Source organism: Taudactylus pleione, unplaced genomic scaffold, assembly GCF_031769625.1.
Source record: "Taudactylus pleione unplaced genomic scaffold, aTauple2 ptg000061l, whole genome shotgun sequence".
NCBI lineage: Eukaryota > Metazoa > Chordata > Amphibia > Anura > Myobatrachidae > Taudactylus > Taudactylus pleione.
In genome coordinates, this window is record NW_028284463.1 from 2,605,740 (window position 1) to 2,677,828 (window position 72,089).

Consider the following 72,089-nt stretch of genomic DNA (forward strand, 5'->3'; position numbering starts at 1 on the left):
CCCAGGTGCTGGCATCCCATACCCATTCCATAAGAGCATGTACCTGAGTGTTTGGAGTTCTGCACATGAATGGTCATCAAACTACACATGTGGAAGTGGAGATTACAAAATAAATGCTACAATGGCTAACGCCATCTAAAGATTGCTTTCCGGTGCTTGGTGAATTTCACAATTTAGCAGCCTCCATAGAAACCTATGGGGGCTGCCTGTACCAATGAAAATGGAAGGAACAAAAATGGATGGGTCCCCCCTTCATTAATTTGGGAGATTTCTTTGATAAATTTTTCCTAAAGAGAACAGCTCTGAACATGCTGAAATGCGGAACAGTTATGACTTTACCAGGCCCATCCATCTTCTTCCATTTAAACTCATGACGTTGGGCCTGATTCAGATGTGGACACAAATGCAATCACAGTTGTGATCTCACACAGATTGAAATTGCAAAAATATGCTAATGTCTCAATAGCTTACCAGCGTATAGGGACGCCCACTGCTGCCTTCTAATATCCATCGAATGCCATGCAGCAGCGTAAACATCGGGAACATCGAGGCAGCCATGCAGCTTCTGAGTTCGTTTAAACGATCAAACACACAGGTGTTTGCCTAACCATGCTCCATTACCGCCCCCGAACGCTGACTACATGTCACTCCATTTGCAATATACAATATAATAAGATGTCACTAGTACCATCAATTGTTGAAACAATAATACTATAGTATCACCTTTAGTTGTTGCCGCTAACAAACCAGATAGCTGCCTGGATTTATACAAATGTAATGGATAAGAGAAAAGCGGCACTATACGGTGTAAATTGTCATTAAACCATATAATAAAAATATATATTTCTATCTTAGTACCATATATGGAAAATATATATTAAACACTTGAAAAATAATAATAGAGCAATGTGATTGTTTCAAAATAAAAAAAAGAATTATAGTTATTTATTCTTATTTTTCTAAAAAAGTTACATCATACATAAAAATGCATTAAAATGTGGTGACAATAAATTCAATGTAATCACTTGTGTTGTGGGAAATAGTTATTCACCAGATGGTTGCCAAAATTCTTATGATTGTTCCTTTGCTACTGAATGTTAGATAATAGTCAAATGTCCACAGTATGGCTACATATCTATTTACCAGGGTCCTCAGAGTCCGATGGGATGATAATTCACAAGATAATCTTCCAGCAGCCACCAGTGGGTGTTTCTGACTGGTCATGCCAGATGCAACCACATCAGGGAAGGCCCAGCCTGGCGTGGTCACAACAGATACTACCACTCCAGGCAAGTATAGATGAAAATTGGATGATCTTGGCTAGCTGGTATGGCTTAACCCCCTCTATATAAATCTCCCCTCAGGGCAAATCTCCCCTCTTTTATTTTCAACCAAACCTCCTAGCTGGTATGGCTTAACCCACTCTATATAATCCAGTAATGACTTGCACTTGTTTTATATCCTACAGGATGGTCAGATATTACATGCAGGATAGTCCGGGGTTGGAAAACAGACAAAATTGTGTTTATTACTATTAAGATATAATAATTAATGAACATTTTAAATTGTTCAAATTAATTATTTTTCTTATTTTAAAAAAAATGCATCTCTTTATTGCTCTCTTTACATCTTTATTCTGTAGACAGTATATCAGGGGGTTTAACATGGGTGTAACTACAGTGTACAGTACAGTGAAGATCATCTCCAGGACTCTGTAGTGGGCTGAGGGTGGCATCATAAAGACAGCGGTGACTATCCCATAAAATATGGAGAGGACCGTGAGGTGGGATGAGCAGGTGGAGAAGGCTTTTCTCCTGCCGCCTCTGGATTTAATCTTCAGGATGGCGCTAATTATTTTTAAATAAGACAACAAACTGCAGAAGAACGGGCAGCAGCCTAATACCAACAATTCTACATATATCACTATAACATACATTTCTTTGTTGGCACTTGCAATGTCCATGAGAGATTTAGTATCACAGAAGTTTGGTGGATTATGTATGAATTAGGGGTGAGCGGGTTCGGATTTCTGAAATCCGATCCCCCCCGAGCCCCCCCGATCCGAGGCAGATCCAAGTCAGACTCGACTTTTCCCGCCTGACTCATATCTGAAATCGAGGCAAAACGTCATCATCCCGCCTTCCGAGTCTCGCAGGTTTTGGATCCTATATAAGGTACCCGCGTCAGCGCCATTTTCTCACTCGGCTGTGGACAGTGAAGAGGGAGGGTGGGAGTTAGGGCTGGCTGGGCTGTGTAGTGTAGTGTAGTGCAGAGTAGTGTTGTGCTGTGCTGTGCTGCGCTGTGCTGCTGTTGTCCACTACTTCAAAGTCCATAGGGGCTGGCTGTGTTGTGCTGTGCTGCTGTTGTTAATAGGGGCTGTGTCCACTACTTCAAAGTCCATAGGGGCTGGCTGGACTGTGTTGTGCAGTCTGTTCTCCATAAGGGCTGTGTCCACTCCAAAGTCCTGTGCAGTGTCCCAGTCCTAAAGGGGTGCTGTAGTGCTGTCCAGGGGGTGCTCTGTCCATCAGGGGTGTTCCCCCCAAGTGCTAAAAAAATAATATATTTTCTGTGTTTGTGAATTGTGTGCGCAGTAGTCGCACGTGCATCAACAAAGTAGTGCCAAGCGTGCGCCTGTGTCATAAGTAAAGGGCCGGCTGGCTTGACCATTAAAGGGTGCTGTAACCCCCAAAGTACACTCCAGTCCAAACCAAAAAAAAAATTATTTTCTGTGTTTGTGAATTGTGTGCACAGTAGCCGCACGTGCATCAACAAAGTAGTGCCAAGCGTGCGCCTGTGTCATAAGTAAAGGGCCAGCTGGCTTGACCGTTAAAGGGTGCTGTAACCCCCAAAGTACACTCCAGTCCAAACCGAAAAAAAAATTATTTTCTGTGTTTGTGAATTGTGTGCGCAGTAGCCGCACGTGCATCAACAAAGTAGTGCCAAGCGTGCGCCTGTGTCATAAGTAAAGGGCCGGCTGGCTTGACCATTAAAGGGTGCTGTAACCCCCAAAGTACACTCCAAACCAAAAAAATAATATTTTCTGTGTTTGTGACTTGTGTGCACTGTGGCTGCACGTGCATCAACAAAGGAGCAGCGCCAAGCGTGTGCCTGTGTCCCATAAGTAACGAGCCGGCTGGCTCATTTCTTAAAGGGTGGTGTAACCAACATAGTGCACTACTCTCCAGCAGATATTTTCTGTGTTTGTGTGTGCTTTAGCCGCACGTATATATCAATATAACATAAATGGAGGACCAAACTTTCTCAGATAAAAATAAAATAGGGAAAGATCATGAACCACTTCCTCCTAGTGCTATTGCTGCTGCTGGGAGTTGTTCATCATCCCAGAGAGGAAGTAGGAACATCACTACTTTTACTAAACAATTGACCCTCCAACAGTCCCTAGCGATGAGGATGAAGTACGACAGCAGTCATCCTGAAGCAAAACGTATAACTGAGGCCTTGACTGCTATGTTGGTGTTAGACATGCGTCCGGTATCCGCCATTAGTGCAGTGGGATTTAGACAATTGATGGAGGTAGTGTGTCCCCGGTTCCAAATCCTGTCTAGATTCCACCTGCATCCTCAAAGCAGCAGCGACAAGCGTGCGTCTGTCTGTTAAAGGGTGGTGACACCCTCAAAGTGTGTAACACAAACAATAAAAATATTGTTCTTTTTATTTCGGTCTTTGTGAAATGTGTGGGCTGTAGCAGCACCTGCATCCTTAAAACAGCAGCGACAAGCGTGCGTCTGTCTGTTAAAGGGTGGTGACACCCTCAAAGTGTGCTACACAAACAATAAAAATATTGTTCTTTTTTTTTCTGTCTTTGTGAATTGTGTGGGCTGTAGCCACACTTGCATCCTCAAAGCAGCAGCGACAAGCATGCATCTGTCTGTTAAAGGGTGGTGACACCCTCAAAGTGTGCTACACAAACAATAAAAATATTGTTCTTTTTTTTCTGTCTTTGTGAATTGTGTGGGCTGTAGCCGCACTTGCATCCTCAAAGCAGCAGCGACAAGTGTGCGTCTGTCTGTTAAAGGGTGGTGTAACCCTCAAAGTGCTCCAAAAATTAAAAAACTATTTTTTTAATGTGTTTGTGACTTGTGTGCTATGTAGCCGCATGTGCATCAACATAGTAGCAGCGCCAAGCGTGCGCCTGTGTCTTAAGTCAAGGGCTGGTTTGGACATCTGGTCCGGACTGAAGGACGTGCCAACAATTTCTGACAAGTCTACTGTTACTGCATATGATACTGTCCTCAAAGCAGCAGTGACAAGCGTGCGTCTGTCTGTTAAAGGGTGGTGACACCCTCAAAGTGTGCTACACAAACAATAAAAATATTGTTCTTTTTTTTCTGTCTTTGTGAATTGTGTGGGCTGTAGCCGCACTTGCATCCTCAAAGCAGTAGCGACAAGCATGTGTCTGTCTGTTAAAGGGTGGTGTGACTCTCAAAGTGCTCCAAAAAATAAAAAACTATTTTTTTAATGTGTTTGTGACTTGTGTGCGATGTAGCCGCACTTGCATCCTCAAAGCAGCAGTGACAAGCGTGCATCTGTCTGTTAAAGGGTGGTGACACCCTCAAAGTGTGCTACACAAACAATAAAAATATTGTTCTTTTTTTTCTGTCTTTGTGAATTGTGTGGGCTGTAGCCGCACTTGCATCCTCAAAGCAGCAGCGACAAGCGTGCATCTGTCTGTTAAAGGGTGGTGTGACTCTCAAAGTGCTCCAAAAAATAAAAAACTATTTTTTTAATGTGTTTGTGACTTGTGTGCGATGTAGCCGCACTTGCATCCTCAAAGCAGCAGCGACAAGCGTGCGTCTGTCTGTTAAAGGGTGGTGACACCCTCAAAGTGTGCTACACAAACAATAAAAATATTGTTCTTTTTTTTCTGTCTTTGTGAATTGTGTGGGCTGTAGCCGCACTTGCATCCTCAAAGCAGTAGCGACAAGCATGTGTCTGTCTGTTAAAGGGTGGTGTGACTCTCAAAGTGCTCCAAAAAATAAAAAACTATTTTTTTAATGTGTTTGTGACTTGTGTGCGATGTAGCCGCACTTGCATCCTCAAAGCAGCAGCGACAAGCGTGCATCTGTCTGTTAAAGGGTGGTGACACCCTCAAAGTGTGCTACACAAACAATAAAAATATTGTTCTTTTTTTTCTGTCTTTGTGAATTGTGTGGGCTGTAGCCGCACTTGCATCCTCAAAGCAGCAGCGACAAGCGTGCATCTGTCTGTTAAAGGGTGGTGTGACTCTCAAAGTGCTCCAAAAAATAAAAAACTATTTTTTTAATGTGTTTGTGACTTGTGTGCGATGTAGCCGCACTTGCATCCTCAAAGCAGCAGTGACAAGCGTGCGTCTGTCTGTTAAAGGGTGGTGACACCCTCAAAGTGTGCTACACAAACAATAAAAATATTCTTCTTTTTTCTGTCTTTGTGAATTGTGTGGGCTGTAGCCGCACCTGCATCCTTAAAGCAGCAGCGACAAGTGTGCGTCTGTCTGTTAAAGGGTGGTGACACCCTCAAAGTGTGCTACACAAACAATAAAAATATTCTTCTTCTTTTTTCTGTCTTTGTGAATTGTGTTGGCTGTAGCCGCACCTGCATCCTTAAAGCAGCAGCGACAAGTGTGCGTCTGTCTGTTAAAGGGTGGTGACACCCTCAAAGTGTGCTACACAAACAATTAAAATATTGTTCTTTTTTTTTTGGTCTTTGTGAAATGTGTGGGCTGTAGCCACACCTGCATCCTTAAAGCAGCAGCGACAAGCATGCGTCTGTCTGTTAAAGGGTGGTGACACCCTCAAAGTGTGCTACACAAACAATAAAAATATTCTTCTTTTTTCTGTCTTTGTGAATTGTGTGGGCTGTAGCCGCACTTGCATCCTCAAAGCAGCAGCGACAAGCGTGCGTCTGTCTGTTAAAGGATTACATCGGTGACAGCATCCAAGTAGGCATGTCATACAGTCCGTACCTGTACTGGCAGGAAAAAGAAGCAATTTGGAGGTCCCTGTACAAACTGGCTTTATTTTACCTGAGTTGCCCCCCCTCCAGTGTGTACTCCGAAAGAGTGTTTAGGGCAGCCGGGAACCTTGTCAGCGAAAGGCGTAGGAGGTTGCTTCCACAAAATGTGGAGAAGATGATGTTCATAAAATGAATTATCAACTCTTCCTGGGAGACCAGCCTCCAGAACGTACAGAGGGACCTGTGGTTCCAGCGGGGACGAATACTCTGTGAGGATGAGGATGTACACACTGAAGAGGGTGAGGAATCAGTGGATGAGGAGGATGAGGATGACATCTTGACTCCGTAGAGCCAGTTTGTGCAGGGACAGATTAATTGCCAGCTTGTTTTGTGGGGGCCCAAACGAACCAATCATTTCAGCCACAGTTGTGTGGCAGACCCTGGCGCTGAAATGATTGGTTTGTTAAAGTGTGCATGTCCTGTTTATACAACATAAGGGTGGGTGGGAGGGCCCAAGGACAATTCCATCTTGCACCTCTTTTTTTTCTTTGCATTATGTACAGTTTGGGGCCTAGTTTTTCAAACTGCCATCCTGTCTGCCACTGCAGTTTCACACCTTGATGGGTCACGTGTTTGTGCCGTCCACTCGTGTCGCTTAGCATAGTCATCCAGCTACCTCGGTGCAACCTTTTGGACATAAAAACACTATTGTGAGGTGTGAGGTGTTCAGAATAGACTGGAAATGAATGGAAATTAAGGTTATTGAGGTTAATAATAGCATAGGAGCAGAAAAACCTACAAATTCTGTGATTTTAGCTGTTTTTATGCTTTTTTTCAAAATAATACAGATCCAAAACACAAAACCCAGAACCCAAAACACGGAAGGGTGGTTTTGGCAAAACCAATCCAGATCCAAAACACGAAGAAAGATCCAGATCCAAAACCAAAACACAAAACACGAAAAGTGGCCGGTGCACACCCCTAGTATGAATAGTAGAAATACATATTTGAGGCTGATAATGTAATAAGAATAGAATTTAAACAACCAGATAGCCATAGGGCAGCCATGAGTTGTACACAAAGTTTCCTGTTGAATAGACGGTGATAGTGTAAAGGTTTACAAATAGCAACATACCGGTCATAGGCCATTGTGGACAAAAGGATAAGTTCTATGCTGCCAAATACATCAAAAAAATGCATCTGGGTAAAGCACTGTATGAAGAACATGGTGTAGTTCCCAGACAGTAACATAGCTGACTGGAAAAGATGGTAAATCCCAGCAGACAGAAGACAAAAAAATGACATACTGTCATAATGACAAGTATGTCATTTTTTCATCTTCTGTCTGCTGGGATTTACCATCTTTTCCAGTCAGCTATTTAGACTACCTCTGGTCAGGTTTATATCTATTTTTTTTATATTTTTAACTTTTTGTATTTTGGTCATTTCATGTTTTTATATTGCCATTATTGGAATTTTTATTCTACTGTCTGGAATATTTGTATGAATAAATCTTTATCGCTGGTGCTTGGTATTTTTGGAAAAGCACTATTTGATCTGGATGATGTTTTGAGAACAAATGGGAAAAAGAAAGATACTTTGATGTGCAGTATAAACTACATGAGAATTGTGAGTTCGGTAAGCACCGAGTTATTATAAAAGAAACCTCTATGTGATTTCCCCCAACTCTTTTGATGTGAGTGAATGGTACGCGGCACTTTCCTTTTCATCACACACATTATGGTTGTGAACACTTAAAGATACCTTTTTGGGAGATACTCATATATACCCTATGTGAGTTGGGTATGCACTATTTGACGCACACACAATTGGTTTTTCTTTAAAGAAAAAATCTATGTTTTTTTTAAAAACACCCCTCAATGACCCCCGATTTATTTCTCCTTGCATATATACTGGAGTTATCTTACGGTGGTGTCCCTTGTTGAAGAATTGTATGCAAAGAACTTCAAGCAATACAAGGATTGTTCCAGTTCATCATGCATATTTAAGTGTTTTTTAATTTCTAGCGCCTATTGGTATCCCTTATGTTTACCTCTCTTACTGTATTTGTATTTATGGATTTGGTGATTTCCATTTAACTTGGGTGATTATTTTAGGCTGCTGTTGCACATTTACAGTGTAACCTACCACGATTCCTTATTTTGTATTATATATAACATAAACTACACCATTGAGGAACAGGAGATAGGAGATTACATCATTGGTCCCTTTGCACTTAAGTGTGATTATATTATAATTCTGTGATTCCCTTTTCAATTAATTTGTTAAGATATTTTGAGGTATGTTGGGATTTTGGTTTCTAAACATTATGATGTGAGCTAATATAACTTTATTTGCTAAGCATAACAAATAAACCTACAGTAAAGGTATCTAGCTTTAAAGTTAACAGATAACAATCATCAATATAAAATGTGTAAAATATATAAAAATATATTATACAGACATAGATATATTGTATATGGAACATATTTTATTTTATTTCACATGTATTTTACTAATGATTATTTTGTTATAGTATTTGTGACATGCCAGTATTATTAATGCTGTCCCATCTATTTAGTGTGAGATATCTTATAACTAAAACTATTACTTCACTCTGCCTTTGGCTTTATTGTTTTAGTCCTATATTTATATAAATTGTTTTGCAATGCAGTGATATGGACATCTTGTGGCACCCTATAAATAAAAAAAACAATACTAAAGGTGCGTACACACATAAGGATTTTTTGAACGATGTAACTATAATGACTTTATTATCGTTAAATCGTTTATAAAATCATTCATCTTTTTAAGCTGAACGATGAACGATAATCATTCATGCGCGTTCACGTTTGTAGTTTGTAGTTCATCGTCCATTCTGACTGTCCAACAAACAATTTTCATTCAGAAAATCTTTCATGTTGTGCAGAATGAATGATAAACGATGAATGATTTCCATTCACTGTATACATGATTAAAAAATCATTCACTGTTTTTGAAAATCGTTCATTATTTTAATAACCAACAATTTTCAGTGAACTATTTTCGTTCACTTCTTCAAGGGAAAATCTGAACAAAAATCGTTCACTAAAATCATTGGTTACTAACATTGTGGTGTGTGTATGCAGCTTAATAAATTGCCATAGTGCCAGATGGTGAAGATCTATCTTCTGTGAGGAAAGATTCAGTTTCTCATGGAGTTTTGCTTATCTGGGCATACAAGCCATGAATTTTAAATCTAAATTGGTCTACTGTGTCGAAGCTCTGTAAAAAAAACCTCTGCAGCACAGTGAATTAAGCCTAGACATCAGGTGTGTGTTCTTGCTATGCTTCTGCTTACCGTGCATGTGATGCTGTGCTCTCAATTGGCTTACATCCATTACTCTGTGATACCTGCACATATGAGAATTAAGGTCATATGCTTGGCATTTTCCTGTCTTCCTAATTCTCACTCCAGTATTTGGTGTTAGAAGTGGGATAGAACTTGTGTCATAGTTATAATGGATGCCAAAATGGAGTCCCTTGTGCAATGGTCCATGATAATGAAGGAAGAGCATCATCAATTACTAGAGCAGACATATTCTGTGCTGAGGCAGGCCCAGAGCTTATTCACAATGCCTTAGACCTAAAGGGTTTCACTACAGGGGGAGCTTTGATTGCTCAGAGTTGAGTTCTATATGGAAGATAATTCTGGTTACAGTCAAGATCCTCAAAATGAAAGCAATGTGGGGACAGCAATGTTTTTCTTACTAGGATTAAATAGGTTGCTACAGTTCAATCCTGACCTATATTTAGTAAACCCTGATGACCCCGCCTACCAGAAGTGACACAGGACAATTGTACTACACAAATGAATAGGGGAGTTAGGTGGATGCCTAAGCAGATCATGGTTTTACCCCCTTCCTAAAAAGCAGATTTCATATGCTCTCAGTAATCACTATGGCCTCCTTTCCTTCTTTTTAGATGTAGTGGAATTCATGGCAGAAGAAAGGTGTTGCATGAGATCTGCCTATTTACAAATGTAGACCAGAGGGCAGAATTTTCCACATGCCTGGAGGCATGGGCAGAATTATCAGCATTGAAATTGTTATGCAAGGATAGGTGCACATTCAGAGCTGCCTGAGGATATTCACTCAGGGATATCCCTTCCCCAAAATAAAAGACATATAAGTATACAAAGTGGTGAGAACTTCCTTTGTCACTGAGTGTTTAACACAATAAGTTAAATATAAATGATTATATACTTGAACTTGGTGATTGATTGTATCAGGTGGTGATGATATGAAAAATTAATTACAGAAAAGTATGCACAATAGCATAATAACTTCACATGTGATCATGGGCATATAAAATTTGACAATTCATTAATAACAAGCTCTGTTTTAATTATGTGAATAAGATGCACATTTTGATCGAAAAAGATGCTTCGAGCAGCTAAGACAGATGGGGCCTGACACACCAAGAGATGCTATTTGGCGCACCTATCTGTATGTTGGTCAGCAGATGTGCACACATGCCCATCTTTAGAACATAGGCATTTGTCTCTGAATGACAAGAGGAGTTCAAGATGACAGCTGAGTCTGTCCTTAATTTTCCAAATCACTGATACGTCATCCACCAAGTATCAAGTATACAGCAGCAGCGGCAGCAGTTGGCATTGCAATGCAGGATCCTCCAGAGGAATCCCGGATAGGAGAGTCAGTCATGCCAGTGACATGGCCTGCAGGACTACTTCCGATCCTGACTGAGGAGGAATTTGATGAGGAGGGAGCTGATGGTGTGGTTTGCAGGCGCTTGGATATAACAGGAAAAAGGGATTTAGGTGTCCCTGGACTGCTAATGGTCTTAGCCACAGTTTCTGAACTTGACAGTAACTTATTTTGAACGTGCTGCAGGTGATGTATAAGGGAGGATGTTCCTAGGTGGTTAATGTTCCTACCCCTACTTATTCCACCTTTACATATGGCACATAGGGCAAGACAGTTGTTGTCCGGATTTGGATATAAATATTGCCAGACCAAAGAGGTGGAATGTTTGGTCTTCTGCCCAGGCATGACCATGATGGGCTTTTTCATCCAACGGACAACAACTGTCTCCCCGGTGCCTGATTTAAACAAACCTCACCATCAGAATCCTCCTCGTCAACTTCCTCCTCATCGCCAGTTACACCAATATCCTCATCCTGTTGTACTTCAACAGTGACATCTTCAATTTGAATATCAGCAAGTGGACTGTGGGTGCTCCTTCCAGCACTTGCAGAGGGCGTGCAAATGGTGGAAGGAGCCACCTCTTCCCATCCAGTGTTGGGAAGGTCAGGCAACGCAACCGTCGCCACACTTGGACTCTCCATGGGGATTTGTGATACCTTCTTAGAATTAGAAAGCACAGTTATTTGCTGTGCTTTTGTCAGCTTAACTCATTTGATTTTTGTAGTGGGAGGAGGGCGTCCATCATCATGTGAAGCTGGACCACTAGTCATGAACATAGGGGAGGACCTTAGCCGTTCCTTGCCAATCCGTTTCGTAAATGGTATATTGGCAAGTTTATGTTTCTCCTCAGATGATTTAAATTTATTATTTAAGGTCATTTTCCTGAACTTTGCCATTTGGGATTTTATATGCCCTCTACTATGACATTGCGCATCGGCTTTGGCAGACAACGTTGATGGCATTTCATCGTCTATGTCATGACTAGTGGCAGCAGCTTCAGCACTATGAGGAAGTGGTTCTTGATCTTGCGTGCAGCTAAGGTGCACACAAACACAGAAAAATATATATATATTTTTGCAGGCACTTTGGGGGTTACACCACCCTTCACCAGACGAGCCAGCCGGCCCGTTACTTATGACACAGGTGCACGCTTAATGCTTCTTTGTTGATGCACGTGCGGCTACAGGGCACACAAGTCACAAATACAGAAAAAGATTTTTTGAGGTTTTTTTGGAGCGCACTTTGGGGCTTACACCACCCTTCAACAGACGAGACAGCAGGCCCTTTACTTATGACACAGGTGCATGCTTGGTTCTACTTTTATGATGCTTGTGTGGCTACAGTGCACACAAGTCACAAAGACAGAAAAATATATTTTTTTTCAGGCACTTTGGGGGTTACACCACTCTTTAACAGACGAGCCAGCCGGCCCTTTGCTTATGACACAGATGCATGCTTGGCGCTATTTTGTTGAAGCACGTGCGGCTACAGCGCACACAAGTCACAAACACAGAAAACATTTTATTATTTTTCAGGCACTTTGAGGGTTACACCACCCTTCAACAGAAGAGCCAGCTGGCTCTTTATTTATGACACAGGCGCATGCTTGGCACTACTTTGTTGATGCACATATGGCTACAGCGCACACAAGTCACAAACACAGAAAAAGATTTTTATTTTTTTGTGCAGCGCACTTTGAGGGTTACACCACCCTTCAACAGATGAGCCAGCCGGCCCTTCACTTATGACACAGGTGCACGCTTGGCACTGCTACTTAGTTGATGCACGTGCAGCTACAGCGCACACAAGTCACAAACAGAATTTTTTTTTCAGGCACTTTGGGGGTTACACCACCCTTCAACAGATGAGCCAGCCGGCCCTTGACTTATGACACAGGTGCATGCTTGGCGCTGCTACTTTGTTGATGTACGTGCAGCTACAGCACACACAAGTCACAAACACAGAAAACATTTTATTATTTTTCAGGCACTTTGAGGGTTACACCACCCTTCAACAGACGAGCCAGCCAGCCCTTTACTTATGACACAGGCGCACACTTGGCACTACTTTGTTGATGCACATGCGACTACAGCGCACTCAAGTCACAAACACAGAAAAATACTTTTTTTTTTTTTTGGAGCGCACTTTGGGGGTTACACCACCCTTCAACAGACAAGCCAGCTGGCACTTGACTTATGACACCGGCGCACGCTTGGCGCTACTTTGTTGATGCACATGCGACTACAGCGCACTCAAGTCACAAACACAGAAAAATACTTTTTTTTTTTTTTGGAGCGCACTTTGGGGGTTACACCACCCTTCAACAGACAAGCCAGCTGGCCCTTGACTTATGACACAGGCGCACGCTTGGCGCTACTTTGTTGATGCACATGCGACTACAGCACACACAAGTCACAAACACAGAAAACATTTTATTATTTTTCAGGCACTTTGAGGGTTACACCACCCTTCAACAGACGAGCCAGCCGGCCCTTTACTTATGACACAGGTGCACGCTTGGCGCTACTTTGTTGATGCACGTGCGTCTACAGCACACACAAGTCACAAACACAGAAAACATTTTATTATTTTTCAGGCACTTTGAGGGTTACACCTCCCTTCAACAGATGAGCCAGCCGGCCCTTTACTTATGACACAGGCGCCTGCTTGGCGCTACTTTGTTGATGCACGTGCGGCTACAGCGCACATAAGTCACAAACACAGAAAAAGACTTTTTTTTGGAGGGCACTTTGGGGTTACACCACCCTTCAACAGATGAGCCAGCCGGCCCTTTTCTTATGACACAGGCGCACGCTTGGCGCTACTTTGTTGATGCACGTGCGGCTACAGCGCACACAAGTCACAAACTTAGAAAAAGATTTTTTATTTTTTTTGGAGCGCACTTTGGGGTTTACACCACCCTTCAACAGACAAGCCAGCTGGCCCTTGACTTATGACACAGGCACACGCTTGGTGCTACTTTGTTGATGCACATGCGACTACAGCGCACACAAGTCACAAACACATAAAAAGATTTTTTCGTTTTTTTTCAGGCACTTTGGGGTTACACCACCCTTCAACGGATGAGCCAGACGGCCCTTGACTTATGACACAGGCGCATGCTTGGCTCTACTTTGTTGATGCACATACGGCTACAGCGCACACAAGTCACAAACACAGAAAAAGATTTTTTCGTTTTTTTCAGGCACTTTGGGGTTACACCACCCTTCAACAGACGAGCCAGATGGCCCTTGACTTATGACACAGGCGCATGCTTGGCACTACTTTGTTGATGCACGTGCGGCTATAGGGCACACAAGTCACAAACACAGACAAATATTTTATTATTTTTTTTCAGGCATATTGGGGTTACACCCCCCTTCAGCAGACGAGCCAGCCGGCGCTTTACTTACGACACAGGCGCACGCTTGGTGCTACAGCGCACACAAGTCACAAACACAGAAAAATGTTTTTTTTTTAGCGCGCTTTGGGGGTTACAGAATTAAAATTAAGCACAAAACAGGACGATCAGATAATACTGTAGTAAGGATGTCTCTGAGCAATACTTATGTTAACAGGTAGGATAAACCTCTGCATATGAGTCAAAAGAGGTCAACAGGGGGGTAGAGTACAGGAAAGGGGGGTATGGTCATAATGCAAGGGTCACAGATATTATGGTGATGAAAATGATTTAAAGAAAAAAACTAAAAATTATTATTTTAGGTGCCAGCAATGTAGAAAGTATTCCTTGAAAAAGTTAAGGGGGATAAATGGATCCCCAAAGTCAAAATATATCACAATAAACTGAAATAATTTGTTGTTGGCAAAAATCTGTTAGAGAGTGGCGTCCCACACCTCTAATACAGAGAGTGTTTATGGTCGTAGTTGATATAGAGGTACCTGAGCCTGCTGATGTTAAAAATAGTTGAAGGTTAAAGATCTTAATTAGAGGTATTTCCAAAGTCCACTGGTAAGTAATGGTGTTTGCAGACAAGTGGGACTGCCATGCAGAGACAGTGGGAAAAGACTCTGGACTTACTGTTGGTCAGGATGTCAGGTAACCCTGCAGTAACCCTGATCCTGAGCCACTGGTCCACTGTAGCAGTCTTGGAGGGGATGACTCTAGTGTGTGACCTTGCTGGGCTAAGCACCAGGCACTATCTTCTAAGGAGTCTTACCTGGGTCCGATGCGGGCGTCCCGGGGGTTGGAGTACAGATAAAAAGAGTAATTTTCTCAAAATGTTGTTTATTACTAAAAAGATATAATAATTAATGAACATTTTCAGTTATTTAAATTCATTATTTTTCTTATTTTTAACCAAATGCATCTCTTTATTGATCTCTTTACATCTTTATTCTGTAGACAGTATATCAGCGGGTTTAACATGGGTGTAACTACAGTGTACAGGACAGTGAAGATCAGCTCCAAGACTCTGTAGTGGGCTGATGATGGCATCATAAAGACAGAGGTAACTGTCCCATAAAATATAGTGAGGACCGTGAGGTGGGATGAGCAGGTGGAGAAGGTTTTTCTCCTTCCATCTCTGGATTTAATCTTCAGGATGGCGCTAATTATTTTTAAATAAGACAACAAACTGCAGAAGAACGGGCAGCAGCCAAATACAAATAATTCTATATACATCACTATAAAAAACAGCTCCTTGTTGGCACTTGCAATGTCCATGAGAGATTTAGTATCACAGAAGTATCGGTGGATTATGTGTGAATAGCAGAAAGACATATTTGAGGCTGATAATGTAATAAGACAAGAATTTAAACAACCAGATAACCATAGGGCAGCCGTGAGTTGTACACAAAGTTTCCTGTTGAATATACGGTGATAGTGTAAAGGTTTACATATAGCTGCATACCGGTCATAGGCCATTGTGGACAAAAGGAGAATTTCTATGCAGGCAAATACATCAAAAAAACACATCTGGGTAAAGCACTGTATGTAGGACACTGTGTAATTGCCAGACAGTAACATGTACAGCAGCTTAGGGACAGTGACTGTTGTGTAACAAAGATCTATTAAGGACAAGTTACCAAGAAACAGATACATTGGGCGGTGTAACTGCTTATCCATATATATGACCGTTATTATAACAGCATTTGCTATTAGACCCATCAGATATAAAATTATAAACATAGTGAAAACAAATGAATAATACGCTGATGTAGTAGAAAAAGCCACAAGATGGAATTCTGGAAAAGATGTGTAATTATCCATTAGTCTTTTAAAAAATTCTAGAAAATAACTATTTTGTTGTATTTTTTTAAGATAACTTCTTTCTAATCCATTTTTGAAAACCTTATCAGCCAGGAGGAGATTCAGGCGTTGACTGATCAGAGTGTTCCGTGATTACTTTATAGGTGACATCATCCGGGGAGAGCACGGGCATAAATAAGACATGACAGTGAGTAATGGATCTCTCAGTTATTGCTGAAACAACATTTTATATAGACATTTTCAATAAAATAAACTAATTTATGTAACACTTTTACCACTGAAGAATTATATAAAAATATTTTACTAAAGCATCTATTCCATAAACTTCAAAACAACTTTCTAGAGCAATTTAATCACTGTAAATGCTATATAAATATGTAGAAAAAATATTATGGTGTAATATATATAATACTTCTGCACTGTAATAATCAAACAATAAAATATTTAAAAAATTGGAGAATAAGCTTGCCTATCTAGTCCATGGCTCCTGTGAGCTAGCAATCAGTTTTTAGAATAGTGAGCCACAGACCTAAACATCCAAGGTTCTATAGACAGGCACAGATATGTCCTCTTGCATGATAGTGTGCCAGCAAGGGGAAACGCGCACTGCGATTGCACCCCCGACTCCATAGGATTCCATGGTGCGACCACAGAGCTCGCCATAGCATTCAGTAGAATATACTTCTGCGGGTAATCGCATGCAGCGATGCTTGTGCACATTTGTAGCATGATCGGCAAGGATGTAAGAGGACACATCTGTAGCTAGCTATGGTATCTTAGTGATGGTCCTAATGAAAAAAACGATTATTTGTATACAATGGTCAGACTTATCTATCTCCAGACAAAGCTTATTCTACTTTATGTGGTATATAAAATAGCATAATCAGGGTAATTTGTCTTCTCCTTGCTTCTGGATTACTCAATAAATGTGCAGTGGAGGTAGGTAAAGGTTTTTGTCTTCTTCCGTGATGCATCTATGGAGTAATCCAACAGCAAGGAGTGGAGAGATTATCCAGGGCTAATTCACTCACTGCCCATGTATCCACATTCGATTGTGTAGACATTAACAGAGATATATTGCACTTTATTTATTTTTTTTATTTTTTGGTTAAGAACCTGCTACAATAATGGACTACCTCTATGGAAGCGAGTGACTGTGTGTACAGTATGTACAATATATATGTGAGTGACAGTACTACAGTGTGTATAATATAAATGCTGTGAGTGACTGTGTGTACAGTATAAATGCTGTGAGTGACTGTACAGTGTGTACAATATAAATGCCATGAGTGACCGTGGGTACAGTATAAATGCTGTGAGTGACTGTCTGTACAGTGTGCGCAGTATAAATGCTGTGATTGACTGTGTGTACAGTATAAATGCTGTGAGTGAATGTACTGCTGTGAGTGACTGTGTGTACACTGTGTACAGTATAAATGCTATGAGTGGCTGTGTGTACAGTGTGTACAGTATAAATGCTGTGAGTGACTGTGTACACAGTATGCACAGTATAAATGCTGTGAGTGACTGTGTGTACAGTGTGTACAGTTTAAATGCCGTTTAACAGCTGACATATATTGAGGATGGACAGCTGTAATATACATGGACAGGATATATCAGTACATGATCAGATAAATAGAATCTTTGAAAGCCAGCTCTTTCCTTACAATGCTCCATGCTGATACACTGTACACTTCATTGTATTCTGGCTGCTATTATCTAATATCTCTTTGAAGGATCTGAATTCATGACTGAAACCATATTGCACTGCAGGTGGGGTATTTACAGTAATGTGCAGAGTTAGATTTGGGTAGGGTGTGTAAAATCTATGCTGCAGTGTAACAATAAAGCTGTCCACCATTTGTGCATTTCCAGGCATCTTTTACCCCACATGCAAAAATAATAAATGTATTTGCTCCCCTCGCATTGCACTATGGTTTGTTAAGGTACAAAGTTACTGGTCTTTTTTTGCTTTGCTCCCAACTCAGGATCATCCCCATAGTAATTAGCTTTTTTTCTTTTTTTTTCATATATTAAATGTTAGCCCCCAATACTCAGTGTTGTAGAATGATAAAGAGAAGAGCAGGGCTTACCATTGGATTTGCAGGCAGGATAACTCCAAGTTCCAGTTTGTGTTACAATGAAGGAAATGAATGAAGGAAGGAAGGTAATGAAGGAAACTATATATAACATAAACTGCACCATTAAGGAACAGGAGAAAGGTGATTACATTATTGGTCCCTTTGCACTTAAGTGTGATTGTATTATAATTCTGTGATTCCCTTTTCAATTAATTTGTTATGATATTTTGAGGTATGTTGGGATTTTATTTTCTAAACATTATGACGTGAGCTAATATAACTTTATTTGCTAAGTATAACAAATAAATCTACAGTAAAGGTATCTTGCTTTAAAGTTAACAGATAACAATCATCAATATAAAATGTGTAAAATATATAAAAATATATTATACAGACATAGAAATATTGTATATGGAACATATTTTATTTTATTTCACATGTATTTTACTAATGATTATTTTGTTATAGTATTTGTGACATGCCAGTATTATTAATGCTGTCCCATCTATTTAGTGTGATATATCTTATAACTAAAACTATCCCTTCACTCTGCCTTTGGCTTTATTGTTTTAGTCCTATATTTATATAAATTGTTTTGCAATGCAGTGATATGGACAATAATATAACCCTATAAATAAAAAAAATAATACTAAAGGTGCGTACACACATAACGATTTTTGGAACAATGTAACTATAATGACGTTGTTATCGTTAAATCATTTATAAAATTGTTCATCTTTTTAAGCTGAACGATGATCGATAATCGTTCATGCGCATTCACGTTTGTAGTTTGTAGTTCATCGTCCATTCTGACTGTCCAACAAACAATTTTCATTCAGAAAATCTTTCATGTTGTGCAGAATGAATGATAAACGATGAATGATTTCCATTCACTGTATACATGATTAAAAAATCATTCACCGTTTTTGAAAATTGTTCATTATTTTAGTAACCAACAATTTTCAGTGAACTATTTTCGTTCACTTTTTCAAGGGAAACTCTGAACAAAAATCATTCACTAAAATCATTGGCTACTAACATTGTTGTGTGTGTATGCAGCTTAATAAATTGCCATAGTGCCAGAGGGTGAAGATCTATCTTCTGTGAGGAAAGATTCAGTTTCTCATGGAGTTTTGCTTATCTGGGCATACAAGACATGAATTTTAAATCTAAATTGGTCTCCTGTGTCGAAGCTCTGTAAAAAAACCTCTGCAGCACAGTGAATTAAGCCTAGACATCAGGTGTGTGTTCTTGCTATGCTTTTGCTTACTGTGCATGTGATGCTGTGCTCTCAATTGGCTTACATCCATTACTCTGTGATACCTGCACATATGAGAATTAAGGTCATATGCTTTGTATTTTCCTGTCTTCCTAATTCTCACTCCAGTGTTTGGTGTTAGAAGTGGGCTAGAACTTGTGTCATAGTTATAATGGATGCCAAAATGGAGTCCCTTGTGCAATGGTCCATGATAATGAAGGAAGAGCATCATCAATTACAAAAGCAGACATAGTCTGTGCTGAGGCAGGCCCAGAGCTTATTCACAATGCCTTAGACATAAAGGGTTTCACTACAGGAGGAGCTTTGATTGCTCAGAGTTGAGTTCTATATGGTAGATAATTCTGGTTACAGTCAAGATCCTCAAAATGAAAGCAATGTGGGGACACCAATGTTTTTCTTACTAGGATTAAATAGGTTGCTACAGTACAATCCTGACCTATCTTTAGTAAACCCTGATGACCCCGCCTACCAGAAGTGACACAGGACAATTGTACTACACAAATGAATAAGGGAGTTAGGTGGATGACTAAGCAGATCATGGTTGTACCCCCTCCCTAAAAAGCATATTTCATATGCTCTCAGTAATCATTATGGCCTCCATTCCTTCTTTTTAGATGTAGTGGAATGCATGGCAGAAGAAAGGTATTGCATGTGATCTGCATATTTAGAAATGTAGACCATAGGGTAGAATTTTCCACATGCCTGGAGGCATGGGCAGAATTATCAGCATTGAAATTGTTATGCAAGGATAGGTGCACATTCAGAGCTGCCTGAGGATATTCACTCAGGGATATCCCAACCCCAAAATAAAAGACATATAAGTATACAAAGCGGTGAGAACTTCCTTTGTCACTGAGTGTTTAAGACAATAAGTTAAATATAAATGATTATATACTTGAACTTGGTGATTGATTGTATCTGGTGGTGATGATATGAAAAATTAAGTACAGAAAAGTATGCACAATTACATAATAACTTCACATGTGATAATGGGTATATAAAATTTGACAATTCATTAATAACAAGCTCTGTTTTAATTATGTGAATAAGATGCACATTTTGATCGAAAAAGAAGCTTCGAGCAGCTAAGACAGATGGGGCCTGACACACCAAGAGATGCTATTTGGTGCAACTATCTGTATGTTGGTCAGCAAAATATGCATCTTATGTGCATAATTAAAACACAAATAACTGATAAAACTGCATTTTTAGCAACTAATCAGTGGGGTGTGAGGCATTTGTATATCTGTGTCCTACTGAGTTTGATTCTGTTTAAAAAGGCCTCCAATTCAAGTGACAGCAGCTTTTTCTTATGCTGGATTCCATTGTGCTTCATTTGCAACTTTGTACGTACGTGTTTCCAGTGAAACCAACTCCTGTGTGGATAAAGTTGCAGTCCAATGTCTCTGGTACACTGTCAGTGTCTATTTCCTGCATCTACAATGTGACCAATATGCAAAATATAAAGAAAAATACAGTATGCTACTCCTCTCGGAGCATCTCAGTCACGCTGGGTATCTTGCACCATATAGAGTATGGATACCCAGTAAGTAAGGAGACATCTATAGGTCACATTTGGATGGATTTTTCTTTCTTACATTTATGGACTACTTTGACAGTCAAGGTTGAGGTTCTAAAGCTACATTGAGAAACATCTTTCTACCATATCCTCTTTCCAATCTGACTAAAGCTCTCTAAAACTATAAAACAATGAAAGAGTGACCATAAGCACTGATTCTCACAAAAGGTTGTACTGAGGAAGGTTGAATAAAATGGTAAGGTTAGCACTAGTATCAGTACCAACATTACTACCAGTGTTAGCATTAATATCAGATTTAGTGGTCAGGGTTGTCTTAACAGCAGTGTGGGCCCTGGGCAAAGCAATGCACTGGGGCCCCTACACACCCATTCATGGGAAAAATTTAAATGGTCAATAAAATTAAGCCCTCCTGCATGCCCATCAGACTTCCCACACTGGTCTGAAGCCAGTGGATGAAGTGAAACTGGGACTGAGATGAGTATCATCACCAAGGAGGGGATGGAGTGTGGGCGGTTAGATCAGAATACAGGGCACCGGCAGCTGGCTTATGAAAATATCACAAATTTACCAACTGGCTGCAGCTACAGAGGTTCAGGTTGGTGGGCCCCTACAAGCTTTGGGCCCTTGTTCTACTGCCCAACAAGCCCAATGGAAGAGATGGCCCTGTTAGTGGTAGCTTTCAGTCCCCCACTCCTACCAATTGCATGAGCAAAATTTATATTTTTTGCCCTGCTGGTGCTTAGAGACACTTGTTTTGCTTGTCTGTTGAACAACTTCAGCATTTACACTCATGATTCTACATTCTCCAACCCATGGACTTTAGCTTTGTCCCTCAAGATCTGTCTTCACAGGACTAAGTGGTATGTCTCTGATAGATAGCCTGCCCTAGTAATTCTCACCTGGGTGTAACAAGCACCTTGACATTTTGTTTGGTCCTCAACATGGATCAAACTGGAGTAAAGATCCTGTGTTGTTGCTACTCTATAAAACATGCAAAAAATTGAGATTGGCAACTTGAAACAAGCAGCCCTTGCTGCTGAAGACCACAATCAGTGTTGGTCAATGAACTCATCAGATATCAAAATCACAGATTTTAAGAGAGCAGGGGAATACCGGCCAAAATTTGCTTGCCGGTCAAAATACAAGTAGCATAATTTCCCAAAGAGTGGATCAAAGTGGGACATGTCCTCTCCATGCTGTCTGTCTAGCATTAGACATGCACCACACAATTCCATAAGAGATAAGTAATGTCTTTGTTTTGGACCCTGAAGCAACTGTTCAAAAGGATGGCTGGAAAAAAAAATAATTGGATACATTTTTCTTATAGGATGCTTAGGTAAGTTCCTCTAAATGACATCCTGCAGACTCTGGGCCTGACTCAGGGGAGCACGCTATTGCAACTATGAATGCATCTTTTGCTGCAGCCGCAATTGCATTTTTATGCTAATGCCATGACCGATGGTCTTCCTACTAAGACATCCACTGGCTGCAGCACTAATACTTCACTCTGCTTATTAAGATGCACCATCAGATGCAAAATCAATGATTGCACCACCCTATGGAGGAGCTCAATCTCCTTCTGAAGATGGCCATCTGTGTCAGTGCAACTGCAGTCACTGACCGCAACATGCCCACAACATGCCTACAACTGGCTATCCCACCCCAATGTTTCCTCCCAGGAAGCCCACTAAAACCCCCTGCTCTTGTGTCAAAATTCATTCTGTGGCTCCCAGCAGTAACCATCTGGATGCATACGTAGTTCGACTAGGACACATGTGGAGACTTAAAACATTTGACATTGACACTGTGTCCACCTCTGTATCAGGCCCTCTGATTGCAAGATAGAACTAAAGCCAATCTGAAGATGCTTTGGATGGATGACCCATAACACCAGCAGGAGTAACACACAAGAGTATCCCTCTGCTGACGTGTGTCATTTCCAGATACCGGATGCTAATCTTTTTCTGCACCATCTGTGAGGAAACCAGGCTTATGTTTAGATCTGTTACCCGCTCAGCTGGTCAGCCCAACAGTAGCCTTTTGTACTGGTCAAGAGTACCATGTATTCTAATGGATGTGGAATCACTTACACAAACATGTAAGTGTATTTTATTTTAGATATTAAAATAAACACACTTGATAATAAAAAGCACATAAAAAAGTCAAAGGGTTCACCAGACAAGGAATCTACCACACAACCCTTCCCAACAGAGTTATTTCCACTGAGTCCATTGGAGTGATGTACTGTTGCTGAGCTTCTATGTTCCAATATTCTCCTCCTATGTTCCAATATTCTGCTCCTATACCACTGTCTTCCAGCTCTAAGAGAGTGCAAAAAGTGATAAAGCCCATGGATGCTTTGAATAATCATAGATCTGCCCAACAGGAGCCATGGCTCTTAATTGGTACTTTCCCAAAGCAGGATAACTTTCTCTTTGCTGAAGTTCTGTTTTTCAACTGACCTCCTGAGCTGCGAGCTTGGAAGAAACATATACAGATCAGTGTGATTTGTATATGTTTCTGCATTTTAACACTATCTAAAGGGTTAAAATAAAATAAAAATGAGGTAGAGTCTCTCCCCAAAAGACATAACCAGCCCCTCTAAGTGTAGAGTGCCTGTGATTGGCTCCGGCTCCTGACAGTTCCTATGTGTGCTGGTCAGCCAGTCAGGAGCTGAAGCTGATTGGCTGCCAGCTCCTGACAGTTCACACTGAGCAGTCAGGAGCTGGTTAGCGGTGTATGTGGTCACACACATACACCGCTAATGTAAGTGTGTGGTCTGGGTCACTCAGTTTGTTGTTTTGCCAAGACTCGGGGATCATACGGAGACCAGTGCCAGGATGTAGGTAAGAATGGTATCTTTTTACCAGGTATACTCCCATTGGATTCTACATGGAGAAGTGGATGTTAACAGCTGGCAGTAGGTAATTATGTGTGTGTGGGATAGGTGTATGTATTAAAGTTATACTGTATATGGTGTGTGTGTACTGTGTTTATTTAACTATTTATTTTACAGTGGGGGTACAGGTGCTGACCACCTGCTTGCACTTGTAGTTCCACAAGTGCCAAAGGGCAGGAATTCTGGCACCTGTAGTTCCACTGTAAAATACAATAAATTTGAATTATTTTCATCATTATTACCACCATACCCACATCCTATGGGTGCAGGGAACAGCCCTGGTCTTCAGCCTAAGCCTGGGGATTCGGGAGAGGGGGACCCCTTCTTGAAGGTCCCCACCACCACTGAGATCTTTGGCTTGAGCTGCCCATTTTGTGATGTGAATGCTTTGGCAATGGAGACCTGATGATAGGGTCTCCTTGCTGTGGCATTACACAGTTATGAATTTTTTCCCCTATATTTAAAACCAGGACTAGCCCTGCAGACAGGTGCTGGTTCCTGTATTATGCGGGAACCCTACATGTTTTTTTCCCATAATTCTAGGAACCAGGACTAGCTGAGCAGTCTGGGCCGTTTTTGTCTTTTGGGAGGGGGGGGCATATGTAATTTTTTTTTACATTTAACTCTTTTTTTACTGGTACAACACACAAGCAGCTTTCACATATCTCACTGATATGTGCAGGCTTCTTGCTCGGGAGAGTTTTGCAGAGAGAAAACACTGCAATCTTGAATAATTAATCTCATCTAAACTTTCTACTCGGGGGAGATATCTCTATTTGCTTCACCATCGTTCAACTCACTCTCAGCTAAACTCATTTCTTAGTAAATTTTTGAGTTTCAGGAGCCTCAAATCACCTGTGTTTCGGTGATGCTGTTCGAGTTTTAAAAAAACCCAAACTCGATCACACTCAAAACTTAGTAAATGTACCCCTAAGAGACTTCAGCTGTGTGCATCCTTAATAAAGCACTAAATCTGGGTACTCACATCAGCAATGTGCCAACCCAGCCATACAATGTAACTATATACAGTATTGCATTGTCGTAAAAACTACATAATATGCTGTATGACATCGCAATATATTGTTATGTGCTTTATGTAACAAAACCTTGTCAACCATTTCATCATCCAATCTGATATGCAGCATATCAGATGGGAAGATGTGGCCTCCCAATTCATCAAACGATTTGGGAGTACACACTATATAATGGTCATTGCAATCCATCACAGTTTTCTAGGCAGCCATCACATGGTAAAGCGTGTATCCAGCTTTACTCCTATCAGTCCTGGCTCAGAAAACCTGGGGTCTGTTAACCTATTGCCAGAATATTTTAACCTCGTCCTGATCCAGAAGTCCATGTCCAGTAGGGGTTAAATTAACAATTAAGAGTTAAATTGGACTCCATTGAGTGTGTCTAATAAACTCATTACACAAGAGTTGGATGTTACAAGAGCTTGCAATTATTCATACAAACACACAAGCACAACCATGTGGGTACACAGTTTAAATTAAGTTGATGCATGTCATATTATTATAAAGCAGCAATTTATTTTATATTTACAGATGCCCCATTCCAATTTCATGCACTCGCCACCATTTTTCATGATCATACAGAGAGCATACTGACAGCAGAGCAATCTTACAAGCATTTTCACAAGACTGGCTCCATTTGTCGGTCCGTAAAGCTACACTGAGCTGCCCACAGACCCAAAATACTATATAGACTCCCTGTAGGTTATAAATATGGCTGATTACCATTCTGCTCACAAAAAAACTGTAAGTGACTAAAAGTCCACAACATGGGAAGTCTCTGATAGTACAGGGTTAGGGTTAGAGTAGGGAGAGGGGGAGGATTAGGATACTATGAAGAAACAGTGGTAATTAGCTCAGTAGAGGGTGGATTGGTGCAGTGTTTAGGTGCTTAAATGAGGGTCCACAAACAACTTCCATGGTAAATTTAATAAATGGAGCTTTACTTGTCAGCAAGAATCAAAAATGAACAGAAAATAATAAACAGCCTAGCCCCTATTTAGGGCATCTAACTCACTTATTGACCCCTGACTGTAATGGTGCAGCTAGTCTTCCAATAAAGTGTCTGCCTGCTTCTCTGCAGGTCTATCACCAGCTCCAGCCTGGCTTGGCTGCCACAGCTCCATAAACACAGTCAGTCTTGGTTTCCTTCCATGTCTCCTGCAGGTATAGGTTCTGGCTTCCTCAGCCTGCAGCTTAGCTGCTTCAATGTATACAGTCTTTGGAGTATTTCGGTCCTCACTGGCTACTGGAAGTATGGACTTGGGCCCCCTATTCCCCAATGGCCTCCATGCACACTGGGCTCTGTAGCTGTCAGTCCTCCTTGGACTGCTTCCACATGCAGCCTGACTGTAGGTCTGCCTCATTAGCCCTCACCTGAGCTCTCTCCACAAGGGAGCCTTTAGGTGTGGCAAAGCTCAGTATTTCTACCCTGTGTGGGCAGATTGCTCCTGCCCCACACAGAATCTGCTGCTCACCAGCACCATCTCTGGTTATGCTGCCACAATGCCTACCAATGGGTGTCGTTATTCTAACCATGTCTGGATGCTGGCATCAGAATCCCAGGTGCTGGCATCCCATACCCATTCCATAAGAGCATGTACCTGTGTGTTTGGAGCTCTGCACATGAATGGTCATCAAACTACACATGTGCAAGTAGAGATTACAAAATAAATGCTACAATTGCTAACGCCATCTAAAGATTGCTTTCCGGTGCTTGGTGAATTTCACAATTTAGCAGCCTCCATAGAAACCTATGGGGGCTGCCGGTGCCAATGAAAATGAAAGGAACAAAAATGGATGGGTCCCCCTTCTTTAATTCAGGAGATTACTTTGATAAATATTTCTCAAAGAGAACAGATCTGAACATGCTGAAATGCGGAACAGTTATGACTTTACCAGGCCCATCCATCTTCTTCCATTTAACCTAGGGGTGAGCGGGTTCGCATTTCTGAAATCAGAACCCCCCCAAGCCCCCCCGATCCGAGGCCAATCCGAGTCAGGCTCGACTTTTCCCGCCTGACTCGGATCTCAAATCAAGGCAAAAAGTCATCATCCCGCCTTCCAGGTCTCGCGGGTTTTGGATTCTATATAAGGTACCCGCGTCGGCGCCATTTTCTCACTCGACTGTAGACAGTGAAGAGGAAGGGTGGGAGTTAGGGCTGGCTGTGTAGTGTAGTGTAGTGCAGTGTAGTGTTGTGTTGTGCTGTGCTGCTGTTGTCCATAGGGGCTGTGTCCACTCCTCCAAAGTCCATAGGGGTTGGCTGTGCTGTGCTGCTGTTGTCCATAGGGGCTGTGTCCACTCCTCCAAAGTCCATAGGGGCTGGCTGTGTTGTGCTGTGCTGCTGTTGTCCATAGGGGCTGTGTCCACTCCTCCAAAGTCCATAGGGGCTGGCTGGACTGTGTTGTGCAGTCAGTTGTCCATAGGGGCTGTGTCCACTACAAAGTAATGTGGAGTGTCCCAGTCCTAAAGGGGTGCTGTAGTGTTGTCCAGAGGGTGCTCTGTCCATCAGGGGTGCTCCCCCCAAGTGCAAAAAAAAAATATATTTTTTCTGTGTTTGTGAATTGGTGCGCTGTAGCTGCACGTGCATCAACAAAGTAGCGCTAAGCCTGTGCGCCTGTGTCATAAGTAAAGGGCCAGCTGGCTTGACCGTCAAAGGGTGCTGTAACCCCCAAAGTGCACTCCAAACAAAATAAAAAAATATTTTCTGTGTTTGTGAATTGTGTGCACTGTGGCTGCTCGTGCATCAACAAAGGAGCAGTGCCAAGCGTGCACCTTTGTCCCATAAGTCAAAGGCCGGCTGGCTTGTCCGTTAAAGAATGCTGTAACCCCCAAAGTACACTCCAAACAAAAAATATATATATTTTCTGTGTTTGTGAATTGTGTGCACTGTGGCTGCATGTGCATCAACAAAGGAGCAGCGCCAAGCGTGTGCCTGTGTCCCATAAGTAAAGGGCCAGCTGGCTTGTCCATTAAAGGGTGCTGTAACCCCCAAAGTGCACTCCAAACAAAATAAAAAATTCTTCTTTTTTTTTCTGTCTTTGTGAAATGTGTGGGCTTTAGCTGCACCTGCATCCTCAATGCAGCAGCGACAAGCATGCGTCTGTCTGTTAAAGGGTGGTGTAACCCTCAAAGTGCACTCCACAAACAATACAAAAATTCTTCTTTTTTTTCTGTCTTTGTGAAATATATGCGCAGTAGCCGCACCTGCATCCTCAAAGCAGCAGCGAAAAGCGCGCATCTGTCTGTTAAAGGGTGGTGTAACCCTCAAAGTGCACTCCACAAACAATAAAAAAATTCTTCTTTTTTTTCTGTCTTTGAGAAATGTAAGCACAGTAGCCGCACCTGCATCCTCAAAGCAGCAGCGACAAGCGTGTGTCTGTCTGTTAAAGGGTGGTGTAACCCTCAAAGTGCGCTCCACAAACAATAAATAAATTCTTCTGTTTTTTTCTGTCTTTGTGAATTGTGTGGGCTGTATCCGCACCTGCATCCTCAAAGCAGCAGCGACAAGCATGCGTCTGTCTGTTAAAGGATTACATTGGTGACAGCATCCAAGTAGGCCTGTCAGACAGTCCGTACCTGTACTGGCAGGAAGAAGAGGCAATTTGGAGGCCCCTGTACAAACTGGTTCTATTTTACCTGAGTTGCCCCCCGTCCAGAGTGTACTCCGAAAGAGTGTTTAGTGCAGCCGGGAACCTTGTCAGCGAAAGGCGTAGGAGATTGCTTCCACAAAATGTGAAGAAGATGATGTTCATAAAAATGAATTATCAACTCTTCCAGGGAGACCAGCCTCCAGAACGTACAGAGGGACCTGTGGTTGTGGATTCCAGCGGGGACGAATTAATACTCTGTGAGGATGAGGATGTACACAACACTGAAGAGGGTGAGGAATTGGTGGATGAGGAGGATGAGGACGACATCTTGCCTCCGTAGAGCCAGTTTGTGCAGGGACAGATTAATTGCCAGTTTGTTTTGTGGGGGCCCAAACGAACCAATCATTTCAGCCACAGTCATGTGGCAGACCCTGGCGCTGAAATGATTGGTTTGTTAAAGTGTGCATGTCCTGTTTATACAACATAAGGGTGGGTGGGAAGGCCCAAGGACAATTCCATCTTGCACCTCTTTTTTTTCTTTGCATTATGCAGTGTTTGGGGCCTAGTTTTTCAAACTGCCATCCTGTCTGCCACTGCAGATGGACCACGTGTTTGTACCGCCAACTCGTGTCGCTTAGCATAGTCATCCATCTACCTCGGTGCAACCTTTTGGACATAAAAACACTATTGTGAGGTGTGAGGTGTTCAGAATAGACTGGAAATGAGTGTAAATTAAGGTTATTGAGGTTAATAATAGCATAGGAACAGAAAAACCCATTTAAGCTTTTTTTAGGCTTTTTAAAAAAAAAAATACAGATCCAAAACACAAAACCCAGAACCCAAAACACGGAAGGGTGGTTTTGGCAAAACCAATCCAGATCCAAAACACGAAACACGAAAAGTGGCCGGTGCACACCCCTAATTTAAACTCATGACGTTGGGCCTGATTCAAATGTGGACACAAACGCAATCACAGCTGTGATCTCACACAGATTGAAATTGCAAAAATATGCTAATGTCTCAATAGCTTACCCGAGTATAGGGACGCCCACTGCTGCCTTCTAATATCCATCCAATACCATGCAGCAGCGTAAACATCGGGAACATCGAGGCAGCCATGCAGCTTCTGAGTTAGTTGAAACGATCAAACACACCGGCGTTTGCCTAACCATGCTCCATTACCGCCCCCAAACGCTGACTACATGTCACTCCATTTGCAATATACAATATACAGTAATAAGATATCACTAGTACCATCAATTGTTGAAACAACAATACTATAGTATCAACTTTAGTTGCTGCCGCTAACAAACCAGATAGCTGCCTGGATATAAACAAATATAATGGATAAGAGAAAAGCGGCACTATACGGTGTAAATTGTCATTAAACCATATAATAAAAATATATATTTCTATCTTAGTACCATATATGGAAAATATATATTATACATTTGAAAAATAATAATAGAGCAATGTGATTGTTTCAAAATAAAAAAAGATTTATATAGTTATTTATTATTATTTATCTAAAAAAGTTACATTATAAATAGAAATGCATTAAAATGTGATGACAATAAATTCAATGTAATCACTTGTGTTGTGGGAAATAGTTATTCACCAGATGGTTGCCAAAATTCTTATGATTGTTCCTTTGCTACTGAATATTAGATAATAGTCAAATGTCCACAGTATGGCTACATATCTATTTACCAGGGTCCACAGAGTCCGATGGGATGATAATTCACAAGATAATCTTCCAGCAGCCACCAGTGAGCATTTCTGACTGTTCACGTCAGATGCGACCACATCAGGGAAGGCCCAGCCTGGCGTGGTCACAACAGATGCTACCACTCCAGGCAAGTATAGATGAAAATTGGATGATCTTGGCTAGCTGGTATGTCCTAAACCCCCTCTATATACATGATGGATAGCTCTAACAGCAAGCGATTTCCACTGTCTCCCCTGTTAAATCTTAAAACCACATATTTTGGGGGGCAAATAAGCATCAGATCGACATCCACTTTGGTAGACTGCAATCTCATACATTGAATGGCTTTTTATCTTCCATATATAAAAATCAGCATTTAATTTAAATCAGGATTGATGAGCAGTTTGATCCTGAGTAAATTACATGATTTGCAAATTTCACATCAAAATGACAAGTGGTTTGGTATAACTGCCCCTTACCAAATCCCCCCTCTTCTATTTTCAACCAAACCTCTATCCAATAATGATTTGTACTTGTTTTATATAATACAGGATGATCAGATATTACATGCAGGATAGTCCGGGGTTGGAAAACAGATCAAAGGAGTAACTTTCTCAAAATGTTGTTTATTACTATTAAGATATAATAATTAATGAACATTTTCAATTGTTCAAATTAATTATTTTTCTTATTTTTTTTAAAAATGCATCTTTTCATTGCATTCTTTACATCTTTATTCTGTAGACAGTATATCAGGGGGTTTAACATGGGTGTAACTACAGTGTACAGTACAGTGAAGATCATCTCCAGGACTCTGTAGTGGGCTGACGGTGGCATCATAAAGACAGAGGTGACTGTCCCATAAAATATGGTGAGGACCGTGAGGTGGGATGAGCAGGTGGAGAAGGCTTTTCTCCTGCCATCTCTGGATTTAATCTTCAAGATGGCGCTAATTATTTTGAAATAAGACAACAAACTGCAGAAGAACGGGCAGCAGCCTAATACCAACAATTCTACATATACCACTGTAACATACATTTCCTTGTTGGCACTTGCAATGTCCATGAGAGATTTAATATCACAGAAGTATCGGTAGATTATGGATGAATAACAGAAAGACATATTTGAGGCTGATAATGTAATAAGAATAGAATTTTAACAACCAGATAGCCATATGGCTTTAGTAAGTTGCACACAAAGTTTCCTGTTGAATATACGGTGATAGTGTAAAGGTTTACATATAGCAACATACCGGTCATAGGCCATTGTGGACAAAAGGAGAATTTCTATGCTGCCAAATACATCAAAAAAATAAATCTGGGTAAAACACTGTATGTAGGACACTCTGTAATTCCCATATAGTAACATGTACAGCAACTTAGGGACAGTGACTGTTGTGTAACATATATCCATTAAGGACAAATTACCAAGAAATAGATACATTGGGGTGTGTAACTGCTTATCCATATATATGACCATTATTATAACAGCATTTGCTATTAGACCCATCAGATATAAAATTATAAATTCAGTGAAAACAAATGAATTATAGGCTGATGTAGTAGAAAAAGCCACAATATGGAATTCTGGAAAAGATGTGTAATTATCCATTAGTCTTTTAAAAAATTCAAGAAAATAATAGTTTTGTTGTATTTTTTTTCAGATAACTCCTTTCTAATCCATTTTTAAAAACCTTCTCAGCCAGGAGGAGATTCAGGCGTTGACTGATCAGAGTTTTCCGTGATTACTTTATAGGTGACATCATCAGGGGAGAGCACGGGCATAAATAAGACATGACAGTGAGTAATGGATCTCTCAGTTATTGATTAAATAACATTTTATATAGACATTTGCAATAAAATAAATTCATTTATCTAACACTTTTACCACTGAAGAATTCTCTAAAAATATTTTACTCAAGCATCTATTCCATAAATATTAAAACAAATTTCTAGAGCAATTTAATCACTATAAATGCTATATAAATATGTAGAAAAATAATTTGGCGTAATATATATAATACTTCTGTACTGTAATAATCAAATGAAAAAATATTTTAAAATAATGGAGAATAAGCTTGCCTATCTAGGCCATGGCTCCTGTGAGCTAGCAATCAGTTTTTAGAATAGTGAGCTGCAGGTTCTAAGACAGGTACAGATATGTTCTCTTGCATGCATGTGCCAGCAAGCAGATATGCGCACTGCATTTGCAACCGCGACTCCATAGGATTGCATGGTGCAACCGCAGTGCTCGCCATAGCGTACCTTAGTATATGCTGCTACGGGTAATCATGTGCCGTGATGCTTGTGCTTGTTTGTAGCATGATCGGCAAGGATGTAAGAGGACACATCTGTAACTAGCTATGGTATCTTAGCAAGGAGTGGAGAGATTATCCAGGGCTAATACACTCACTGCCCATGTATCCCCATTCACTTGTGTAGACATTTAACAGAGATATATTGCACTTTGTTTATTTTTTTTATTTATTTGGAAAGAATCTGCTACAATAGTGCTGACTTCCTCTATGGAAGTGAGTGACTGTGTGTAAGTGTGTACAGTATATATGCTGTGAGTGACTGTGTGTACAGTATAAATGCTGCGAGTGACTGTGTGTACAGTGTGTACAGTATAAATGCTATGAGTGACTGTGTACAGTATAAATGCTGCGAGTGACTGTGTGTACAGTGTGTACAGTATAAATGCTTTGAGTGACTGTGTGTACAGTGTGTACAGTATAAATGCTGCTAGTGACTGTGTGTACACTGTGTACAGTATAAATGCTGTGAGTGACTGTGTGTACAGTGTGTACAGTATAAATGCTGTGAGTGACTGTGTGTAAGTGTGTACAGTATAAATGCTGTGAGTGACTGTGTGTAAGTGTGTACAGTATAAATGCTGTGAGTGACTGTATGTACAGTGTGAACAGTATAAATGCTGCGAGTGACTGTGTGTACAGTGTGAACAGTATAAATGCTGTGAGTGACTGTGTGTAATTGTGTACAGTATAAATGCTGTGAGTAACTGTATGAACAGTATAAATGCTGTTTAACAGCTGACATATATTTAGGATGGACAGCTGTAATATACATGGACAGGATATATCAGTACATGATCAGATAAAAATAATCTTTGAAAGCAAGCTCTTTCCTTACAATGCTCCATTCTGATACTGCATTGTGTTCTGCCTGCCATTATCTAATATATCTTTGAAGGATCTCAATTTATGACTGAAAACATATTGCACTGCAGGTGGGGAATTTACAGTAATGTGCAGAGATAGATGTGAGACGGATGTGTCTAAACTTAAATCTATGCTGCAGTGTAACAATAAAGCCATCCAGCATTTGTGGTCTACATTCAGAAGTCTTGAGAAAGTCCCGATGTTTTACAGGACGAAACGCGTTGACATCATTCCAGGCAGACGAGGCTTCCACAACATCAGCACATTTGTGCACCGGTATCTATCTGGAGAGTCTCTCTATCAATCACCTGTAGTTCACCGCTTTCCGCCATACGGCAGGCAGCACATCTCCAGCCACGGCTACACACAGCTAAGGACAGGCTGAACTAGGATGGACCTCAGCGTGGACCCGCTACTAAAGGTTGTTTCAATTCAATACTGTCTTTACCTTAACTATCAAGTGCGGACACATTCAGCAGCAGAGTCTGGTATTTAAATCATCTGTCCGTGGGATTCTGCCTTTGCTTATTAATATTAGTGCTGCATATGAGTGACAATCTAACAGTTACAAGTTGTGGAACCCCTGTCATATTGATACATGAGTAACTGTTTACACTCAAAGGTTTTCCAGTTAGCTTATTTACACCTGATACAGGTCATATGTGATATTATCCATGTTTCCTTTTGCACATGATACATTTTTCATTTTTGGTTTTCATTTTGTTTTATATGTTCAGTATAAAATTGCTATGTCTTATTTATTAAATATTATTTTTAATTTATGCATGTTTTCTAGCCTCCTGTTTAGAAACAGACAGCAAACCGATTTTATATAGATTATCACATTGTAATATCGACAGTGCCTAGTGCAGTACCCTTGTTCTATTTGTTTCTACATGCAGAAGCAGCCATTATTTACCCCGCATGCAAAAATAATTAATGTATTTGCTCCCCTCGCATTGCACCATGGTTTTTTAAAGTACACAGTTACTGGTCTTTTTTGCTTTGCTCCTAACTCAGAATCAGCACCTCAGTAATTAGCTTTTTTTCTGGCATGTATTAAATGTTAGCCCCCAATACTCAGTGTTGTAGAATGATAAAGAGAAGACCAGGACTTACTATTGGAATTGCAGGCTGGATATCTCCAAGTTCCAGTTAGTGTTACACTGAGGCAATGAAGGAAACTATATATATCATACACCATACCACTGAGGAACAGGAGATAGATGATTACATTATTGGTCCCTTTGCACTTAAGTGTGTTTATATTATAACTCTATGATTCCCTTTTCCATTCATTTGTTATGATATTTTGAGGTGTGTTGGGATTTTGGTTTCTAAACATTATGACGTGAGCTAATATAACTTTATTTGCTAAGTATAACAAATAAATCTACAGTAAAGGTATCTAGCTTTAAAGTTAACAGATAACAATCATCAATATAAAATGTGTAAAATATATAAAAATATATTATACAGATATAGATATATTGTATATGGAACAGATTTTTTTTTTCATTTCAACTGTATTTTATTAATGATTTTTTTGTTATAGTATTTGTGACATTACATTATCATTAATGCTGTCCCATCTATTTAGTGTGAGATATCTTAAAACTAAAACTATCTCTTCACTCTGCCTTTGACTTTATTGTTTTAGTCCTATATTTATATAAATTGTTTTGCAATGCAGTGATATGGAAATCTTGTGGCACCCTATAAATAAAAAAAAAATAATACTAATACTGTAATTGCCATGATGCCAGAAGGTGAAGATCTGTCATCTGTGAGGAAAGATTCAGTTTCTCATGGAGTTTTGCTTATCTGGGCATTTAAGCCATGATTTGAAAAATCTAAATTGGTCTACTGTGTCGAAGCTCTGTAAAAAAAAACCTCTGCAGCACAGTGAATTAAGCCTGGACATCAGGTGTGTGTTCTTGCTATTCCTCTGCTTACCATGCATGTGATCCATTACTCTGTGATTCCTGCATGTATGCGTATTAAGGTCATATGCTTGGTATTTTCCTGTTTTCCCAATTCTCACTCCAGTGTTGGTGTTAGAAGTGGGAAAGAACTTGTGTCCTAGTTATAATGGATGCCAAAATGGAGACCCTCATGCAATGGTCCATGATATTAAAGAATTTAATTAGCAGCACTTTAGGTTGTACATTTCAAAATAAATATTAGGCCTTGGTATTCTCCCGATGTCCTAATAATTGTACCATAGATTTGCTCCAGCTAGGAGTACATATACAGTACCAGTCAAAAGTTTGGCCACACCTTCTCATTCAATTGTTTTTATTTATTTTATTTATTTTCAGCATAGTTGATTAATACTGAAGACATCAAAACTATGAAAGAACACATATTGAATTATGTTGTAAACAAAAAAATGTTAAACAAAGCAAAATATGTTTTATATTTTATATTCCTCAAAGTAGCCCCTTTTGCTTGGATGACAGCTTTGCACACTCTTGGCATTCTCTCAATCTGCTTCGTGAGGTAGTCTCCTGGAATGGTTTTGAATTAACAGGTGTGCCTTGTCAAGAGTGAATCTGTGGAATTACTTGCTTTATAAATGTTTTTGAGACCATCAGTTATATTGTGCAGAGGTAGGGTTACTGTAGTACACAGTGGACACCACTATTTGACTACTGTTGTAATCTATATTATGGCACAACCACTCAACTCAGTAAATAGAAATGACAGTCCATCATTACTTTAAGACATGAAGGTCAGTTGATATGGAAAATTTCAAGAACTTTGAATGTATTCTCAAGTGCAGTTGCAAAAACCATCAAACACTATGGTGAAACTGGCTCTCATGAGGACCACCCCAGGAAAGGAAGACCAAGAGTTACCTCTGCTGCAGAGGATAAGTTCATTAGAGTTACCAGCCTCAGAAACCACTACTTAACAGCACCTCAGATTAGAGACCACATAAAGTCTTCACAGAGTTCAAGTAGCAGACAAACCTCAACATCAACTGTTCAGAGGAGACTGTGTGAATCAGGCCTTCACGGTCTTAATGCTGCGAAGAAGCCACTACTGAGGATGAACAACAAGAAGAAGAGAATTGTTTGGGCCAAGAAACTAAAGGAATGGATATTAGACCAGTGGAAATCTGTACTTTGGTCTGATGAGTCGAAATTTGAGATTTTGGTTCCAACTGCCGTGTCTTTGTGAGATGCACAGAAGGTGAGCGGATGGTTTCTGCATGTGTGGTTCCCACTGTGAAGCATGGAGGAGGAAGTGTGATGATGTGGGGGTGTTTTGCTGGTGACACTGTTGGTGATTTATTCAAAATTCAAGGCACACTTAACTAGCATGGCTATCACAGCATTCTGCAGAGCCATGCCATCCCATCTGGTTTGTGCTTACTGGGACCACCATTTGTTTTTCAATGAGACAATGATCCTAAACACACCTCCAGGCTATGTAAGGGCTACATGACCAAGAAGGAAAGTGATGGAGTGCTGCGACAGATGACCTGGTCTCCACAATCACCCAACCTAAACCCAATTGAGCTGGTTTGGGATGAGTTGGACCGCAGAGTGAAGGAAAAGCAGCCAACAAGTGCTCAGCACCTCTGGGAACTCCTTCAAGACTGTTGGAAAACCATTCCAGGAGACTACCTTATGAAGTTGATTGAGAGAATGCCAAGAGTGTGCAAAGCTGTCATCCAAGCAAAAGGGGGCAACTTTGAGGAATCTAAAATATAAAACATATTTTGATTTGTTTAACATTTTTTTGTTTACAACATAATTCCAGATGTGTTCTTTCATAGTTTTGATGTCTTCAGTATTAATCTACTATGTTGAAAATAATTAAAATAAACAAAAACCATTTAATGAGAAGGTGTGTCCAAACTTTTGACTGGTACTGTAGCTGCTAAAATTGTTGCAGAATGCTGTGAAGCAATTATAGAGCAAGTTTTCTGGACAGCACTGGAGCAGAATGCTGTGAAGAAATACTGGAGCAGTTTTCCTTGATAGCACTGATAATCCGGCACAGATGGAACTGTGTAGCAGGTTTAAATAGGACAGTCATGGATGCATCCCATAGCTGCTGGATCAGATAATTAAAACAGGTTAGCAGGATTACTAAACAAAATGGGACAGACTGCCAGGAACATAGCAAAGCAGCACCACTAGTGGGGTAGCAGTACTGCAGCAGATCATGGCTGCACCCCCTCCATAAAAAACAGATTTCATATGCTCTCAAGAATCGCTATGGCCTCCTTTCCTTCTTTTAGATGTAGTGGATGCTTGGCAGAAGAAAGGTGTTGCATGTCATCTGCATTTTTAGACAAGTGGACCAGAGGGGATGTGGATTTCAGAACAAAAACACTATCTTGTAATGCATATTCCCAGAGGCAAGGGCAGAATTTTCCACATGCCTGGAGGCAGGGACAGAATTATTCACATGCACGAAGGCATGGGCATAATTATCAGCATTGAAATTGTTATGCAAGGAAAAGTGCACAACCAGAGCTGCCTGAGGATATTAACTCAGGGATATCCCAACCCCAAAATAAAAGACAAATAAGTATACAAAGTGGTGTGAACTTCCTTTGTCACTGAGTGTTTAAAACAATAAGTTAAATTTAAATGATTATATACTTGAACTTGGTGATCGATTGATTGTATCAGGGGGTGATGGTATGAAAAATTAAGTACAGAAAAGTATGCACAATAGCGAAATAACTTCACATGTGATCATGGGCATAGAAAATTTGACAATTTATTAATAACAAGCTCTGTTTGTTTTAATTATGTAAATAAGATTCACATTTTGATCTAAAATTATGATTGGCACAGCTAAGACCAATGGGGCCTGGTGCACCAAGAGGTGCTATTTGGTGCAACTATCTGTATGTTGACCATCAGGTATGCACACATGCCCATCTTAATGTGTTGAACACTAAGCACCAAAGGGCAGTCTCACCACTTGTATACTTACTAGAGTTATCAGCATGCCCAAAGGCAAGGGCAGAATTATACACATGTCTACATGCAAGGGCAAAATTAATCACATGCCCAAAAGCAAGGGCAGAAATCTTGTATGATTCCAGCTAGGTAGGAGTCTTGGATGGCCCTGACTGGGCAGGAGTCTAAGATGGCCTGTGCTGGGCAGGAGTCTCGGATGATCCTGACTGGGCAGGAGTCTTGGATTGTCCGCAACTGGGCAGGAAACCTCAGATGGCCCTGAGTGGGCATGAATGTGAGATGGCCCCAACTGGGCAGGAATCTCAGATAACCCTGATTGGGCAGACATGGAAAGAATCTTAAACTGATCAGTGATTTCTGATATCTTGTGCTTAGTAGTTATTTGTGACTAAATAGTCACAATAACCTCTGAATGGATGGATGTCTTGAAGATCTCAGTTAGAGCTGTCATCTTAGATATCACAGGCATTAAGGTAGCAACTTAGACCTCCAGAACCCTGGATGGGGCAGTATTCTCTGACTGGGTAGTCATCTCAAATATCTCAGACTCAGCTATCATCTTGAAGTCCTCGTGTCATTCAGAGACAAAAACCCATGTTCTAAAGATGGCCATGTATGGATACCTGCTGACCAACATACAGATGTGTTTTTATTGTTGCTTCAGTTGCACCATATAGCTCCCTGCATAATATGCATCTTATGTGCATAATTAAAACACAAATAACTGATAAAACTGCATTTTTAACAACTAATCAGTGGGGTGTGAGGCATTTGTATATCTGTGTCCTACTGAGTTTGAATCTGTTTAAAAAGGCCTCCAATTCAAGTGGCAGTAGCTTTTTCTTATGCTGGATTCCATTGTGCTTCATTTGCAACTTTGTATGTAAGTGTTTCCAGTGAAACCAACTCCTGTGTGGTTAAAGCTGCAGTCCAATGTCTCTGGTACACTGTCAGTCTCTATTTCCTGGTTCTACAATGTGACTAAGATGCAAAATATAAAGAAAAATACAGTATGCTACTCCTCTCGGAGCGTCTCAGTCACGCTGGGCATCTTGCACCATATGGAGTATGGATACTCAGTAAGTAAGGAGACATCTGCATCTGTAGGTCACATTTGGATGGATTTTTCTTTCTTACATTTATGGACTACTTTGACAGTCAAGGTTGAGGTTCTAAAGCTACATGGAGAAACATCTTTCTACAATATCCTCTTTCCAATCTGACTAAAGCTCTCTAAAACTATAAAACAATGAAAGAGGGACCATAAGCACTGATTCTTACAAAAGGTTCTAATGAGGAAGGTTTAATAAAATGGTAAGGTTAGCACTAGTATCAGTACCAACATTACTACCAGTGTTAGCATTAATATCAGTATTAGTGGTAGCTTTCAGTCCCCCACTCCTACCAATCTTTGCATGAGCAAAATTTATATTTTTGCCCTGCTGGTGCATAGAGACACTTGTTTTGTTTGCCTGTTGAACAACTTCAGCATTAACACTCATGATTCTACATTCTCCAACCCATGGACTTTGGCGTTGCTTCTCACAATTCTAGATCTGTCTTCACAGGACTAAGTGATATGTCTCTGATAGCTAGCTTGCCCTAGTAATTCTCTCCTGGGTGTAACAAGCACCTTGACATTTTGTTTGCTCCTCAAAATGGATCAAACTGGGGTAAAGATCTTGTGTTGTTGCTAATCTATAAATTTGCAACTTGATACAAGCAGCCCTTGCTGCTGGAGACCACAATCAGTTGTTGGTCAATGAACTCATCAAATATCAAAATCACAGATTTTAAGAGTGCAGGGGAATACCGGCCAAAATTTGCTTGCCGGTCGAAATACAAGTAGCATAATTTCCCAAAGAGTGGATCAAAGTGGGACATGACTTCTCCATGCTGTCTGTCTAGCATTAGACATGCACCACACAATTCCATAAGAGATACGCAATGTCTTTTTTTTGGACCCTGAAGCCACTGGACAAAAGGATGGCTAGAAAAAAAATAATTGGATACATTTTTCTTATAGGATGCTTAGGTAAGTTCCTCTAAATGACATCGTGCAGACTCTGGGTCTGACTCAGGGGAGCACGCTACTGCAACTATGAATGCGTCTTTTGCTGCAGCCACAACTGCATTTTTTTGCTAATGCCATGACCGATGGTCTTCCTACTAAGACATCCACTGGCTGCAGCACTAATAGTTCACTCTGCATATTAAGATGCACCATCAGATGCAAAATCAATGATTGCACCACCCTATGGAGGAGCTTAATCTCCTTCTGAAGATGGCCATCTGTGTCAGTGCAACTGCAGTCACTGACTGCAACATGCCCTCAACATGCCTACAACTGGCTATCCCACCCCAATGTTTCCTCCCAGGAAGCCCCCTAAAACCCCCATCTCTTGTGTCCAAATTAATTCTATGGCTCCCAGCAGTAACCATCTGGATGCATACATATATCGGAAAGATTTCTGGGCTGCACAACCTGACTCTATATATTAAGGGAGGTGCTACCTGTGGAGACTAATTGCAGACACAGAAATATATCAACTAGGACACATGTGGAGACTTAAAACATTTGACATTGACACTGTGTCCTCTGACTGCAAGATGGAACTAAAGCCATTCTGAAGATGCTGATGTGTGTCATTTCCAGAAACCGGGTGCTAAACTTTTTCTGCACCATCTGTGAGGATACCAGGCTTATGTTTAGCTCTTTTACCTGCTCAGCTGGTCAGCCCAACAGTAGCCTTTTGTACTGGCCAAGAGTACCACCTATTCTAATGGATGTGGAATCACTTACACAAACATTTAAGTGTATTTTATTTTAGATATTAAAATAAACACACTTGATAATAATAAGCACATAAAAAAGTCAAAGGGTTCACCAGACAAGGAATCTACCACACAACCCTTCCCAACAGAGTTATTTCCACTGAGTCCATTGGAGTGATGCACTGTTGCTGAGCTTCTATGTTCCAATATTCTGCTTCTATACCACTGTTTTCCAGCTCTAAGAGAGTGCAAAAAGTGATAAATCCTATGGATGCTTTGAATAATCATAGATCTGCCCAACAGGAGCCATGGCTCTTAATTGGTACTTTCCCAAAGCAGGACCACTTGCTCTTGGCTGAAGTTCTGTTTTTCAACTGACCTCCTGAGCTGCGAGCTTGGAAGAAACATATACAGATCAGTGTGATTTGTGAATGTTTTTGCATGTAAACACTATCTAAAGGTTAAAATACAATAAAAATGAGGTAGGGTCTCCCCCAAAAGACATAACCAGCCCCTCTAACTGTAGACTGCCCGTGATTGGCTCCGGCTCCTGACAGTTCCCATGTGGGCTAGTCAGCCAGTCTGGAGCTGGAGCTGACTGGCTACGAGCTCCTGACAGTTCACACTGAACAGTCAGGAGCTGGTTAGCGGTGTATGTGGTCACACACACACCGCTAATGTAAGTGTCTGGTCCAGGTCACTCAGATTGTTTTTTGCCAAGACTCGGGGATGCTACAGAAACCAGTGCCAGGATGTTGGTGAGTATGGGATCTTTATTCCAGGTACACTCCCATTGGATTCTACATGGAGAAGTGGATGTTAACAGCTGGCAGTAGGTAAGTATGTGTGAGTGGGATAGGTGTATGTATTTAAGATATACTGTATATGGTATGTGTGTACTGTGGTTATTTATCTATTTATTTTACAGTGGGGGTACAAGTGCCGACCACTTGCTGGCAGTTTTAGTTCCACAAGTGCCAAAGGGCAGGCATGCTGGAACCTATAGTTCCACTGTAAAATACAAAAGTTTTGCTTTATTTTCACCATTATTACCCCCTACCCACAGCCCACGGGTGCAGGGAAGAGCCCCGGTCTTCAGTCTAAGAATGGGATTTTGGGAGAGGAGGACCCCTTCTTGGAGGTCCCCACCTCCCCTGAGATCTTCAGCTTGAGCTGGCTGGTTTGGGATGTGAATGCTTTGTCAATGGAGACCCGGTGATAGGGTTTTCTTGCTGTGGCATTACACCCCTATGCATTTTTCCCATATATTTAAAACCAGGACTAGCCCTGCAGCCAGGTGCTGGTACCTATATTATGCGGGAACCCTACATGTTTTTTGCCCATAATTTTAGGAACCCGGACTGCCTGAGCAGTCTGGGGCTGTTTATGTCTTTTGGGGGGCCGTATGTAATTTTTTTTTTTACATTTAATGCTTTTTTTACTGGTACAACACACAAACAGCTTTCACATATCTCACTGATATGTGCAGGCTGCTTGCTTGGGAGAGTTTTGCAGAGAGAAAACACTACAATCTTGAATGAGTAATCTCATCTAAACTTGCTACTCGGGGGAGATATCTCTATTTGCTTCACCAGCGGACAACTCACTCTCAGATAAACTCATTTCTTAGTACATTTTTGAGTTTCAGGAGCCTCAAGTCACCTGTGTTTCAGCGATGCTATTCGAGTTTAAAAAAAAATAAACTCGATTACACTCAAATCTTAGTAAATTTACCCCTAAGAGACCTCAGCTGTGTGCATCCTTAATAAAGCACTAAATCTGGGTACACACCTCAGCAATGTGCCAACCCAGCCATACAATGTAACGATATGTAAGTAATGAATTGTCGTAAAAACTACATAATATGATGTATAACTTCGCAATATATTGTTATGTGCTTTATGTAACAAAACCTTGTCACCCATTTCATCATCCAATCTGATATGCAGCATATCAGATGGGAAGATGCGGCCTCCCAATTCATCAAACGATTTGGGAGTACACACTATATAAAGGTCATTGCAATCCATCGCAGTTTTCTAGGCAGCCAACACATGGTATAGCGTGTATCCAGCTTTACTCCTATCAGTCCTGGCTCAGAAATCCTGGGGGCTGTTAACCTATTGCCAGAACATTTTAACCTCTTCCTAATCCAGAAGTCCATGTCCAGCAGGGGTTAAAAAATTAACAATTAAGAGTTAAATTGGACTCCATTGAGTAAAGGGTGTCTAATAAACTCATTACACAAGAGTTGGATGTTACAAGAGCGTGCCATTATTCATACAAACACACAAGCACAACCATGTGGGTACACAGTTTAAATTAAGTTGATGCTTCTCATATTACAAAGCATATCAATTGTTTTGGACACCCATTAATTATTGTTTCTTAGCTCTCTGAATATGCTCTTTATCCTAGTGTCAGGCCAACTCTCTGTTCCATCTCTGCCCACAGGTTGTATGACATAATCAAAACACTGGGGCATTAAATAGGTCAGAGGCAGCAGTGGGGACAGTATAGTCTGATGGCTGTGTGAGGGGGATCAGCATTGGAAGGTAAACCCACGGCACCTCTAATGGTTGAAAGTTGCTACTTAGTGCTCACAGTATCATGGCAATCATTGAATTCACCAGAAAACTCAACAAGGGGGTTTGGCGGTAGATTTACTAAGGGTTGGTTTGTCAATGCTGCCAATGACAAGTAGTTTGACAAAGTTTTAAAATGCTCGTCACACCAACACATAGAAAGTAATGAGGGAGATTTATCAAAGCTTGGAGAGAGGTAAAGTACCAACCAATCAGCTTCTGTTATGTTGAGTAAAAAGTTTATACAAAGGCACCCCAGATGGTGATTATTAGTTGGATGAAAAATATGACAAAAATATACAATATAATTAGATATCACAAGTACCATCAATTGTTGAAACAATAATAATATAGTATCACCTTTAGTGGCTGCCACTAACAAACCAGATAGCCGGCTGGATGATATACACAAATATAATGGATAAGAGAAAAGCGATGCCAATCGGTGTAAATTATCATTAAACCATACTGTATAATAAAAATATATATTTTTATCTTAGTACCATATGTAGAAATGATATATTAAATATTTTAAAAATAATAATAGAGCCATGTGATTGTTTCAAAATAAAAAAAGAGTTATAGTTATTTATTATAATTTATCTAAAAAAGTTACATCATAAAAAAAAAGCATTAAAATTTGATGACAATAAATTCAATGTAATCACTTGTGTTGTGGAAAATAGTTATTCACCAGAAGGTTGCCAAAATTCTTATGATTGTTCCTTTGCTACTGAATATTAGATAATAGTCAAATGTCCACAGTATGGCTACATATCTATTTACCAGGGTCCACAGAGTCCGATGGGATGATAATTCACAAGATAATCTTCCAGCAGCCACCAGTGAGCATTTCTGACTGGTCACGTCAGATGCAACCACATCAGGGAAGGCCCAGCCTGGCGTGGTCACAACAGATGCTACCACTCCAGGCAAGTATAGATAAAAATTGGATGATCTTGGCTAGCTGGTATGTCCTAAACCCCCTCTATATACATGATGGATAGCTCTAACAGCAAGCGATTTCCACTGTGTCCCCTGTTAAATCTTAAAACCACATATTTTGGGGGGGCAAAAAAGCAGCAGATCGACATCCACTTTGGTAGACTGCCATCTCATACATGGAATGGCTTTATGTCTTTTATATATATAAATAAAAATCAGCATTTAATTTAAATCAGGATTGATGAGCAGTTTGATTCTTAGTAAATTACATGGTTTGCAAATCTCACATCAAAATGACAAGTGGTTTGGTATAACTGCCCTCACGGCAAATCTCCCCTCTTTTATTTTCAACCAAACCTCTATCCACTAATGATTTGTACTTGTTTTATATAATACAGGATGGTCAGATATTACATGCAGGATAGTCTGGGGTTGGAAAACAGATCAAAGGAGTAATTTTCTCAAAATGTTGTTTATTACTATGAAGATATAATAATTAATGAACATTTTAAATTGTTCAAATTAATTATTTTTCTAATTTTTAACCAAATGCATCTTTTTATTGCTCTCTTTACATCTTTATTCTGTAGACTGTATATCAGAGGGTTTAACATGGGTGTAACTACAGTGTACAGTACAGTGAAGATCATCTCCAGGACTCTGTAGTGGGCTGAGGGTGGCATCATAAAGACAGAGGTGACTGTCCCATAAAATATGGTGAGGACGGTGAGGTGAGATGAGCAGGTGGAGAAGGCTTTTCTCCTGCCATCTCTGGATTTAATCTTCAGGATGGTGCTAATTATTTTTAAATAAGACAACAAACTGCAGAAGAACGGGCAGAAGCCATATACCAACAATTCTACATATACCACTGTAACATACATTTCCTTGTTGGCGCTAGCAATTTCCATGAGAGATTTAGTATCACAGAAGTATCGGTGGATTATGTATGAATAACAGAAATACATATTTGAGGCTGATAATGTAATAAGAATAGAATTTAAACAACCAGATAGCCATATGGCTTTAGTGAGTTGTACACAAAGTTTCCTGTTGAATATACGGTGATAGTGTAAGGGATTACATATAGCTGCATACCGGTCATAGGCCATTGTGGACAAAAGGACAATTTCTGTGGCGGCAAATACATCAAAAAAATATAACTGGGTAAAGCACTGTATGTAGGACACTGTGTAATTCCCAGACAGTAACATGTACAGCAGCTTAGGGACCGTGACTGTTGTGTAACATATATCTATTAAGGACAAGTTACCAAGAAACAGATACATTGGGGTGTGTAACTGCTTATCCATATATATGACCATTATTATAACAGAATTTGCTATTAGACCTATCAGATATAAAATTAGAAACACAGTGAAAACAAATGAATTATATGCTGATGTAGTAGAAAAAGCCACAATATGGAATTCTGGAAAAAATGTGTAATTATCCATTAGTTTTAAAAAATTGTAGAAAATAACTGTTTTATTGTATTTTTTTAGATAACTTCTTTCTAATCCATTTTTGAAAACCTTATCAGCCTGGAGGATATTCAGGCGTTGACAGATCAGAGTGTTCCGTGATTACTTTATAGGTGACATCATCCGGGGAGAGCACGGGCATAAATAAGACATGACAGTGAGTAATGGCTCTCTCAGTTATTGCTGAAACAACATTTTATATAAACATTTTCAATAATATAAATTAATTTATCTAATACTTTTACCACTGAAGAAATCTATAAAAATATTTTACTCAAGCATCTATTCCATAAACTTCAAAACAACTTTCTAGAGCAATTTATTCACTGTAAATGCTATATAAATATGTAGAAAAAATAATATGGTGTAATATATATAATACTTCTGTACGGTAATAATCAAATTAAAAATAATTTTAAATAAATGGAGAATAAGCTTGCCTGTCTGGGCCATAGCTCCTGTGAGCTAGCAATCAGTTTTTAGACTAGTGAGCTGCAGACCTAAACATCCAAGGTTCTATAGACAGGCACAGATATGTCCTCTTGCATGCGTGTGCCAGCAATTGGATACGCACACTGTGTTTGCAACCATGACTCCATAGGATTGCATGGTGCAACTGCAGTGCTCGCCATAGCATACCATAGTATGTGCTGCTGCGGGTAATCGCATGCCACGATGCTTGTGCATGTTTGTAGCATGATCGGCAAGGATGTAAGAGGACACATCTGCAACTAGCTATGGTATCTTAGTGATGGTCCTGATGAAAAAAACGATTATTTGTATACAATGGTCAGACTTATTTATCTCCAGACAAAGCTTATTCTACTTTATGTGGTATAGAAAATAGCATAATCAGGGTAATTTGTCTTCGCCTTTCTTTTGGATTACTCAATAAATGTTCTGTGGAGGTAGGTAAAGGTCTTTGGACCTCATTCAGATTAGGTGGCGATCACTCGCAACCAACTCGAAGTTTTGGCCCTGCGCATGTGCAGCGGCCGCACTGCGTGTGTGCAAGCCCCGGAGAGAAAGAGAAAATCTCTCGCTCCGGAGCTCTCTACAGAAGGGGCGGCTGTCGATGGTGATCGACAGCTCACCCAGTTTTGTAGGTGGGGCGCGGGGGTGGTTTCACAAATGGAGGTGTTCTGAACGGAATGCCTGCCATTTTATGGGCGGGCACACTGACATCAGCAATGATGTCAGTGGGGAGCTTCCTGCTCGATCAGAGCAGGAAGCTCCCTGGGGCTTGCGGTTGCCGAGACCCAACCTTAGGGTCTCGTCGCAAGCCACGATGGTTGCTGGTCATCCTGTGGTGACCCACAGCTTAGCTTGCGACCAGGAGGCCGCAGTAAAAAAAAGAAGCGGCCACCCTCATTCAGAGAGAGCGATCGCTTATTGCGACCTCCTCTGAATGAGGGCCTTTGTCTTCTTTTGTGATGCATCAATGGAGTAATCCAAAAGCAAGGAGTATAGAGATTATCTAGGGCTAATTAACTCACTCCCCATTTAATATTAAAAAAAAAAATCATTATTTGTATACAATGGTCAGACTTATCTATCTCCAGACAAAGCTTATTCTACTTTACGTGGTATATAAAATAGCATAATCAGGGTCACTTGTCTTCTCCTTGCTTTTGGATTACTCAATAAATGTGCTGTGGAGGAAGGTAAAGTTATTTGTCTTCTTCTGTGATGCATCTATGGAGTAATCCAAAAGCAAGGAGTGGAGAGATTACAGGGCTAATTAACTCACTCCCCATGTATCCCTATTCACTTGTGTAGATATTTAACAGATATATATTGCACTTTGTTTATTTTTTTATGTTTTGGGTAAGAACCTGCTACAATAGTGCTGACTTCCTCTATGGAAGTGAGTGACTGTGTGTACAGTGTGTACAGTATAAGTGCTGTGAGTGACAGTGTGTACAGTATAAATTCTGTGAGTGACTGTATGTACAGTGTATACAGTATAAATGCTGTGAGTGACTGTGTACAGTATAAATGCTGTGAGTGACTGTGTGTACAGTGTGTACAGTATAAATGCTGTGAGTGACTGTGTACAGTATAAATGCTGTGAGTGACTGTGTACAGTATAAATGATGTGAGTGACTGTGTACAGTATAAATGCTGTGAGTGACTGTGTGTACAGTATAAATACTGTGAGTGACTGTGTACAATATAAATACTGTGAGTGACTGTGTGCACAGTATGTACAGTATAAATGCTGTGAGTGACTGTGTTTACAGTATAAATGGTGTGAGTGACTGTGTACAGTGTGTACAGTATAAATGCTGTATAACGGCTGACATATATTGAGGTTGGACAGCTGTAATATACATGGACAGGATATATCAGTACATGATCAGATCAATATTCTCTTTGAAAGCCAGCTCTTTCCTTGCAATGCTCTATGCTGATACATTGTGCACTGCATTGTGTTCTGGCTGCCATTATCTAATCTCTCTTTGAAGTATCTGAATAAATGACTGAAACCATATTGCACTGCAGGTGGGGTATTTACAGTAATGTGCAGAGTTAGATGTGAGAGTGATGTGTCTAAACTTAAATCTATGCTGCAGTGTAACAATAAAGCTGTGCAGCATTTGTGGTCTACATGCAGAAGCAGCCAGTATTTACCCCACATGCAAAAAATAATGAATGTATTTGTTCCCCTCACATTGCAGTATGATTTGTTAAGGTACAAAGTTTCTGGTCTTTTTTTGCTTTGCTCCCAACTCAGGATCAGCATATCAGTAATTAGCTTTTTTTTGCCATGCATTAAATGTTAGCCCCCAATACTCAGTGTTGTAGAATGATAAAGAGAAGACCAGGACTTACTATTGGAATTGCAGACTGGATAACTCTAAGTTCCAGTTTGTTTTACACTGAGGCAATGAAGGAAACTATATATATTTCATACACTATACCACTGAGGAACAGTAGATAGGTGATTACATTATTGGTCCCTTTGCACTTAAGTGCAATTATTTTATAATTATGTGATTCCCTTTTCCATTAATTTGTTATGATATTTTGAGGTATATTGGGATTTTGGTTTCTAAACATTATGACGTGAGCTAAAATAACTTTATTTTCTAATTATAGCAAATAAATCTACAGTAAAGGTATCTAGCTTTAAAGTTAACAGATAACAATCATCAATATAAAATGTGTAAAATATATAAAAATATATTATACAGACATAGATATATTGTATATGGACAGATTTTTTTTGAATTTCAACTGTATTTTATTAATGATTTTTTGTTATAGTATTTGTGACATGTCATTATCATTAATGCTGTCCCATCTATTTAGTGTAAGATATCTTAAAACTAAAACTATCCCTTCACTCTGCCTTTGACTTTATTGTTTTAGTCCTATATTTATATGAATTGTTTTGCAATGCAGTGATATGGACATCTTGAAGCACCCTATAAATAAAAAAAATAATACTAATAATTGCCATGATGCCAGAGGGTAAAGATCTGTCTTCTGTGAAGAAAGATTCAGTTTCTCATGGAGTTTTCCTTATGTGGGCATACAAGCCATGAATTTTAAATCTAAATTGGTCTACTGTGTCGAAGCTCTGTAAAAAAAAAACTCTGCAGCACAGTGAATTTAGCCTTGACATCAGGTGTGTGTTCTTGCTATGCCTCTGCTTACCATGCATGTGATCCATTACCCTGTGATTCCTGCATGTATGCGTATTAAGGTCATAAGCTTGGTATTTTTCTGTCTTCCCAATTCTCACTCCAGTTTGGTGTTAGAAGTGGGATAGAACTTGTCTTAGTTATAATGGATGCCAAAATGTAGACCCTCGTGCATGATATTAAAGAGCTTTATTAGCAGGATTATCAAACAAAATTGGACAGACTTCCTGGAACATAGCAAAGCAGCACCACTGGTAGGGTAGCAGTACAGCAACAGATCATGGCTGTACCCCCTCCCTGAAAAGCAGATTTCATATGCTCTCAGGAATCGCTATTACCTCCTTTCCTACTTTTAGATGTAGTGGAATGCTTGGCAGAAGAAAGGTGTTGTGTGTCATCTGCATATTTATAAAAGTAGACCAGAGGGGATGTGGATACCAGAACAGAAACACTCTCTTGTGATGCAAATTCCCAGAGGCAAGGGCAGAATTTTCCACATGCCTGGAGGCAGGGACAGAATTATTCACATGCACGAAGCCATGGGCAGAATTATCAGCATTTAAATTGTTATGCAAGGATAGGTGCACAACCAGAGCTGCCTGAGGATATTAACTCAGGGATATCCCAACCCCAAAATAAAAGACAAATAAGAATACAAAGTGGTGGGAACTTCCTTTGTCACTGAGTCTTTAACACAATATGTTAAATATAAATGATTATATACTTGAACTTGGTGATTGATTGATTGTATCAGGTGGTGATGATATGAAAAATGAAGTACAGAAAAGTATGCACAGTAACGTAATAACTTCACATGTGATCATGGGCATATACAATTTGACAATTTATTAATAACAAGCTCTGTTTGTTTTAATTATGTGAGTAAGATGCACATTTTGATGGAAAAATATGATTGGCGCAGCTAAGACAGATGGGGCCTGGCGCACCAAGAGGTGCTATTTGGCACAACTATCTGTATGTTGGCCATCAGGTAGGCACACATGCCCATCTTTAGAACATAGGTTTTTGTCTCTGAATAACAAGAGGAGTTCAAGATGACAGCTGACTCTATGCTTCATTTTTCAAATCACTACCGCCTGATACATCATCCACCAAGTATCAAGTATAGTATTTACTATATTTATCTTAAAGTGTTGAACACTTAGCACCAAAGGGCAGTCTCACCACTTTTTATACCTACTAGAGTTATCAGAATGCCCAAAGGCAAGGGCAGAATAATCCACATGTCTACATGCAAGGGCAAAATTATTCAAATGCCCAAAAGCAAGGGCTTAAATCTTGTATGGTTCCGGCAGGTAGGAGTCTTGGATGGCCCTGACTGGGCAGAAGTCTATGATGGCCTGAGCTGGGCAGGAGTCTTGGATGGATCCAACTGGGCAGTGGTCTCGGATGACCCTGACTGGGCAGGAGTCTTGGATTGTCCCCAACCGGGCAGGAAACCTCAGATGGCCCTGAGTGGGCATGAATGTGAGATTACCCCAACTGGGCAGGAATCTCAGATGACCCTGATTAGGCATACATGGAAAGAACCTTAAACTGATCAGTGATTTCTGATATCTTGTGCTTAGTAGTTATTTGTGACTAAATAGTCACAATAACCTCTAAATGGATGGATGTCTTGAAGACCTCAGTTAGAGCTGTCATCTTAGACATCACAGGCATAAAGGTAGCAATTTAGACCTCCAGAACCCTGGATGGGGCAGTAATCTCTGACTGGGTAGTCATCTCAAATATCTCAGACTCAGCTATCATCTTGAACTCCTCTTGTCATTCAGAGACAAATACCTATGTTCTAAAGATGGCCATGTGTGGATAACTGCTGGCCAACATACAGATGTGTTTTTATTGTTGCTTCAGTTGCACCATATAGCTCCCTGCAAAATGTGCATCTTATGTGCATAATTAAAACACAAAGAACTGATAAAACTGCATTGTTAGCAACTAATAAGTGGGGTGTGAGGCATTTGTATATCTGTGCGCTACTGAGTTTGAATCTGTTTACAAAGGCCTCCAATTCAAGTGGCAGCAGCTTTTTATTATGATGGATTCCATTGTGCTTCATTTGCAACTTTGTATGTTTTCAGTGAAACCAACTCCTGTGTGGTTAAAGTTGCACTCCAATGTCTCTGGTACACTGTCAGTGTCTTTTTCCTGCATCTACAATGTGACTAAGAGGCAAAATATAAAGAAAAATACAGTATGCTACTCCTCTTGGAGCATCTCAGTCATCGCAGGGCATCTTGCACCATATGGAGTATGGATGCCCAGTAAGTAAGGACACATCTGTAGGCCACATTTGGATGAATTTTCTTCCTTACATTTATGGACTTCTTTGACAGTCAAGGTTGAGGTTCTAAAGCTACATGGAGAAACATCTTTCTACCATATCCTCTTTCCAATCTGACTAAAGCTCTCTAAAACTATAAAACAATGAAAGAGTGACCATAAGCACTGATTCACACAAAAGGTTCTACTGAGGAAGGTTGAATAAAATGGTAAGGTTAGCACTAGTATCAGTACCAACATTACTACCAGTGTTAGCATTAATATCAGTATTAGTGGTAGCTTTCAGTCCCCCAATTCTACCAATCTTTGCATGACCAAAATTTATATTTTTTTCCCTTCTGGTGCTTAGAGACACTTGTTTTGCTTGCCTGTTGAACAACTTCAGCATATACACTCATGATTCAACATTCTCCAACCCATGGACTTTGGTGTTGCTTCTCACAATTCTACATTCTTCAACCCATCTACTTTAGCTTTGTCCCTCAAGATCTGTCTTCACATTAACATTTTGTTTGGTCCTCAACATGGATCAAGCTGGGGCAAAGATCTTGTGTTGTTATTATTCTATAAAACATGCAAAAAGTTGAGATGGGCAACTTGAAACAAGCAGCCCTTGCTGCTGAAGACCACTATCAGTTGTTGGTCAATGAACTCATCAGATATCAAAATCACAGATTTTAAGAGTGCAGGGGAATATCGGTCAAAATTTGCTTGCAGGTCAAAATACAAGTAGCATAATTTCCTAAAGAGTGGATCAAAGTGGGACATGTCCTCTCCATGCTGTCTGTCTAGCATTAGACCTGTACCACACAATTCCATAAGAGATAAGCAAATGTCTTTATTTTGAACCCTGAAGCCACTGGACAAAAGGATGGCTCAAAAAAAATCATTGGTGAATTATTTCACATAGGATGCTTAGGTAAGTTCCTCTAAATGACATCCTGCAGACTCTGGGCCTGTCTCAGGGGAGCACGCTATTGCAACTATGAATGCATCTTTTGCTGCAGCCGCAACCTCATTTTTTTTGCTAATGCCCTGACCGATGGTCTTCCTACTTAGACACCCACTGGCTGCAGCACTAATAGTTCACTCTGCATATTAAGATGCACCATCAGATGCAAAATCAATGATTGCACCACCCTATGGAGGAGCAGAATCTGTGTCAGTGCAGCTGCAGTCACTGACCATGACATGCCCGTATAATGCCTATAACTGGCTAGCCCACCCCAATGTTGCCTCCCTGGAAGCCAACTGAAACCTCCAGCTCTTGTGTCCAAATTCATTCTGTGGCTCCCAGCAGTAATTATCTGGACGCATACGTAGTTCGACTAGGACACATGCTCAGAGTTAAAACATTTGACATTGACACTGTGTCCACCTCTAAGTCAAGCCCTGTAACTTCAAGATGGAACTAAAGCCATTCTGAAGATGCTTTGGATGGATGAACCAAACACCAGCAGGAGTAACCCACAAGACTTTCCCTCTGCTGATGTGTGTCATTTCCAGATACCAGGTGCTAATCTTTTTCTGCACCATCTGTGAGGATACCAGGCTTATGTTTAGCTCTTTTACCCACTGAGCTGGTCAGCCCAACAATAGTCTTTTGTACTGGCCAAGAGTACCACATATGCTGTGGAATCACTTAAAAAAACATTTAAGTGTATTTTATTTAGATATTAAAATAAACACACTTGATAATAATAAGCATATAAAAAAGTCAAAGGGTTAACCAGACAAGGAATCTACCACACAACCCTTCCCAACAGAGTTATTTCCACTGAGTCCATTGGAGTGATGTACTGTTGCTGAGTTCCTATGTTCCAATCTTCTGCTCCTATGTTCCAATATTCTGCTCCTATACCACTGTCTTCCAGCTCAAAGAGAGTGCAAAATGTGATAAAGCCCATGGATGCTTTTAATACTCATAGATCTGCCCAACAGGAACAATGGCTCTTAATTGGTACTTTCCCAAAGCTGGACCACTGGCTCTAGGCTGAAGTTATGTTTTTCAACCCAAATGCACTGGAAGGGCTTCAGTCCTGAGGATCACTCTTGGATTAAATCAATTAAGGTTCATGCACATACTCTGCTCATCAAATTCTTCAGTCTACATCCTGCCAAACTTAAACATCTATTTACTAAAGTGCAGATTTTTTAGAAGTGGAGATGTTGCCCATAGCAACAATCAGATTCTAGCTAGCTTTTAGAAGCTGCTAGATAAGTATTAAGTAGAATCTGATTGGTTGCTATGGGCAACATATCCACTTCTAAAAACCGGCACTTTAGTAAGTGTACCCCCTAGAGTGTGAACCTAAACTGGAAGGCACTTGGAGGTATCACCTCAATTGCAGCTACAAATAACAAGAATACATGGACCATCAACCCTGACAACTGCACATTATTCTTCAGCACTTTGCTAAAGGTCAAGTCAATTAAGATTAAAGCTGCATACACACGTAATGATTTTGTAAATGAATGATTTTCGTTAATGATTTTTTGAAGTGTAACAAACATTTTTTTGAACAAATTTTTCAACAATAAATGAAGTTCCTTCCATTAATGAAAATTGTTAAGTTGGTCAGTCTGAAATGGACGATGAACTACAAACTACAAATGGGAATGCGCATGAACGATTATCGTTCATCATTATAACTCAGAAACTGAACAATTTTTTGAATGATAATGATAATCTTGGGTGAGAATGTAGCAGACTCGCTGATAAATTGAAGTTTCAAATGCTCCACCTCCTGAGCTGCGAGTTTGGCAGACACATATACAGATCAGTGTGATTTGTGTATGTTTCTACATGGAAACACTATCTAAAGGGTAAAAATAATAAAAAAAATGATGTTGGGTCTCCCCCAAAAGATATAACCGGCCCCTATAACTGTAGAGCGGCCGCTGATTGTCTCCGGCTCCTGACAGTTCCCATGTGGGCTGGTCAGGCAGTCAGGAGGCGGAGCTGATTGGCTGCCGACTCCTGACAGTTCACACTGGGCAGTCAGGAGCTGGTTAGCGGTGTATGTGGTCACACACATACACTGCTAATGTAAGTGTCTGGTCCAGGTCACTCAGTTTGGTTTGTTTTTTTGCTAAGACTTGGGGATGCTGTGGAGACCGGCGCCAGGATGTAGGTGAGTTTGGTATCCTTATTCCAGGTACTCCCATTGGATTCTACATGGAGAAGTGGATGTTAACAGCTTGCAGCAGGTAAGTGTGTGTGAGTGGGATAGGTGTATGTATTAAAGTTATAATGAATATGGTGTGTGTGTACTGTGGTTATTTAACTATTTATTTTACAGTGGGGGTACAGGTGCCGACCACCTGCTGGCACTTGTAGTTCCACAAGTGCCAAAGGGCAGACATGCTGGCACCTGTAGTTCCACTGTAAAATACAATAGTTTTGAACTATTTTCATCATTATTACCCCCATACCCACAGCCCAGAGGAGTGGGGAAGAGCCTTGGTCTTCAGCCTAAGCCTGGAGTTTCAGGAGAGGGGGGACCCCTTCTTTGGGGTCCCCACCTCCCCTGGGATCTCAGAATTGGGCTGACCAGTTTGGGTGTGAATGCTTCTGGCCGTGGAGACCCGGTGATAGGGTCTCCTGGCTGTGGTATTACACCCCTATGCATTTTTCCCCTTATACTTAAAACCATGACTAGCCCTGCAGACAGGTTCTGGTTCCTAAATTACAAGGGAACACTATAGTTTTTTCCCCATAATTCTAGGAACCAGGACTAGCTGAGCTTTCTGGGGCTGGTTATGTCTTTTGGGGGGGACCGTATGTCTTTTTTTATTACATTTAACCCTTTTTTTACTGGTACAACACACAAGCAGCCTTCACGTATCTCCCTTATATGTGTAGGCTGCCTGCTTGGGAGAGTTTTACAGAGAGAAAACACTACAATCTTGAATGAGTAATCTCATCTAAACTTGCTGCTCGAGCGAGATATCTCTATTTGCTTCATCATTGGTCAACTCACTCTGAGCTAAACTAATTTCTTAGTAATTTTTTGAGTTTCAGGAGCCTCAAATCACCTATGTTTCGGTGATGCTATTCAAGTTTTTAAAAAAACCAAACTCGATCAGACTCGAATCTTAGTAATTTACCCCTAAGAGACCTCAGCTGTGTGCATCCTTTATAAAGCACTAATGCTGGTTACACACCTCAGCAATGTGTCAACCCAGCTATACAATGTGCTGATATACAGTATTGCATTGTTGTAAATACTAAATGATATGCTGTATGATGTTGCAATATATTGTTACATGCTTTATGTAACAACACCTTGTCATCCATTTCATCATCCAGTCTGATATGCAGCACATCAGATGGGAAGATGCAGCCTCCCAATTCATCAAACGATTTGGGAGTACACACTATATAATGGTCATTGCAATTAATCGCAGTTTGCTAGGCAGCCAACACATGGTATAGCATGTATCCAGCTTTACTCCTATCAGTCCTGGCTCAGAAAACCTGGGGCTGTTAAGCTATTGCCAGAACATTTTAACCTCTTCCTGATCCTGAAGTCCATATCCAGCAGGGGTTAAATTAACACTTAAGAGTTAAATTGGACTCCATTGAGTAAAGGCTGTCTAATAAACTCATTATGCAAGAGTTGGATGTTATACAAGAGCTTGCAATTATTCATACAAACACACAAGCACAACCATGTGGGTACACAGTTTAAATGAAGTTGATGCTTCTCATATTATTATTAAGCAGCAATTTATTTTATGTTTACAGATACCCGATTCCATTTGCATGCACTCGCCACCATTCTGCATGATCATACAGAGAGTATACTGTTGGCAGGGCAGTCTTACAAGCCTTTTCCCAAGACTGGCTTCATTTGTTTGTCCGTAAAGCTACAGTGAGCTGCCCACAGGCCCAAAATACTATCCAGACTCCCTTTAGGTTATAAATATGGCTGGTTACCATTCTGCTCACAAAAAACTGTAAGTGAATAAAAGTCTGCAACATGGGAAGTCACTGATAGTACAGGGTTAGGGTTAGAGTAGGGAGAGGGGGAGGATTAGGATACTAAGAATAAACAGTGGTAATTAGCTCAAAAGAGGTTGGATTGGTGCAGTGTTTAGGTGCTTAAATGAGGGTCCACACACAACTTCCATGGTAAATTTAATAAATGGAGCTTTACTTGTCAGCAAGAATCAAAAATTAACTGAAGATAATAAACAGCCTAGCCCCTATTTAAACTGTAAGTAAATAAAAGTCAGCAGCATGGGAAGTCACTGATAGTACACCCATTGAGCAGCTCTAGTTGCCATGTACATCGCTATGAAAATTTGGATTTTACCAAAATACACATGCAGGGAAAGGGGCTATGATGAGAACATTCAGTATCCTGGCACAGGGGAAGCCAGCACTTAGAATACTGGCACCGACACCTGTCAGAAACCCAGCACTGATATCTCGACCACCGGCATCCCAAAGGTAAGTATCGAGCTTGGGGTAGGGGTAGGGTTAGGAACTAGGGTGATAGGGGGAGGGTTAGGGTTATGCACTAGGGGGGAAAGTTAGCTTTAGGGTGTGGGGAGGAGGAGTTTAGATTTAGGCACTAGTGGGAGGTTAGGTTCAGGCAGCAGGAAGTTAGGGATAGGGTAGGGAGAGGGGGAGAGTTATTGTGAAGACACAGGGGTAATTAGCTTGGTAGAAGGTGGATTGCTGTAGTGTTTAGGTGCTTTATTGAGGGTCTACACACAACTTCTGTGGTAAAATTGAATAAATGGAGCTTTACTTGTCAGCAAGGTTCAAAAATGAACAGAGGGTCTACACACAACTTCTGTGGTAATATTGAACAAAAGGAGCTTTACTTGTCAGCAAGATTCAAAAATGAACAGAAAATAATAAACAGCTTAGCCCTTATTTAGGGCATCTAACTCACTTCTTGACCCCTGACTATAATGGTGCAGCTAGTCTGCCAATACAGTCTCTGCCTGCTTCTGTGCAGGTCTATCACCGGCTCCAGCCTGGCTTGGCTGCCACAGCTACACAAACACAGCAGTCTTGGTGTCCTTCCCTGTCACCTCCAGGTATAGGCTCTGGCTTCCTCAGCCTGCAGCTTAGCTGCTTCAATCTATGCAGTCTTTGGGGTATTTTGGTCCTCCTTGCGGACTGCAGGTCTAGACTTAGGCCCCCTGTTCCCCAAAGGCCTCCAGTTACACTGGGCTCTGTAGCTGTCAGTCCTCCTTGGACTGCTTCCACATGCAGCCTGACTGTAGATCTGCCTTATTAGCCCTCACCTGAGCTCTCTCCACAAGGCAGCCATTAGGTGTGGCAAAGCTCAATATTTCTACCCTATGTGGCGGATCTCTCCTGCCCCACACAGAATCTGCTGCTCACCAGCGCCATATCTGGTGATACTGCCACAATACCTACCAATGGGTGTCGGTATTCTAACCATGTCTGGATGCTGGCATCAGGATCCCAGGCTCTGGCATCCCATACCCATCCCATAAGAGCATCTCCCTGTCATACAAAAAGAGTAATGTGATCACTTTTCTGCTGTGTTTGAAGCTCTGCACTTGCATGGTCATCAAACTGCACATGTGCAAGTGGAGATTACCAAATAAATGCTACAATGGCTAACACCTTCTAAAGATTGCTTTCCAGTGCTTGGTGAATTTCACAAATTAGCAGCCTCCATAGAAACCTATGGGGTCTGCCAGTGCCAATGAAAATGGAAGGAACAAAAATGGAGGGGTCCACCTTCTTTAATCCATGAGAATCCTTTGTGATAGGTGCACTGGAGAAGTTAGGGATGGCGTGTATATGTGTCCAGATTCCAGCAATATGTATTTTAACCCCCAGGAAAAGTCTGTTTTACAAACAGATCTGAGTTTCGGCTTTTGGTAAAAGCCGGAGAATGGGTCCTGGGGGTGTGGATGTGAGAAAGATGGGAGGGCTCCATCCAACGGGCCATTTCAGGTGTTAGGCCTTTCATCCTGAGAGCAGGCTAAATAGGGATTACACCTGGAAGTGGCTCAATATAGCTGTGTAATGTTAGATGCAGTGTGTCACACACCCTGGGGAGAACAGACACAGAGGTTTGTTCAGAGACACTGTGACCTTTTGAAAGTGCTGTGTTTGTGGTGAGGTAGTAGGCCTAGCCACTTGTAGAGAGGGAGTTACCTGTCTAGTCAGTGCCCAGCCGGGCTAGGAGTTATTTTATGTTTGGTTTATTTGACTAATGGTGTTGCACAGTAAAACCTGGTGCTGACCAGCTTGCATGAAAACCCATGACTGGAGAGCTGTTTCCTGGCTGCTGTGTGTAAGGAGGTGTCCACCTACCCCAGGAGAGGGACCCCTACCCCGCTCATATCACAATTGTTGGAGAATGTGGGCAGTGCACACTGAAAATTGCAGCAAGAGGAAAAGTTCTACATTTAAAATTTAAAGCGACACACACCAATTTGTTGTTTGGATGTCAACCTGTGTTTTGTGGAATCCATGAAAGAGGCATTGGTAGATGCTTAGAGAAACAAGATTCCACTTCCAACCTACACCTAAAGACAACATGGAGGACATTGGTAAGGCCTTTCTCCAAGCTAACAAAACTCAGCAGGAAACTAACAAAGCCTTGCAAGAAACTAACATAGCACAGCAATTCGCCATAGAGGAAACCCACCAGGCCTTAAAAGATTTGGTACAACAGCTGGTAGTCCAGTCTGGAGATGCTTCCACTGGACTTCCAAACAACATTCGCTCCATACGGGCTAGTCACTTTCTGCAAAAGATGACTGAGAGTGATGATGTGGAAGCGTATCTTACGCCCTTTGAGAGAACTGCAGAAATGGAGAGTTGGTCCAAGGAACAGTGGGCAAGTCTTGTGGCACCCTTCCTGTGTGGAGAACCACAAAAGGCCTACTATGATTTGTGCCTTGCTGAAGCCAGGGAAAATGTAAAAGTGATTGGAGGAAAATCCAGGACCCTTATAGTCCATTGTCATGTCCTCACATGGCAGTACGCCAGGATTTTTTGTACGGGAGACATCCAAGTCGATTACCTGACATTACCAAGGAGACATGGGAGGGGCAGTCCAGTTCCTATAAAACTGTCATTGAGCCTAGAAAAAAAAAACCAGAACAGTTATACCATGTAAATCCTATTAAATCTTGGAAGGATAGAGTAGCTCTGTCAGCCATCCCGGCCCCTCTAGTAAACTTAGGGCTTTTAGTCCCTGAAGTGACAATAGCTAAAACCCTGTCAACTGTTCAACAGCAGGAAGTTAAGGAATTTCTTATCAGAAATAGGGTTTTATTTTCAGATGTACCAGGCAAAACCACAGTCATTAAACATGACATAATCACTGACCCAGGGGTTAAGATTAACCTAAAGCCCAATAGGTTACCAGAAGCCAAGAAAGAATCATTGTCTAAAGAAATTAAAAAAATGTTGGGACTAGGTGTAATTGAAAAATTGCATAGTGAGTGGCCAAGTCCCACTCTGCTTATTCCAAAGCCTGACAGGAGTGTACGCTTCGGCAACAATTTCTGAAATTTGAACAGCATGTCAAAGTTCAATGCCTACCCAATGGCAAGGGTGGATGGACTAATTGAAAGGCTAGGGACAGCCAGATATTTAACCACTCTAGACTTAACCAAAGAGTATTGGCAAGTACCATTAACTGAAAGTGCCAAAGAAAAAACAGCTTTTTCAACAGCAGAAGGGTTGTTCCAATACAAGATGTTGCCCTTTGGGTTACGTGGGGCACCAGCTACCTTCCAAAGGATGATGGACAGAATTCTAAGACCCAATAGTCATTATGCTGCTTCTTGTCTAGGTGATGTAGTCATTCATAGTCCTGATTGGCAGTCTCATTTGCCCAGAGTCCAAGCAGTATTGGACTCCATCTATAGGGCAGGATTGACAGCCAACCCAAAGAAATTTTGCCTAGGGATGGAAGAAGTAAAGTATCTTGGTTATACCATTGGCAGAGGTATAATAAAGCCACAGCTTAATAACAAGGTGGTTCTTGGCATTACAAAATTTCAAGTTCACCGTAGAACACAGGCCAGGAAGCCAGCTGGCTAATACAGATGCTTTATCACGTGTCCATTGTTTGGGGACTGCAGTTGTTCCGCCCATAGGTCAAAACAAAGGGGGGTAAGTGATAGGAGCACTGGAGAAGTTAGGGATGGCATGCATATGTGTCCCAGATTCCTGTAATATGTATTTTAACCCCCAGGAAAAGTTTGTTTTACAAACAGATCTGAGTGTCGGCTTTTGGTAAAAGCCAGAGAATGGGTCCTGGGGGTGTGAATGTGAGAGAGAAGGGAGGGCTCCATCCAATGGGCCGTTTCAGGTGTTAGGCCTTTCAGCCTGAGAGCAGGCTAAATAGGGATTACATCTGGAAGTGGCTCAATATAGCTGTGTAAGAGTTTAGATGCAGTGTCTCACACACCCTTGGGAGAACAGACACAGTGGTTTGTTCAGAGACACTGTGACCTTTTGAAAGTGCTGTGTTTGTGGTGAAGTAGTAGGCCTTGCCACTTGTAGAGAGGGAGTTACCTGTCTAGTCAGTGCCCAGTCAGGCTAGGAGTTATTTTATGTTTGATTTATTTGACTATTGGTGTTGCACAATAAAAACTGGTGCCGACCAGCTTGTAAAAAAACCCATGACTGGAGAGCTGTTTCCTGGCTGCTGTGTGTAAGGAGGTGTCCACCTACCCCGGGAGAGGGACCCCTACCCTGCTCATATCACACCTTTGATAAATATGCCCCAAAGGGAGCAGCTCTTAACATACTGAAATGCAGAACAGTTATTACTTTACCAGGCCCATCCATCTTCTTTCATTTAAACTCATGACGTTGGGCCTGATTCAGATGTGGACACAAACGCAATCACAGCTGTGATCTCACACAGATTGAAATTGCAAAAATATGCTAATGTCTCAATAGCTTACCAGCGTATAGGGACGCCCACTGCTGCCTTCTAATATCCATCCAATGCCATGCAACAGCGTAAACATCAGGAACATCGAGGCAGCCATGCAGCTTCTGAGTTAGTCTGACCTGCCTCAAACACAGCAGCTCTCCTGATATGCTAAGAGCTGTCATGCTGCAAAGAAGATCGCAATGGTAATTTATGCACGCCCATGAAACAGAGTTTAAACGATCAAACACACCAGCGTTTGCTTAACCATGCTCCATTACCGCCCCCAAACACTGACTACAGGTCACTCCATTTGCAATGGATTCCTCTATGTGTGCGTGATTGCTAATCCATTGCCGCATGTGTGCGTTATGGCTCTGGCACATGCGCAATGGCTAACAATTGCTCCACTTGCGTGAAACATCGACTTTGCGTCCAGAACTGAATCAGGGCCATTTTGTTGCAATGTGTTTGTGCTTTCTCATTCCTGTGTGACTACAGAGAAAATGAGGCTGCACACATTCATATGAAACGTATGGTTATGGCAATATTTGGAATCCATTTATTATTATAGCAAACAACAGATCGACCAGGAAAACTTAAGGAAATATAACATACCACTGTAATTATAACTTTACTTATTCTTTAGGATTACATGGATAACAGTTTATCATTGGATGTCATTGGATGGATAATATCCTGTTTATATAGATGTGTGGGAGTTTCTTACCAATGGCAAATCTATGGTGGGTGCAGGGTGATGCACACGGGCCCTTGGGTCCAGGGAGGGCAACACCACACACCTTCCACCCATATATAGTTATACTAACCTCTCCGCAGTCTCCAGAATCCTTCATCTGCTGGCGGCCAGGAGCTGCACAGCAGCAAATATCACAGGGAAAATGTCTCAGCCATTTCCACTGTGATTTGTGCATGCGCACTAGAGATGTCCCTAGTAATAAGGCACAGGTGCCATTTTCCCATAGACCTGCGCATGTGCAGTAGACTATCACACCAAGTCAGAGTCTCCTGTGCTGCCACAGAGGAGGGTGACCACATGTAGGCTGCACACGGGCCCCTTCCTTTTATGCACCTCCACTGTTGCCTATCTTTTCTCTTTTTTAATGATGTCCTTTATTTGAAAACTGTGACATTGAGGTGAGTCACTCTAGTGTTAATGTAATTTCAGGGCCAAGTTGCCATATGTTAGGTAACCTGATTTCTGCTCACTTCCACCTTCTTGGCTGTGGTATGTAAGGAAGGTTTGTTACCTGAGAAGCACAAAAACAAAGAGGCAAGGTGGGTGTATGATTGTACCAAAAGGGTGCAGGGGTGAGCAGCACTAGCCACGTAGACCCATAGAAGGAAGCCTTGTACAGGGGTCTGCATGAGATTTCTTGGCTCCAGTGTGTTCTATTTTCTAGATGTAAAATAACAAATTCATGATCAAATATTATATTAATAGCTCCACCACACTATGCGGTGAGGTACGGGTTGAAGCATAGGACCATTTGCTATCTATTTCCTTACGTTTAGTTGTTTGCCTCCAGCATTTAATTGTGCCTTAAAATTGCTTTAATTGATAAATTGCCCTGGTTGTTTATTTTTAAATTCTCAATCACACCTACTGAGAGTAATGTCGTCTGTTCTTTAAAGCATGAGAAATTGACTCTTGGCTGCTTGGAGGAAGAATATTGGGATCTGTGATGTAGAGTAGTTGTCCAACTGTGAAAGAATTATCTGTCCATCCCAGTCACTCTGTAAATGTAGTCTTCTATTAATCCAACCATAAATCATTGCTAAGATACTGTAAGTGGTGAGGCCATATATTAATATGCAGCATTACAAGTTAATTGGTTATGTGCTTATAAACCTGCAAAGGAAGAGAGAAATTCCTGTCTGTAGAGTATGCAAGTATGAATTTACAGTGCAACTACTGAAACATGCTGCTTACAGGAATGAAGTATGTGAAGGTATGACTAAACATAAATAGCAATTATATAACAGCAGGCCAGATGTGCAGAAGTACTCAGCTGGATCCAATGCATTGATGAAACTTCATGGGAAATGTGTTGAACAAGGATCTCCTGGGTTTCTAGTTGGTGTCCCTATGGAGCAGTGAGCGCCTCTGTGGAAATAGTCTGCCCTCTGTTATGGAACATACCCCGTTTTTTTAATCTGAGATTGAAAGATGTAATGGCATCAAATATGTGCATCCAACTCACCATCTGGCAGTAGTAGGCTGTCAAAGTCTGGGATCTGAAGTGAGGGTCATGCGCATTGTGGTTGGTGACTTTATGGATCAATCACTGATACACTTTAAAATCATGTTTCATTGACCAAGGCTATTATTACAGTTGTCTGGCCATATCACTATGGAATATACTAAACTAGAGGGTGCTGGTTTTTCATTTCATTTTTGCAGATTATTTATACCAGTAATGTTGCTGGTGTTTTTGAAGTACAGCTGTTGGAATGTTGTTACTGTAACTTTTCGATAGTTAAAATGTTAACAAGTAAAAGAGGGACAGTGGTATGTAAAACTCCACATGTTAATCTAACACACATAGGGAGTGTTTCCAAGCTGAAAATGGGATCTCAGTCTTTTCCTTATTATTGACAATTATGCAAAATAAAACTTATTGTCTTATGAATATCTATATCCAAGCTGTTATATCCTAGAGGGGGCTGAATTACTTTTGCATGTCAGATTCCCATAAGATCCACACTATGGATTTCCCTGTTGCAATGTATCTGACTAAGGCTGTCATAGCCTGGTGTTTGTTTGCTTTTTGATTCCACGTGTTTCACCCCCCAGAATTGAAAGTAACTAGAATAATCTATGAGTGGTGGTGTTTTGTTGACTTTTAGAGGGATACACTGCTTTATTTATTTGTTATAGAATTTTTCTAAAAGTACATTAGATTGACAGTGAATATCATTAAGTTGATGATGGTGACAACTCGCTTAAAGTGTATCATTATACACTTTATACTGTCAGTGGTGTAAGTTCACCCCAGAAGCCTGGAGGCAAGTTATAATTTGTTGCTACCCCCTACGTCACAGCCACTGACAGTGTAATGTAGTAATTTGCATGCAGACAGGCTATAGACAGACAAAGACAGGAGCTGATGGTCTGACATGGATCTCTCCACTAGTGTATGGTGGCTTCTCATGTGCCAGAAAGGAGTGCCATGTATTGGGCGGCTGTGATGGTATACTCCAGGTATATAATTAAAGCCCTAAGTGGGGTGAATATTTTGTGGACAATTGAGGAGGTGCCCCTTCAGAACTGGAGCCTGGCGGCAGGTGCCTCCATTGTCTCCCATAGTTCTGCCCCTGTATACTGTATGTACTTCAATGTACACACATTGGAAACACTATTTTGGGTTGTGCAGATATGATCAACTCAGTAACAGTAAGTGGACTATATATCTGCAGTCTGCCTTTTACATGTATATGAAGGCCACAAATGTGTCAACCTTTAATCGAGTGCCATAATATTTATTGAAAGACTTAAATTACTTACACAAATGTATTACTTTTTAGTTTTAAGTTTACCTTATTTTATCCCAATAGATCTCTTAATTGCCCTCTTCACAGCTTTGTTCTGTAGACTGTATATCAGAGGATTTAGCACAGGTGTAACTGCAGAATACTGTATGGTGAAGATCAGCTCCAGGACTCTGTAGTGGGCTGATGATGGCATCATGAATACAGATATAGCTGTCCCATAAAATATAGTGAGGACTGTGAGGTGGGATGAGCAGGTGGAGAAAGTTTTTTGCCTACCATCTCTGGATTTAATCTGCATGATGGCGCTAATAATTAATAAATAAGATGTCACACTGCAGAAGAATGGACCAAATCCAAGTACTAACAATTCTACATAAATCACTATAAAAAACACCTCCTTATTGGCGCTTGCATTTACCATGAGAGATTTGGCATCACAGAAGTATTGGTGGATTATATCCAAATAACAGAAAGACATATTTGTGGCTGATAATGTAATAAGCAAAGAATTTAAACATCCAGATAACCAAATGGCAGCCGTGAGTTGTACACAATTTTTCCTGCTGAATATACGGTTATAGTGTAAGGGATTACATACAGCAACATACCGGTCATAGGCCATTGTCATTAAAATAACAACTTCTGTGCTGGCGAATAGTCCAAAAAAATACATCTGGGTAAAGCACTGTATGTAGGACACGGTGTAATTCCCAGACAGTAACATGTACAGCAGCTTAGGGACAGTGACTGTTGTGTAACAAAGATCTATTAAGGACAAATTACCGAGAAACAGATACATTGGGGTGTGTAAGTGCTCATCAAGGTATATGACTATAATCATAACAGAATTTGCTATCAGACCCGTCAGATATAATAAAAGAAATATATTGAAAAATAATGATTTATGTGCCGATGTAGTAAAAAAAGCTGCAATATGGAACTCTGGAAGATGTGTATTATTTTCCATGATTATCCATTCTCCCCTACAATACTAATAGTGAATTTTTATTGTGCTTTCTAAAATAGATTGGCATGGTAATATTACAGATGGATATTCAGGTTTTGCCTTGCTCAGAGGTTGCCTTGACAGAAAACATCCTTGACATAGGATTTCATCAGGAGAGTAAACACGCATGAATAAGACAGGACCATCAGTCAGTGCTCTCCCAGTTATCTATAAAAACAAAAAACATTTTTATAGATTTCTACAAATTATATAAATCAATTTATGGGTCTCATCTCAACTATTATACATCATAGAAAAAGATCTTTCTCAAGCTAAAATAAATCCTGTAAGGATCTGTCTTGTTTGGGCTCTAGACTGGGACCACTGGGCAAGACTGGTTAGAGCTGGAGTGAACACTAAAGCTAGGAATTAGTTCTTTCCTGCCCTCTATATGATGTTTATTTTCTCCCACAATTCTGAGTGTTGTAGAGTGACAAAGAGTAGAGCATTACTCACCATTGTAATCAAGGACTAGAGAACTTACTGTTCCAGCTTGTTTTTCACTGACACAATGAATGTGATAATATATGATAAAACGTATACCTCTGGGGAACAGTATATAATTGGGCAATTACATGATTGATCCTCTTTTTACTTTTTTTAAGTATACTTCTGTAATTCCCTCTTTTCTTAATTTATTATGTTTTCTTGAGGTGTGTTGGGAGTTTTGCTTTAAACATCACGAAGTCAGTAATTTTATGGAATTTTATGATGTTTATTTCCTATACATAATAAATAAATAAAGCTAAATATTTTTTCTGGTTAACAGATAGCATCATAAAGATAGCATTCAGGCGCTACAGAGCCATCATAAGTAGTGTATAAGGTTAGTTTTGTGGTGGTAGATTATGCCAAACTATAGCTTTCTTATTACATACTTCTGTACATCTGGTAAATTAGTAGAGCTTAATGCAGAAAGGGGCTACTTCAAGCTGTCCTTACGGCTTTAATTTCTGAATAGATGCAAATTATCTTGATTGATTGCTTGGTAAGTGTGTTTGATTACTCTCTGTAGACTCACTGTCTAGTTATGTGGTTTAGACAATCTGAGACAACTAATCATTTTAAAGAACCAAAACTGGTGCACAAGGTACTCTACCAATCCCAGACCCACAAGTAGTGGCCAGCAGTGCAATTGCAACCAAATAAAGCACCACAAAGGGGAAGAAAACCTAGTGGCCAATCTCTCTGACCATACTCTCACAACATTGGAATTTATCTTTTTACAACAAGGTCTATCTTTTGTCCCTAAAACCATTGAACTCTATAGGTGTAGATTAACAGATGACAGTAAAAAGGTTGACAGCGTCTACATAGTCAGGAGATATTAGACAGTCAATAGGTCGACTGGGACAAAAGGTTGACACACTAAAGGTCGACACGTAAGAAGGTTGACAGATACAAATGGTCAACATGGTCAAAAGTATGACACAAAAATGGTTGACACATTTTTTTTAGTTTTGTAGCCTTAATCTTCACCCTAACCCTCCCCTTGGTGAGTAACCATAACTCTGCCTCCTGGTGCCTAATCCTAACCATTGGGGTAGGTGCTTGACTCTAACCATCCCTTCTAGTGCCTAACCCTTCAGTAAGTGCCTAACTCTAACCCTCTCTCCTGGTGCCTAACTCTAACCACCAGGGTAAGTGCCTAACCCTAACCCTCCAGGTAAGTGCCTAACCCTAAACCTAATCCTAACCCTAAACATTTTTAAAAAATCATGCATCGACCATTTTTGTGTCAACCTTTTGACCCTGTCGACCATTGGTTCTACAATTAAAGACAATATTTGACCCTTTAATTTACACAAAACACTAACACTATCAACCCGGCACCCACTGCCCTAGGGTGCAAGTAATAGCTCCGGGCTATCAGTCTAGGCCTAGGGTGCCCTGGAGAGGGGGACCCCTTTATTGAGGGGGCCCCCAACTCTCCAAGGATCCTCGGCCTGGGCTGACTAGTGGTTAGGGGTAATGCTTTGGCCGGGGAAACTGGTGAAAGGTTTTCCCTGGCTGTGGCATTATCCCCCTGCTACAAAGAGTTCGGTGCTGGTTTTGGAATTTTCAGGGGACCCCTATTCGTTTTGTCCCCTGATTTTCCAGAACCTGGACCAGCTCAACAAAGGCCTTTGCTGGTTCTTAATATACAGGGGCCCCCTACGCATTTTGGCCCCTGTATTTTTCGAACCAGGAAAAGCTTTATAAAGCCCGGGGCTGGTTATGCTTTTGGGGAGGGGGTGCACATAATTTTTTTTATAATTTTAAATCTTTTACATAAGTACACACAGAAACATGCATGTATCTCATGGATATGTGCATGTTTCTGTGTTAAAATGACCTGCTCAGGATATACTCGCTAGCCTGAAGCAGGTCTATTATTTGGGGACTTTTGGTTATCTTTTTTTTGCGAGTCTAAAACAGACACCCTATTACATTGGGTGAGTTTATTGTTTTCAATGTGAAAACATCTGGATACGAGTTTGAGAATGGGGATTTTTAGTAACTCTGAAAAATGCGAGTTCTATTGAACTGACAGCCTATTACATTAGAGAGTTGTGAAAAAGTGCGAGTTTAGCACAAAAATCGCAATCTACCAAAACCAACACCCTATTATATTTGGCCCCTGGTGTCTATATAGACATTGTCAACCTTTTTACTGTCTATCTATAGTCCGGAACCCAAACTTTATCATACAGTATATGCAGAAATATATTACTCATAATTCTTTTTGGAAAACTACCACATCCATGGAAACATCATCCATAGAGTTTGATAAATTCAAGTAAACAATAGAATGCAATCACCAACTGTGCTGGAAAGAATTCACCTAGACAATAACTAAAAGTATTACCATACACAAATACAAAATCATACAATAAAGATGTTAAAGTCATTGGCACTTTCTTTTCTTTACACATTTTATACACAGTTCATCATCTTCTATAAAGTTTATACCCTATTGATGTGAAGGAACGAATCACCATTTCCAATATTCCAAGGATCTCCTGTGTGAAGTGTCACATTTGGTGTTACTATACATACCAGTGTTTATTTCCATTAGTGATTTTTGTTCCTTTTCTTATCTCTCTCTTTTTATTATTTTCTTGACTTGCCTCCATGGATTTATTTAAGAGAATGAACTGTGTATAAAATGTGTAAAGAATAGAAAACACCAAGGACTTTGATAAATGTAAAATTAAATCTAAGTTTTTTCAATACACTAATTTATTCTTCAAGACTATCTATAGGTGACTTAAGGACTTATCACAACAGCCTCCCAGCTGATGAACTTGAAGCTTTACAAAACTTGTCTCAACTACAAGGACTTGTTATTAGAGAGGCTGACAATGGTGGTTTGATTGTACTGCAAAGCTACACGGAATACCGGGATGAGATCTTTTTTCAATTGCATTGCATTGAAACATATCACAAATCAGAAATCTATACTACCATGTAATTCATGGGGCCAAATGTAACAGAGTGAGAGTTTAGAAAATGTGAGAGAAAACTCTCTAATTTTTAAACTCAGTCAATGTAATAAAGTCACAGAACATGCAAACTTGCATGTTTTTCTGGGAAATTTTTTTTTTGAACTAATAAATGCCGGCACACCTATCAGTGTTAGCTGCCAACATATATGATTATATGTTCCCACCTTGAACACAATATTAGCATAAAATCTTAAACAAATATCATATACATGCGGCGCTACTCCTGAGATGCACACAAAGTCCTTCCTGGTGCGAAGAAAAGTCCTTATTTTCAATATTTCTTAAGAGACTCAGTCCTCTGATTCATGTTATCACATATATTCCTGGCCAGTATGATTCCAACTGTATTCCAATGTAATGGCACTCAAAAAGAAAAAGGTGAGAAAGGAACGGAATATAGTGTAGTAAATTCAATTAAAATTTATTATAATGAACAATAAATATGAGATTAATACTTCTCAATCCACACAAAAAAACACATTCATAGTACAAGTACTGTATATAGATAAAAAAAGGTTCACTGGGTCAAATCTTCTATGATAAAAACAATATTAAAATTGGAACCGTACTGTGTTTGGCACCAGATTCGGTGCTTCAAAGAGAGTAAATAATGGGAGGTCTCGGATAACAACCTTCCTCCCTTCAAGCAACTCCTCCTCCTTTTACTGCTAAACTCTTACATTTTCTAAACTCTCACCCTATTACATTTGGCCCACGATGTTTATTGACAATAACAATTCCATTGGCCTTAAATAATAGTCATCACTCAGACCCAAGCGACTTATCTGTAAGTTCCATGCCCTAAACCAGAATACATTTTGCCAAAAATGACTAACCCACCCTCCTGAATTTCCAATCAACCATTGAATCTGTTAATCAGTCATTAGTCAACTTCACAGACAACTTTCTGCACCTCAGTGTTAAAATGATTCTCGGCTACAGTATCTCAAAGCTACTATTCATTTTATTATCTCCCTTTTGGATCTTCCTACTCTTCCACCATCAAGTACATTGGTAACCCTGTACATAATAAGTTTGTACATATGCATCCCACATGACAAGGGCTTTGAGGCTGTTCAAGATTTTCTAATCCAGATCTAAGTCCAGATCTCAACTATGTGATGAAACTATGACAGGTAGTATTAATAAAACATTACTTTGTTTATTATTATTATTATTATTATTATTATTATTATTATTATTATTATTATCCTTTATTTATATGGCGCCACAAGGGTTCCACAGCACCTTGCACAGTATATAAACAAATGAGCACACAACAGTTATTAACAGTACAAACAATACAGGACAAGTACATGATTTATAAACATTGCTGCATAACACCTAAATAAGCAGCAGGGTGTCAGCAACCAAGTGTTTGGTGCCATTGCAAATGACAGTAAAAGTAAGGCAATGAGAAGCACGTGAGGGAAGAGAGCCCTGCTCATAAGAGCTTTCATTCTAAAGGGGAGGGGCAGACAAACAGTGGAGACACAGATGGGCTAGATAGTGAGAAAGGAGCATAGAATAGTGGGTTAAGATGAGTGCTGGAAAGCTTTGTGGAAGAAATAGGTCTTGAGAGCCCATTTGAAGATTAGGAGCCAGAAAGCAAAGTTATGGAGGAATTTGAGCTAAGGCCATTTAAGTATAAGTTTGAACAAAACTATATTTTTTCTCAACCATACACACTGACATTATTCATTGTAATAACAGAAAATGACATAGCATTTTCATGATCTGGACAGCTCCCATGGACATTAATTTAATTAATGAAATCAATGTGACTACCTTCAATCAAATCAAATTGACCACGTCCACCAGTCTTTTGGACGTACATTTGTTTCATGTCAGAATTTGCAGGAAGGGCAGCTTTCAATGTCTTTATTCTCAAAGGAAACTTATGTAAATAATATCTTGCCTGCCAACAGCTTCTATGCCTCTTATTTTAAAGGATACCTTCTCAAATCACAATTTTTAAGAGTATGATCCCAATCAGTCCTGTAATCAATCCTGCAGAGAGATATGATGGGGGAAATTTTAATTGCTAGAGCTACAATTACTCATCTATTGAAGTAAACATCCAAAAAGTCTTGACCTTCTCAGAGCTATCCTCTTGCAAACGAAGGTAATACCAGCTACACATTTTAAAATGTTCTCAATTGTTACACAATAAAATCATAAGTCCATGGATGCATTCGGTATGAAATTCCACCACCCCAACATGGAAGGAAATCGATCGACTGTAAGGTAAGTATGAACTAACTTAACTATACCCCCTAACCCT

The 72,089-nt window shown here is 40.4% G+C and overlaps 2 protein-coding genes and 1 pseudogene across 2 annotated transcripts; all 3 read right to left on the minus strand.

The window, feature by feature from the left end:
• Positions 1-14,943: 14,943 nt before the first annotated feature.
• Positions 14,944-15,891, minus strand: LOC148534956 (olfactory receptor 1G1-like). Its single transcript, XM_088464838.1, has one exon. The coding sequence runs from the start codon at positions 15,889-15,891 to the stop codon at positions 14,944-14,946; it is 948 nt and encodes a 315-aa protein (XP_088320964.1).
• A 14,804-nt stretch (positions 15,892-30,695) lies between these two features.
• Positions 30,696-31,631, minus strand: LOC148534957 (olfactory receptor 1496-like; annotated as a pseudogene).
• Positions 31,632-44,934: 13,303 nt separating this feature from the next.
• LOC148534958 (olfactory receptor 1G1-like) lies at positions 44,935-45,912 on the minus strand. The gene has a single exon (XM_088464839.1). It carries the CDS (start codon positions 45,910-45,912, stop codon positions 44,935-44,937), a length of 978 nt encoding a protein of 325 aa, XP_088320965.1.
• Positions 45,913-72,089: the final 26,177 nt, after the last annotated feature.

Excerpts from the sequence above, each read along its gene's own strand:
- LOC148534956 (XM_088464838.1), bottom strand. The coding sequence starts at position 15,891 with ATGGATAATTACACATCTTTTCCAGAATTCCATCTTGTGGCTTTTTCT.
- LOC148534958 (XM_088464839.1), bottom strand. The coding sequence starts at position 45,912 with ATGGATAATTACACATTTTTTCCAGAATTCCATATTGTGGCTTTTTCT.